This window comes from Zingiber officinale, chromosome 5A (assembly GCF_018446385.1).
Source record: "Zingiber officinale cultivar Zhangliang chromosome 5A, Zo_v1.1, whole genome shotgun sequence".
Lineage (NCBI taxonomy): Eukaryota > Viridiplantae > Streptophyta > Magnoliopsida > Zingiberales > Zingiberaceae > Zingiber > Zingiber officinale.
The window spans coordinates 77,418,505-77,490,593 of NC_055994.1; the positions used below are offsets into that span (position 1 = coordinate 77,418,505).

Here is a 72,089-nt window from a genome sequence, read left to right on the forward strand (position 1 = left end):
TGGACATTCGACATCTTAAACACAAGGAGACTAACACACTCATAATAAGAAGGAGCCCAAAATGTAATTTGGGATTGGTGCGGTAGTTTAATAATAGTTCTTTAGTGGAATGAATTATTATTGATGAAATTAAGTTGTGTGTTCGGGGCGAACACGGGATGCTTAATTTCATCGGGAGACCAAAACCAATTCCTCCTCTCGGTCCCTATCGTAGTCTCTTGTATATAGAGATTTATACCCACCACATACACACCTTCTTACCCATCCAATGGGGCCGGCCAAGCTAGCTTGGAACCCAAGCTAGGGCCAGCCAAGACAAAGTGGATGAGCCAAGTTGGTGGCCGGCCAAAGCTTGGGTATCAAGCTTAGGTGGCCGGCCACTAGAATATTAAAAAGGATTTTTATTAAAATTATTTCTTATGTGGATATCTTGGTTTTAAAAGAGAGTTTAAAAATTAAAAATTTCCTTTTATAGCTTTCTACAAAAGATTAAGAGAAGAGATTAATCTCTTTCCTTATTTGTAGATTAAAAGGATGGTTTTAATTTTTGGTAAAAACTTTCCTTATTTGTAAATCATCTACATGATTAAAAGAGAGTTTAAAATTTGAAATCTTTCCTTATTTGTTGATTAAAGGAGGATTTTAAATTTTAAGAAAACTTTCCTTTTTAAACATGTTCATGATTTAAAAGAGAGTTTAAAAATTAAATATTCTCTTTTATAAGTTTCTACAAAAGATTAAGAAAAGATTTGATATCTTTCCTTATTTGTAGATTGAAAGAGATTTTAATTTTTAGAGATAACTTTCTTTTTATCCACATGTTTAAAAGAAAGATTTTAATTTTCCTTTTTATAAACCAATCATGAAGGGATAAAATTATTGGAGAAATTTTTATAAATTTCCGGAAACAAATTAGGAAGTTTTAATTCTTGTTTAATTAAAACTCTCCTTGATTTGAGGAAATAAGTGGCCGGCCATGTTTTAGTGAGAAGGAAAATTATTTTAATTAAAATAAATTTTTCCTTTTCATGACAAAAGAATTAAGGAAGTTTTTAATTAAATTTCCTTATTTGCCAAGACCAAGGATTATAAAAGAGGGGGTAGAGGAGGTTTCAAGGCTAACGACTCTATTCTATTTTTCTCCCTCTTTTCCTTGGTGGTGTGGCCGGCCCTTCCTTCTTCTCTTCTTCTTCTCTTTGTGGCCGAACCTCTTCATGCTCATGGAGTTTTAATTGGTGGCCGGATCTAGCTTGAGGAAGAAGGAGAGAGCTTATATCCCTAGGAGCTTGGTTGGTGGAAAAGATCTTCATCTTTTGGAAGCTTTGTGCTTGGCCGAAATTTGAAGAAAGGAGAAGGTGCTTTGGTGGTTTCTCATCTCGGAAGATCGTTGCCCACACAACGTCCGAGGTTAGAAGAGGAATACGGTAGAAGATCAAGAGGTCTTTCTAAAAGGTATAACTAGTAATTTTTCTTTCCGCATCATACTAGTTATTTTTGGAAATAATACCAAATACAAGAGGCATGCGATTCTAGTATTTCGAATATGTTTTTCGATGTTGTGTTTTTTTTTTGTTTTGTTTTTTTTTCTCTTGTGATTTGATTGTTCTTTTCGGTTAACCTAAAGTTATTTTAGGAAATTAAATATTAGCTTTCCATAAAAGGTTTTGTCTAGTCGGTGGTGGTTGCTCCCATATCCAAGAAGGTCATGTGCCTCGCCACGTCAGTACTGGGAACCAATTATGGAAATTAATATTTAATGAAATTAATAACTTAAGGTGATTTGGGTCGAACGTGTTAAGTTCCGCAGGAGAACCAAGTCAAAACCTAAAAGAACGAATAGATTAAGTTTTGGATCAAACGTGTTAAGTTCCGCAGGCGATCCAAAATTTAATTTAAAAGAACACATGGTAGCTAGGAAAAGGTTCAGACCTTTGTACAAAATTTTTGTACAGTGGAACCTCTAGGTTTTCCGAGTAGCAACCAACAGGAGGAACTTATTGTTATACTTCGCATCGACGGAGATAACAAGAGTTCAGAGAGAAAGTTGTTCTCTCAGGCTACTATAAAAGCCAATATGGACAAGCACGATCAAAACTCAAAACAGAAGAACCCCAAGACTTCCAAAATGGGACCTAGAGGAGGTATTAAGAAATTCTCTAGGAAGTGCTTCAACAATGGTCGAGTTTGTCACAAATCTATGAAATGCAGAAAGATAAAGAAGAAGCAAGAGGCCAACCTGAATGAGGGACCAGAAATGGACGACCTCTGTGTAGTGGTCTCAGAACTAAACTTGATCGGTTTAAACCCGCGGTAATGGTGGATCGATATTGGAGTCACCAGATATGTCTGCTATAATAAGGAGCTGCTCCACAACTTTGAAAAAGTCAATGGAGATAAGTTGTTCATGGGGAACTCAGCAACCTCGGACATCATGGGCTAAGGAAAAGTGGTTTTGAAGATGACTTCGAGCGAGGACCTTACTCTGAACAATGTGTTGTATGTTCCAGAGATTCAAAAGAATCTAGTGTTTGGATCACTGTTAAGCAAGCATGGTTTTCACATTATTCTTGAGTCAGATAGAGTTGTACTGTCAAAGAATAGAATATTTATAGGAAGGGCTATGTATCTGATAGTTTGTTCAAGCTCAATGTAATGGTCATTAGGCTTAAGATAAATAAAGATGAAAGTTCTTCCACTTATATGCTTGAGTCTTCATGTTTGTGGTATGGTAGACTATGATAGGTTAACTATGGTGTGTTACGTAGATTAATAAACATGCAAAGCATACCTATATTCCACCTTGACCCAAAACACAAGTGTGAGATTTGTGTTGAAGAGAAAATGGCAAGGTTATCCTTTCAACATGTTGAGAGAAGCAACGAACCACTTAGGCTAATTCACACCGACGTGTGTGACCTCAAAGGTGCACCAACATGTGGTGGAAATAAATACTTCATCACTTTTGTACATGATAACATAAAATACTATTATGTGTATCTTCTCAAAAGTAAAGATGAAGTTATAGAGAAATTTTCTCTCTATAAGAATAAGATTGAAAACTAACTTAATAAAAAGATTAAGGTAGTTTGAAGTTACCGAGGTGGTGAATATGTATTATCGTTCGCTAAGTTATGTGTTGAACATGAGATCAGACACAAAACAATAGCTCCTTATACTCCTCAGTAAAATGGAGTTGTTAAGCGAAAGAATCAAACTCTAAAGAAGATGATGAATACTCTTCTATTAAGCTCTAGACTACCAGAGTTTATGTGGAGGAAAGCTATGTTAACAGCTAATTATCTTTTAAATAAGGTGCCTCGGAAGTAAATAGATAAGAGCTCTTATGAGTTGTAGAATGGAAGATAACTATCCTACAAATATTTACGAATGTGGGGGTGTCTTGCCAAAGTTTTGGTGCTTGATCCAAAAAGGATTAAAATAGGACCAAAGATAGTTGATTACATATTTATTGGATATGCATATAATAGCAGTGTGTATTAGTTTTTTGTGTATGAGTCATAAATATCGGATATATACAAGAACTCGATAATAGAATTGAGAAATACCGCATTCTTCGAGCATGTATTTTTGTATAAGTCCCGATAGGAAGCTATCTCCTTAAAATGGACATATGAAACACAAGGTGAAGATGATGATGAGGAACCAGTCGAGGTTGAGCTTAGACCGAGCAAAAGAGCTCAAGTCAAAAAATCCTATAGATCAGATTTTATTACTTTCATGTTGGAAAGTGAACCCCAAAGTTACTCAAAAGTAGTAAGCTCTTATGATGGACCTCACTAGAGAGACGTAATTGTATCTAAGATAGAATCTATCTTACAAAATCACACTTGGGAACTTGTGGATCTTCCTTCAGGAAGTAAACTACTAGGTTGCAAGTGAATCTTCAATAAGAAAATGAACTCGGATGACACAATTGATAAGTATAAGGCTAAATTGGTAATCAAAGAATACTGACAATAAGAAGGCTTTGATTACTTTAATACATATTTTCTGGTGTCGAGAATAACTTCCATTAGAGTGTTGTTGGCTATTGCAGCTCTATGGAATCTCGAAATACATCATATGGATGTAAAGATAGTCTTTCTAAATGAATATTTAGAAGAGGAAATCTGCATGGAGCAACCTGAAGGATTTTCTATACCAGGATAGACAAATAAGGTTTGTAGATTGGTGAAGTCATTATACGGCTTGAAACAAGCACCAAAGCAGTGACATGAGAAATTTGATAATGTCATGAAGGAATGTAGATTCAAGATTAATGAATATGATAAATATGTCTACATAAAAGCCACATAGAATGAATACGTCATCTTGTGCCTATATATAGATGACATGCTTATCATTGGGAGTAATGATAAGATAATCAAATCTACTAAATATATGTGATCCGGCGGTAAGAATGGGGGACCCACTTCCTGAAGGGTCCCAGCCTGAGGACGGATGGAGGGTTGACTAAGCGGGTAAAGGCCGCGTCAAGCAGTTGAGCAGGTCCGAGCGGAGCCAGAGATAACCTAGCTAGGCTTGGGTTTCCGACGCCAAGGCAGGAGGATTGAACGGCCGAGCGGATGTCTGCCCGGCTGGAACCGAGGGGCCGAGCGGGTTGTCCGTTCGGCCAGGATAAGGGCGAGGATACGAAGGTTAGCCGAGCGGCCTATCCGTTCGGCTCGGGATATAGGATGTCAGCAGAGGCATGTCCAATGATTATGCCGTACACAAGATTTCACGATAGAAGATCTTGCCGTCACATCATGGAGAGGTTGATACAGTAGCGGTATGGCCTTATGGATGCCCTTCTGACAGACCCATACCTGGGCATGGTCGAAAGCAGGAGACTGCTTCGATTGGTGCGCCCAGGCTCCTTGGAGAGGTCTATATAAGGTCTCCATTTCTTCACCGGAGGTACACAGGTCTTCTGTTTCTAAGCCACCTCTTCATCTATTTCCTCGCCTGACTTGAGCGTCGGAGGGCCGTCGCCGGGACACCCCTCCCGGCTCGGTTTTGTTGCAGGTTCGCCGGAGCACTTGAGGATCTAGCAGGGAGCGCCACATCCCCAGCGTTCGTTGACCCCTGGTTCGGACAGGATCAATTTGGCGCCGTCTGTGGGAACGCTCCTGCATCCGAACGGGAACGATGGACGAGGTTGGACGACAACACACGGTGGCGCTTTCAACAGAAGAACTCGACGCTCTGGTCGAGATGAGGGCCGCTAAACTTGTGGAGCAAAAACAAAAAACATCAGCCGAGCGGCCGGAGCAACAAGCAACATCTGCGTCGGGTGGCCGAGCGGAAGCACCTCAAGCCACCGTCGCATTCCATCGGGCCTTATTCCGCACCCCTGAAGTCGTGCCAGCTCGAAGAGATAGAGGATCTTCTTCAGACGAGATGCCTAGGCGAGATGACAGAAAGGGGAAAGCTCCCCGAGCGGACTCATCTCCCGAGCAGATCAATCGCCAATTTTCGGAGGCTATTCTACGAGACCCTTTGCCCAAGCACTACGTGCCTCCGACGATCGGCGAGTACAATGGAACAACTGACCCGGATGATCATCTGGGTAAGTTTGATAACACAGCCACGCTCCATCAATACACCGATGGAGTAAAGTGCCGAGTCTTTCTTACTACTCTCTCGGGATCGGCTCAACGTTGGTTTCGGAGGCTGCCGGACGGATCCATCACAAGCTTCAAGGACTTCCGAACGGCCTTCCTCCACCACTTCGCCAGCAATCGGCGTTATCAAAAAACAAGCGTAAGTCTGTTCGCCATCAAGCAAGAGGCCCGGGAATCGCTTCGAGCTTACATCCAGCGATTCAACCAAGTGGCGATGGACATTCCAACGGCCACTTCGGAAACCATGATGAATGCCTTCACACAAGGCCTAGTGGATGGGGATTTCTTCCGATCGCTCATCCGAAAGCCGCCCCGGGATTATGATCACATGCTACATCGGGCCAACGAGTACATAAACATGGAAGAAGCGCAAGCCGCTCGGAAAAAGGAAACTCCAACTGAGCGGGCACCTATTCAGGGCGAACGGAAACAGCACGCCACTCATCAACCGCCGAGGGGACAAAGGGCCAAAGCAATCCGCTCCCCTCGTATGAGGTCCCAAGTACAAGAAGTAGCTGCCGCTCGAAGCAAGCCAAAGAAGAAATGGACTCCTATGTTCTGCTCCTTCCACCGGACGGATACGTACAACACAAGGGATTGTCGAAGTCTTCCCTTCGTGGCTAATCCCGTTCCCAGGAAGGCCGAGCGACGGTCTCCTTCCGTCGACAGGAGGCAAAGGACCCATGAAGCCGACCGGACCCGCACCGAGAGGCGACATCAACAGACGCCCGATCGGCATCGATCTCCAAGGCAGGAGAATCGCCGAGCGTCAAGAGAACGATCCCGGCCGTCCGCTCGGGAAGAGGAAAATAGAAGCAATACTTCCCGAGGCGAGATCAACGTTATTGTTGGTGGGCCGACCGGAGGAGACTCCAACCGAGCCAGAAAGGCGGGCGTCCGACAGCTACAGATCCACGCAGTCGGTTGCAGCCAAGAGCGGGCAAGTGGACCGGAAATCACTTTCGGGCCCGGAGACTTAGAAGGAGTAGAAGTACCCCACGACGACGCTCTGCTCATTAAAGCGGTAATAGCAAATTATACTATTCACCGCATATTTGTTGACACAGGGAGCTCGGTCAACATTATATTCAAGAAAGCATTCGATCAGCTGCAAATTGATCGAGCCGAGCTGCTACCCATGACAACGCCGCTCTACGGGTTCACCGGTAACGAAGTGCAGCCGGTCGGACAGATCCGGTTGGCTACCTCACTGGGAGAAGAGCCACTCAGGAGGACCAGGACAATAAACTTCGTGGTGGTCGACTCTCCTTCATCCTACAATGTCATTTTGGGACGACCGGCGCTCAGCGAATTCCGAGCAGTCGTCTCAACCTTCCATCAGAAGATCAAGTTCCCCGTGGATGGCAAAGTAGGAGAAGTATGTGGAGATCAGCTAGCAGCTCGGCGGTGCTATATAGAGATGATCCGAGCAGAAGCCTGTTCCGCTCGGAAGGCGTCCCGAATCGAAGTACATGCCATAACCGAGAAACCTCTTGCTTTAATTTATGATGAAAAGGAGGAAGTTCAGATCCATCCGACATGATCGGAGGCCACGACTTTTATCGCCTCTGATCTGGAGGAGGAGCAGAAGGAGGAGCTGATCCAATGCCTCCAACGAAATCATGATGTCTTCATCTGGTCGACACATGAGTTGCCCGGAATTTCGCCGAGCGTAGCACAGCATGAGTTGCATGTCCGACCGGACGCTCGGCCAGTGAAGCAGAGAAAAAGAGATTTCAGTGTCGAGCAGAATGCCATCATCCGGGCGGAAGTAGAGAAACTTCTGGAAGCCGGCCACATACGCGAGGTGCAGTTCCCGAGCTGGCTGGCTAACGTAGTATTAGTCTCCAAGCCGGGCGGCAAGTGGAGAGTCTGCATCGACTTTCGGGACTTAAACAAAGCATGCCCCAAAGATTTTTATCCTCTGCCCCGGATAGATCAGCTGGTGGACTCTACGGCCGGCTGCGAGTTAATATGTATGCTCGACGCCTACCAAGGCTATCATCAAGTGCCGCTCGCCCGTGAAGATCAAGAAAAAGTTAGCTTGGCACATATTGCTACAATGTGATGCCGTTCGGATTGAAGAATGCCGGGGCCACCTATCAACGCTTGATGAACAAAGTGTTCAGGGAGCAGATTGGGCGGAATCTGGAAGTCTATGTGGACGATATTCTTATCAAATCAATCCGAGCGGCCGATCTCTTCAAGGACATGGAAGAAACCTTCCGAACGCTACGCAGATATGGAGTCAGGCTAAATCCCCAGAAGTGCCTGTTCGGAGCAAAAGGAGGGCGTTTCTTGGGGTACATAGTGACCGAGCGGGGAATTGAAGCAAATCCCAGCAAAGTGAAAGCTCTACAAGACATGCCGCCTCCAAAAAATACAAGGGAAGTGCAGCGGTTGACCGGTCGGATAACTGCTTTGTCCAGATTCATCTCCAAAACCGCCGACCGGAGCCTACCATTCTTCAAGATCCTGCGCAAGGCTACTAAGTTCCAATGGGATGAAGAATGTGACCGAGCGTTTGGAGAATTGAAAACATATCTCAATTCTCTGCCTGTACTTGCCAAGCCGATCGGGGGTGAGTCACTTTATATTTATCTGCTCAGCACTTGTGAGGGCGAGCGGCGAAGAGCAGCCGGTGTATTTTCTGAGCCACATTTTAAAAGATGCTGAATCTCGTTACCCCGGGCTTGAGAAGTTGGCCTTTGCTTTGGTTCTAGCCGCTCGGCGCCTTTGACCATATTTCTTGGCTCACACCATCATTGTCCGGACGAACAGCCCACTAGGAAGAGTGCTGTTGAATCCAGAAGCGTCCGGACGACTCATCAAATGGACGACAGAACTAAGTGAATTTGACATCCAATACCAGCCCCGTTCGGCGATCAAAGCGCAATCCTTGGCTGATTTTGTGACCGAAGTGCAAAAGCCAGAGCCGGAAGCTCTGTGGAGAATATATGTGGATGGGTCTTCCACTCGGCTCGAAAGTGAGATTGGAATATTGCTGCTCTCGCCCCAAGAAGAAAAGATGCACTTATCCGTCCGGCTGGATTACAAAGCTACCAACAATGAAGCAGAGTATGAGGCCCTCATAGCCGGATTACAGGCAGCACGGCATGTGGGAGCCGGTCGGGTGACACTTTATTCAGATTCACAGTTGGCCACACCTTTGAAATCAACAGCGCTCGGCTTAAACTCTACGCTGAGGCCTTTGAAAAACTCAAAGCTAATTTCCGCGAGGTTCTTGTTCAGAAGATTCCCCGAACGGAGAACCAGACAGCCGATGAGTTGGCCAAACTAGCAAGTTCTATAACGCCGGTCATTATCCCGAAGCCAATTGAACAAGTATCTTTGGTGGCACATGTTGACCGGATGGAAGGCCTCATGTTTCCGGACGACTGGAGGACACCCATCATGGAGTTTTTGTGCTCGAGCACCATTCCTGCCGATCGGGATGAAGCCCAGCTGCTCAGGAGGAGGGCCGGTCGGTTCACACTCATCGGCGATCAGCTCTACAAGAAGGCTTTCTCTCGCCCGCTGTTGAAGTGTGTGAGCTCGGAAGACTCGGCTTACATCCTCCAAGAGGTACATCAAGGATCGTGCGGAGGACATCCGGGCGGACGATCACTAGCCAAGAAGATTTTGCTAGCTGGATACTTTTGGCCGACCTTACAAATGGACGCCGCTCGGACAGTATCTACGTGCCTTTCATGCCAGAAGTATCACAACTTCTCGCACCGACCGGCAGAGGAGATGAAGACATCAGCCGTTTCATGTCCGTTCGATCAATGGGGAATGGATATTGTGGGTCCATTTCCGATGGCGGCAGCAGAAATTTTATTGGTGGCGGTCGATTATTTTGCCAAGTGGGTGGAGGCCGAGCCACTAACTGTGATCACGAGCAATGATGGTCAAAAATTCATCCGCAACACATCATCTCAGAGGTTCTGATCCCTCACGATTGGTTTCCGACAATGGGCGGCAAGGGAAAGTGCTAGAGGATTGGTGCAAAGCTATGGCATCGAGCAACACTTCACGTCCGTGGCTTACCCCAAAGCAACGGTCAGCCGAAGTAGCCAACCGAAATTCTCCGTATTCTGCGCGAGTTGGCCAGATGAAGTGCCGGGCGTTTTATGGGTCATCCGGACGACTCCTAAGGAAGCAACGGGCGTCACACCTTTTCATCCTGGTGTACGGCGGCGAAGCAGTCATTCCGGTTGAAGTCGGCGTCGAGTCCGTCCGGGCCCAATGTTACGATGGAAGCAACGCCGAGCGGAGGAACATGGAGCTGGATTTGGTTGATGAGGAGCAGTCCAAGGCAGCCGTACGGCTGATGGCGTACCGTCAACGGATGAAGCAAAATTACAACCGGCGCGTCATTCCCCGATCCTTCCAGGTTGGCGACCTCATCTGGAAGAAAATCAAACCGGTCGGCGACGTTGGCAAGCTTGAAGCTCCGTGGGCAGGTCCCTTCAAAATCATCGAAAAGCTCCGCTCAGGCGCGTATTATTTGGAGGACGAGGACGGTCGGCAGCTAGATAGGCCGTGGAGCGCAAATCACCTCCAGCCTTACCGGGCGGGATGAAAGGTGTGCCAATGTAAATCATTCTGTATACTTTTTCCGACTGAATGGTTGAAATGCAGAAACAAAAAATCTAGAGAATAAATATAAGGCACCGTCAAGAAAAATCGAAGGCCCCGTACCGTTCGGACGGAGGTAAATTATCCGAGCCAAAATGCTCAATGCTGGAGATCCCGTGTCGTTCGGCCGGGCGTACGGTACCCAAGCATCGACACAAAAACCGAAGACCACGTGCGGGAAGCAAAGTGGTGTAATATGGCGCTAATTCTGTATATTTTAAGCTGCGTCGAACGGAAGCGTTAAAATTAGCCTTAACGGCCGTCTAGCCCAGACGTTAAACCGTAGAGCCGCGCCGACCGGCTATAAATAACCGCGCCGTCGAGCACCGACGTTAAAGATCGAGAGACGAGCCGGCGTCTATAAATGTCCGAGCGGAAGACCGACGAGCCCCGTCGTTAAAAATCGAGAGCCGCGCCGACCGGCTATAAAAAACCGCGCCGTCGAGCACCGACGTTAAAGATCGATAGACGAGCCGGCGTCTATAAATGTCCGAGCGGAAGACCGACGAGCCCCGTCGTTAAAATCGAGCCGCTACCGACCGCTATAAAATCGCCGCCGAGCACCGACGTAAAGATCGATAGACGAGCCGCGCCTATAAATGTCCGAAGGAAGACCGACGAGCCCCGTCGTTAAAATCGAGAGCCGCGCCGATAAATAACCGCGCCGCCGAGCACCGACGTTAAAGATCGATAGACGAGCCGGCGTCTATAAACGTTCGAGCGGAAAATCGACGAGCCCCGTCGTTAAAATCGAGCCGCTACCGACCGCTATAATAACCGCTACGAGCACCGACGTTAAAGATCGATAGACGAACCGGCGTCTATAAATGTCCGAGCGGAAGACCGACGAGCCCCGTCGTTAAAAATCGAGAGCCGCGCCGATCGGCTATAAATAACCGCGCCGTCGAGCACCGTAGATCGATAGACGAACCGGCGTCTATAAACGTTCGAGCGGAAGACCGACGAGCCCCGTCGTTAAAAATCGAGAGCCGCGCCGACCGGCTATAAATAACCGCGCCGTCGAGCACCGACGTTAAAGATCGATAGACGAACCGGCGTCTATAAACGTTCGAGCGGAAGACCGACGAGCCCCGTCGTTAAAAATCGAGAGCCGCGCCGACCGGCTATAAAAAACCGCGCCGTCGAGCACCGACGTTAAAGATCGTGAGACGAGCCGGCGTCTATAAACGTCCGAGCGGAAGACCGACGAGCCCCGTAGTTAAAAATCGAGAACCGCGCCGACCGGCTATAAATAACCGCGCCGTCGAGATCCGACGTTAAAGATCGAGAGTTAAACCCGCGACTGTGAGCTCACTGGACGAAACTAAGGACGCCAAATAATGAGCGTTCGCAAGTACTAAATTGATTAAGTCCGATCGGCCATCAGTTTGCCAATACTTCGCATTCACTGAATGCAAACAGCATAGCCAAGCGCTAAACGATTTCGAGGAAAACAAGTCAACTGATTAACCCGATCGGTCGTCTAGTGTGGAACACGTGGAGCTTAACTGATTCTACGAATAAGCACCAAACAAAAAAAAAACGGCAATGAAGGGCAAGCAAAAATAGAGACAAAAGAAGACAATTACGCCGATCGGCACATGCAAAAAGTGTACATCAGCAGATGAAATACAGAAAGTACTGAAAAGAACTCGCTTCACTCCGGGTCCTCAAAATTAAAAAAGGCGTCCGGGATATCGTCAATCATAGCCGCCAGATCTGAAGAGGGAATGCTCAGGTCAGCAGGAAGGTGCCCCCCCTTCTTCAAATACGCCATGGTGACCTTGACCGCCTCGGCAAAAGTTGAGGAGACGTTGCCACCAAACTTTTCGCCGAACCGCTCCGAGCGGAGGTATTCTTGGCGCGCTGCTGCTAGGCGACTCGGCTCCCCTTCCTTGTACTTTCTGAAAGCCGCTCGGGAGGCAATTAGTGAGTCCTGGAGAACTTTCTGGTCCACCTCCGCTTTAGTGCGTTCGGCGGAGCGCCCATCCCGTTCAGCAGCTAGCTGGGCTTCCAGATTCTTAGATTGCTGATCTAGGGCTCGGACTTCAACTTTCATCTTGTCCAGATCAGCAATCGCCCGCTTCTTCTGGCTGCTGGCGCGCTTCACGTCTGTGTCGCGTTTCTTCACCAGGCCTTCAAGTCGAACCACCTCTGTAGCCAGGTCGGCGGCCTTCTTCTGTTCGGCCTCACGGGCTTGTTTCTCCCGCTCGGCCGATGGAGCCCCCGAGACTTGGAGTTTTTCCATGAGATCCTCCAGCTCGGCCAGTCGATGGCTAGTGGCGATTTGCTCGGCCCAATGCTGTAAGGGAAACAATAAAATCAGAAACCAAACAGTAGCAGGACACAAGAAGAAAAATGAACCTACCTGAGTGGCCTGCTGCATGTGGTTATCACCAAGCTGCTTGGGCCCATGAGGGTCACCCTAATCTGAGCGTCCTCAAAAAGCTTGGCGAGCGGACCCCTCAAGGTTATCTCATGAACGGGGCTTGAAGGCCGATCGGCAGACAATAAATATTCCTCCGATGGGAATCGAAGGGTAGTCTTGACGGTCGGGTGGCCGGCCGGCACTTCCTCAGCCTCAGTCGCCTGGCCCGAGGACTCCCCAATGGTTGAAGTTTCGCCCAACCGTCGTAAGCGACGACGAGTCCGTGGAGGAGAGCCAGAGGGTTGTGCGGTGGGCGAGGCCACTGAGGTCCCGATCTGCGACGGCGTGCGATCTGGCGAAGCGACCTCGATCGGCGCCTGTGGTTCGCCCTCTTGGCTCGGCGGAAAGCTGGGGTCTCTTCGACGTTTCCGCCGAGCTTCCAGTGGTGAATCCCCGGCCTGGGGGACTCCCAGCTCGGCTGGGGCAGAGGAAACAGGATCCGCCTCAACCTCTGTTGAAGCGGATGGAGTAACTTCTGTTTCAGGGGCGGACTGCGTCCCCCCCTCTCCTGTAGCTGCCGGGCGGCTGGGGATTAGACCCCGCTCGGCGAGTTCTTTTTTGGTAGCCTTGGAGCGCCACATGACTTCAGCTGCAGTAGAAAAAATTAAAATCAGTTAGACAAAAAAAGGCGAAGTGAGTAAAGAGTCCTTACTCATGCGGTAGGGAAGATTGGCCCGAACGGGAGATAATCCAAAAATGTACAACACCCCCTTGAGAAGCAACTGGTCGATTTTGTACCGCTGACCGGACAACCAGTTTGCCGCATGAAGGTAGGCTGGATTGCTTCTGAATTTGCCGAGCTCCGGCTGGGTCGGCACAGCGGTCTGGCCACTCGGGAAGTCGTATATAGAAGAAAAACTCCTTCCAGTGCTTGTTGGAGGTCGGCATATTATCAAAAAATTTGAAGCCTATTCTACTTTGGAAAATAAAGGTGCCCAACTCGGATTGTTTGGGGTAGAAGAAGAAGTGGAATATTTTGGGGTCAAGTGGAATACTATGCAGCCTAAAGAGGACGACCACCCCACTCAGCACAAGTTGGCCGAGCGGGATGCGGAAATAATTACAAACTTCCAAAATAAAGGGATGGGTAGGAAATCTAAGGTCGCCCTGGAATTGGTCTAGAAAAAAGCAAATGGTACCGATCGGCGGGTTATGGGGCCGATCGGTCGGGTCGGCTATAACTATTTCATGGTCGTCCGGGATCCCGTACGTCCGAACAAGACGTCGAGCGCCCTCCTCGTCAAATTTACTTTCCATACTCATATACCATGGACCGTGAACATGGGTAGCGGGTTCGGAAGAGCTCGCCATCTCGAAGAGACAAAAGGATAGCAACGAAAGAGAGGTGAAACGATTAGGAAAGACCTGGTAAGTGAGGAAAGAAGGCTCACTAAGAAGGAGATGGGCGGAGAAGATCGCCGCCGAAAAACGGGAACTGGATCGCCGGAGGCCGCAGCAACAGAGGAGGCAGAAGGACAAAGCACGAGCAAAGATGCGGCAGAAGAGGAGAACTAAGGCTTTATACGGCCGAAGTCGATTAGCCTCCATCGTCTGATCCAGGTCACGAGAAACAAGAACGTCATCGGGCCGTCCATTTCAAAGTAATCGCGTCCCATCGTACGGCCCGTCACCGCCACGCGAGAAGAGCCACGTGGCGCTCTGTCACCAGGCGCAATTAATGCGCCCATACCGCGCATGCTTCGACTTAATGGAAAGGATTTGCGCGATTTTCGAGAAGATTTAGACAAACAAACATCCACGCTGAACGCCAAGACCTCCAAAGCGAAGAGCCGAGCGGCTGTATTTGGCCTAAGGGTCGGACAGCTCTAGGTATATCATAAGCGACGGTAAGGCGACGACCGCCCGCTCGGACACCTAGTCCAGTCAGTCGGACTCACTGCCTCCTTCGACTAGACTTGAAGGGGAGGCAAGTGATCCGGCGGTAAGAATGGGGGACCCACTTCCTGAAGGGTCCCAGCCTGAGGACGGATGGAGGGTTGACTAAGCGGGTAAAGGCCGCGTCAAGCAGTTGAGCAGGTCCGAGCGGAGCCAGAGATAACCTAGCCAGGCTTGGGTTTCCGATGCCAAGGCAGGAGGATTGAACGGCCGAGCGGATGTCTGCCCGGCTGGAACCGAGGGGCCGAGCGGGTTGTCCTTTCGGCCAGGATAAGGGCGAGGATATGAAGGTTAGCCGAGCGGCCTATTCATTCGGCTCGGGATATGGGATGTCAGCAGAGGCATGTCCAATGATTATGCCGTACACAAGATTTCACGATAGAAGATCTTGCCGTCACATCATGGAGAGGTTGATACAGTAGCGGTATGGCCTTATGGATGCCCTTCTTACAGACCCATACCTGGGCATGGTCGAAAGCAGGAGACTGCTTTGATTGGTGCGCCCAGGCTCCTTGGAGAGGTCTATATAAGGTCTACATTTCTTCACCGGAGGTACACAGGTCTTCTGTTTCTAAGCCACCTCTTCATCTATTTCCTCGCCTGACTTGAGCGTCGGAGGGCCGTCGCCGGGACACCCCTCCCAGCTCGGTTTTGTTGCAGGTTCGCCGGAGCACTTGAGGATCTAGCAGGGAGCGCCACATCCCCAGCGTTCGTTGACCCCTGGTTCGGACAGGACCAATATGTTTAACTCAAGATTTGACATGAAAGACATGGACCTAACTAATGTGATTCTAAGAATCAAAATTCTTAGAACAATAGGACTTGTTCTTAGTCAGTCCCATTACGTAGACAAGATTCTTAAGAAATTCACCAAGGGTGATACTGCATTAGCAAGAACACCGATAGATATGAGTCAGCATCTATTAAAAAATCGAGGTGAAAGTATCTCTCAGATAGAGTACTCTCAAGTAATTGGAAGTTTGATGTATCTAATAAGTTGTAGACGATCAGACTTAGCCTAAGCAATAAGTAAACTGAGTAGATACATGAGTAATCCCAGTGTTGAGCACTGGAAAGGGATAATAAGAGTACTAAGGTACTTAAGGTATACTCATGAATATGGACTACACTATACGAGATATCCTATTGTGATTGAAGGATACAGTAATACGAGTTAGATATATGACATAAAAGACTCTAAGTCTACGAGTGAATATGTATTCACTCTGGGAGGTGCAGACATTTCTTGAAAATCTTCTAAGCAAACAGTAATAACCAAATCCACGATGGAATCTGAATTTGTAGCTCTTGACAAATGTGATAAAGAGACTGAATGACTATAGCAATTCTCAGAAGATATTCTGAGATGGTCGAAACTGGTGCTGGCAATTTGTATACATTGCGATAGTCTATCAGTAATTGGCAAGGCACAGAGCCATCTGTATAATGGTAAGTCTAGGTATATACATCATAGACATAATATCATTAGACAACTACTCCCAATAAGAGTTATCACTGTTGACCATATGAAGTCAAAGGATTGTTGGGATCGTTCGTACTCGGCTAGAGAGGGGGGTGTGAATAGCCGCCCCAAATTCTCGCGTTCTTCCTACAAAACGTGTTAGCGCAGCGGAAAATACAAAGAAACGACAGAGAAGAAAACCAAACCTTAACACAAGGATGTAACGAGGTTCGGAGATTAGGGCTCCTACTCCTCGGCGTGTCCGTAAGGTGGACGAGTCCAGTCAATCCGTCGGTGGATGAGTCCCCGGAGAATCGGCTAATACAATATACTCCTTGTGGGTGGAGAAACCTCGCCACAAACGTTTGCAACAGCAAACAAAGAGTACAAGAACAGTAAGAAAAGCAATACAATATGAAATACAATAACACTCTACCAATTGCTTGCTTTCTTGTCGACTGGAGGTGAAGCAGCAACTTCACAACCCAAACGCAGCAGCTGGTCGACGAATCACACGAAGCTTCGGAGGCGAGCTCAATCAAAGCTCAGTCGAAGCTGCAGCAGAAGAACAGAAGTTCTAGCAGAAAAGAAAGAGAGAGTTTGCACAGAAGATCCCCTCCTTCTTATACCGCGAAGAAGAAACAATGAAGAAACTTGCGTTAGAACGCGTCCGGATCGATCGGCGGACCGATCCCGGAGCTTACTGATCACGGTACGAGAAGCCTTCGCTTCTGTTCCGTCCCCGATCGGTCCATGGACCGATCAGAACATCCTGATCGGTCTGGCATGATCACACTCTCGATCGGTCCGTAGACCGATCAGCTTCTTCTCGCTAGTTTGCCATCGATCTCCTTCGATCGGTCTCCGCATCGATCGATAACCATCAGCATATCGACGGTCACCGATCGGTCACCGCATCGATCGATGACCCATGTATCATGGATCGATCTGCACCGATCCAAACTTCTCACCCTAAACCTAAGGCTTCCACACCAACATCCGGTCAACCTTGACCTGTTGGTACATCATGCCTAGCATCCGGTCACTCCCTTGACCTGCTAGCACTCCCCGCTAAGTGTCCGGTCAATCCTTTGACCCACTTAGATTTTTCCACACCAGATGTCCGATCATCCCTGATCCATCTGGATTTTCCTCTTCGTGCCAAGTATCCGATCACTCCCTTGACCTACTTGGACTTTCCAACACCAGAAGTCCGATCATCCCTGATCCATCTGGATTTTCCCTTGCCCGGCTTCACTCACCAGGACTTCCACACTGCCTAACATCCCAGTTAGGACTTTCTCACTGCCTGGCTTCACTCACCAGGACTTTCCAACTGCCTAACATCCCAGTTAGGACTTTCCCACTGCCTAGCTTCACTCACCAGGACTTTCCGCGTGCTACTTGGACTTTTCCCCGTGCCAAGTCTCCGTACTTGGACTTTTCCAGTGCCAAGTCTCCATACTTGGACTTTTCGCGAATCAGGTCAACCAGGTCAACCTTGACCTAAGATTGCACCTACAATCTCCCAAATACCTATTCTTGTCAAACATCAAGAATACAACTCTCTTCTCGTCAAACATCGACATGCAACTCAACTAGGTCAACCTTGACCTAAGGTTGCACCGACAATCTTCCAAGTCAAACATCAAAATACAACTCGAGTCAAGTCACCTCGAGTCGGGTCAACCAGGTCAACCTTGACCTAAGGTTGCACCAACAATCTCCCCCTTTTTGATGTTTGACAAAACCCATAATCAAGTTAGGTTAACCCGATAACCTAACTTAGGTTTTCCAACCATCTTCCAATGTCCAATGTTCTTTCCTTGAACATTCTCTGGACATTCTCCCCTTAGGTTAACCCGATAACCTAACTTGGGTTCTCCAATAATTCTCCCCCTTTTTGACACACATCAAAAAGAATTCCAATGTTCTTCCTCGAACATTCCTTGACATTCTTCCCCTGGCTTAGGTTAACCCGATAACCTAACTTGGGTTCTCCAATAATTCTCCAATGAACACTCTTCCCTTTTTGACACACATCAAAAAGAAAAAAAAAAAAAAAAAAGGAGAGTATCAAGGTCAAGAGTTTCTTCCTAATGAAAGTCCCATACCTTTCATTGAAACTCTTAATTTCCCCCTTGACACTAAACTCAACAACCAACTTAGTGATAATCCCATATCACTAATCCTCAAAAGTCTTAAGGAGTAAAAACTCCCCCTAAAAGTCAACTCCCCTTGATAATTAGGTAAAAACTCCCCCTAAAGGTCAACTCCCCCTTAACCATTGCACCAACAATGTCTTGGAGAGTTTCAAACCTTTAGAAACCCGAAACTCAACTCCATAACTGAAATTTCAGACAACAGCTGAAAAAATCAGAAATTCGGCACGCCCTGATCGGTCCCCAGACCGATCAGCCCTTCACCAGATCGCACTCGTGCTACTGGAACTCACTGGATCGGTCTGCAGACCGATCCACAATACTCTGGATCGGTCCGCAGACCGATCAGATCTTCCCTGGATCGGTCCCTGGACCGATCCAGCCACTGAAATCAAAACTTCTGATTTCTCCTTCCGGAAAATCAGAAACTCCTAATAAATTCAAGAAAATTCCAAAAATTAACAAGGGGAGTTGACTGGAGGTGAAGCAGCAACTTCACAACCCAAACGCAGCAGCTGGTCGACGACTGGAAGCTCACGCGAAGCTTCGGAGGCGAGCTCAATCAAAGCTCAGTTGAAGCAGAAGCTTCAGCAGCAGAAGAACAGAAGTTCTAGCAGGAAAAAGAAAGAGAGAGTTTGCACAGAAGATCCCCTCGTCTTCTTATACCTGCGAAGAAGAAACAGCGAAGAAACTAGCCGTTGCGTCACAACGGCTAGAACCCTGATCGGTCTGTGGACCGATCAGGCAACATCCTGATCGGTCTGCAGACCGATCAGGGAAGAAGCCTTCGCTTCTGTTCCGTCCCTGATCGGTCCATGGACCGATCAGGGAACATCCTGATCGGTCTGCAGACCGATCAGGGAACCTTCTGATCGGTCCGTAGACCGATCAGGCTTCTCTTCTCTGCTAGTTTGCCACTGATCTCCTTCTGATCGGTCTCCAGACCGATCAGATAACCATCAGTAGCATACTGATCGGTCACTGATCGGTCACCAGACCGATCAGATGACCCATGTATCATTGGATCGATCTGCAGCCCGATCCAAACTTCTCAGCCCTAAACCTAAGGCTTCCACACCAACATCCGGTCAACCTTGACCTGTTGGTACATCATGCCTAGCATCCGGTCACTCCCTTGACCTGCTAGCACTCCCCGCTAAGTGTCCGGTCAATCCCTTTGACCCACTTAGACTTTTCCACACCAGATGTCCGATCATCCCTGATCCATCTGGATTTTCCTCTTCGTGCCAAGTATCCGATCACTCCCTTGACCTACTTGGACTTTCCAACACCAGAAGTCCGATCATCCCTGATCCATCTGGATTTTCCCTTGCCCGGCTTCACTCACCAGGACTTCCACACTGCCTAACATCCCAGTTAGGACTTTCTCACTGCCTGGCTTCACTCACCAGGACTTTCCAACTGCCTAACATCCCAGTTAGGACTTTCCCACTGCCTGGCTTCACTCACCAGGACTTTCCGCGTGCCAAGCTACCTGCTTGGACTTTTCCCCGTGCCAAGTCTCCGTACTTGGACTTTTCCAGTGCCAAGTCTCCATACTTGGACTTTTCGCGAATCAGGTCAACCAGGTCAATCTTGACCTAAGATTGCACCTACAATCTCCCAAATACCTATTCTTGTCAAACATCAAGAATACAACTCTCTTCTCGTCAAACATCGACATGCAACTCAACTAGGTCAACCTTGACCTAAGGTTGCACCGACAATCTTCCAAGTCAAACATCAAAATACAACTCGAGTCAAGTCACCTCGAGTCGGGTCAACCAGGTCAACCTTGACCTAAGGTTGCACCAACAAGGATAACATAGTGGATCTGCTAACCAAAGGGTTAAATCAAGAGTTAGTTGCAAGCTTATCACGAGGAATGGGTTTGATGTCATTGTCAGCGATCAGTATAGAGGACACCCAACCTATGCTGACTGGAGATCCTAAGAACCAAGTTCAAAGGGACAACCAATTTGCACTAATTAGACACACTATGGAAGATAACCCAATAAAATAGTGATCGAACCAGGGTAAGCCAATTGGCTTTTAATGATCAAGAAAAATATATGACTACTCTCGAGGAATCACCTATATGAGAAAGAAGTGGGGCCACTTCAAAGAGAATTGAATGCACAATTCTTACGGCTTCTCTTAGAACCAGGCATGCATGGCCAAGAACAAACACACTCATGAGAACTGAGTTGTATCAGGGAGAGTCTTGGGTACACAAATGGCAGAATAGTTCATGGACATCATAAGGTTCAAAGGGTAAAACCTACATATCCTATACTTGACTCAACCGCTGGATGTTATCATATATCATGTATTCTATTCATGTGGGCAATTGTTGGAAATATGAATGGAATAAAGAGATAGAGACGAAGAGACTCTATTGTGTATGGGTTGTTAATCCCACATTAGAAGTCTCTTGGCTTTATTGTTGGTTTAAATTATGGCACATGTATTGATGTTGTAAACATATGCATGGGGAGAAACTCTCTCACACATAGGTGTGCACGGGTGGGTGCAAATCTAGGGCCCAATTGTACTGAACCAAGGTTGACTGTGTGAGCATGACCTGCACACGTCAAATGTCGGACCAATCGATGTAAGATTTGCCCAAGTGAATAAACCAACATTTTACCACCGAATCTCTTTTTTCTACCTGCTCAAGAAGGTAACGGAAGCATTAACATGAAATTAATGTCGATTCCGTAACGTTTCGACATTACTAGCAACATTAAACTCATTAATGGTGACTTCGTAACGTCTTGGCATTAATGGCGACATGAAATCTATTAATAATGATTCTATAATGTCTCGACATTAATGAAGACATTCGGAAGAGTAAGAAGCGAATCTCTGTCCACTTGTGTTCTCCCACAAAACTCTCTTAGTCGTGCATCCGTTAAGCTAAACTACTCGTGATAGCACTAAGGTGCATTCTCAGTTCGCCACAAACAATCAGTGTTTGGTTGTATACGTGGTTTTGTCGTTGTATCCTGGGAAATAGACTATCCGAGAGAACCTCGAAGTACAGCCAGAGATGGGATGAATCTGTTTCAAGGAAACTGTGTTAAACGCAAACCTCGGTATCTTAGTCAGCGAGTTCTCTTCCCGATTCGATGATGAACTCCCGATTCTACTACGCACTGCATCAACTTTACAACTCAGACTACCAGAAGCTTGGTAGAACCAGCTCCGCTGACAGCCTGAGAGTATCTGCTCAGGTCATCAATAGATAAATTAAAATTGATTTTATATAATTTCAATTCGATAATTTTTTCTAATATCTCTAGTAATAAATTATCTAACAAATTATTTACCGCTTTATTTGGAAGTGTTGGTCAAATTATAAATGTCTTGTTACATGGATGCGATGAATTTGTATTATTTCCACTAAAAGTGTTTCATTTGATATGTTATATGGAGGGGCCAGTTGGATAAAGGGCGGAGGAAAGCTATTTGAGTGACCGTCAATAAGTGTGAGAGGGTGGAGATAGGCAAACGGCAAAGGATTGATCGATTTTTTAAAAATTCTATTTGAGAATTTAAAAAAGTAGAGTGAAAAATCTTATTTGATAATCTCAAAAAAAAAAAAAGAGTGTTCTATTAGAAAATCTTGAATCCAATAAAAAGGCCAAAGGCTTTATATAATTTTCTCTAACTTGTACGTGGAGTGCCCAAACATCGAATTCATTTTCTCTCTGATCTCAACCCTACACTTACAATCCTTCCCCTACTCTATCTTCTCGTTTCAAAGAAAAAAACGGCCCTTAAGATTTCGTTGAATTGGTCATCATATGATAGAATTATGAAATCAAACAAGGGTCGATTTTAATAAAATCGGGAGAAATACCTTGTCATGTGTACATTTACCTTTCTATATATAATTATAAAACCGTTCATGTTTCGATCTTACTGGCTTTTAAGAGAGTCGAGGCTGCGACAATCTTGATCTCCTCGAATATTAACTCGATTGTCATCGTCCACAAATTTGAAATCCACAACTTTGCATGATGCGACAAATTTTGTCAAGTAACGTCGTGGCCAAGAAACTTAAAAAATTGTTAAGCTATTGAATGTACTACACTTTGTACTAAATACTTTATAGTACAAGTGGAAATGGTAAAAAAATGTGAGGGTGTTTTTTTCCACAAATTGTACAAATAAATCACACTTTTGTAAAAGTAAATTTTATTCAAGTTGTTTAACAGTTGAGACATGTGGTAATAGAAAGGTGATTTATTTCTGAGATATAATGTAAAATTAATAGCAAAATATACTATTTTTTGTAAAAAGCCCTTGTAATTTTATTTCATTTCAACAGTAATAGTTTTATCTATTTTTAAAATCCGAATACACTTTTTTAGTCTTTATTCAGAAACTCTCAAAATCTATCTCACATTAGTGAACAGACTAAGTAACTATTGTTAAAAATATCAGCTGAGGGTAAATTATTAAATTTTAAAAATTTAGGATATTAAAATTAAGGTAACATTCAGAAAATTATGATAAATATAGCAACAAGACATCGTACTTTTGTAAATTTTTAAAAGTTGATGCATCTAATTGTTAAGTTTATGATTTAAAAATATTTAAATTAAAAAATGTATTTATGATACATATATATATATATATATATATGGAGAGAGCTGGAAGTCTCTTCCAGCAGTATCGATTTCTCTGGCTTTGGCTGCTGTCGTTGGGATTTTGGAATCAATTGGTCTAATATTTGGCTTGGGTGTGTTGATGGATTTCATGGGTATAGCTGTTGTATGTCCAATGAAGCAATTGTTCACAATAGTTTCATAGCTGTGTTTAATTAAATTGAATTCTTGATCTTATTTTCAGCTCATGGATAATGCATACTGATTAAGTCAAGTCACTGGACTAAATCATATTCTTTATTGCTAAAAAATGATTTCATATATTTGATGATGTCAGAATGTAGAATTCCCTAAAGGATTCAGCTTATGCAATTTGACATTGATGTTATTATGCTAATCTTATCTCAAGTATGCCGATTTGGAATTTTTCACTCCAGCACTAGTTTTTTGGTTTGTAAAAGCATGGTGGAGATGATAGATATCATATTACAAATTTATATTCTTGCTATATTTTACTGCAACAAAGGCTATCAGTGTTTGAAGCTAATTGTTATAACTTTTCCTAACGATCTAATAAATATTTTTGCATTGTAACACAGGACGACAGTTGGATGCTTTCTTATGCCTCTGGAAATTGACAGTATTTTTTATGATTGTTGCAGGATTCACCTATGCGATTACCTGCAGAGCAATTTCTTACCCTACGAGCATTTGGTGCTCCTGCAATTGTAATAGCACTTGCTGCTCAAGGAACATTTCGTGGCTTTAAGGATACAAAAACACCATTATATGCTGTCTGTAAGTATTGTATCTTCAACATTTGTTTTTATGTAACCTATTCTTGTTTGGATGTTTTTTTTATTGTATATACAAAGATGCATTATTTTGCCTCTATCTCATCTTACACCACTAAACCATATAGACTAACACTGTTTATAACTGTCATTCAATTAAGTCATACCATTCGTCACTATTTTTCCATTCATGTTACCAACTCTTTGCGATCCTTCCCAATCCCTTTTTAAGAATGTGATGGATGCCAAATTGGAGATAGTTGGATAAGTTCAATTGCTCAAAGGTTTTTCATTTCTTCAATTAAATGAAGCTTAGTTCAGATAGAAAATATCTTCTGTGGTTAAGCAAGCTTTAGACAGCTATACAAGATGGATTTTGATGTTGCTAAAAAGATAGAGAGAAATGTGATTGAGTTGTTTTAAATTTGTGGTTCTTGAAAAAAAAAAGAAAAGAAAAGAGGAAGAATTCATGGAACTTTATTTTAGCATTTCTATTATCAAGCTGGCATTTGATATACCAATATAGAGATTTTGTTTCTCTTTCTTCAACAGCATGAATTTGGAGAGAGGCGTTTTGAAATATCACATCGAATTGGGATGGAACTAAGTAGATAGAGAGTTAAGCTGAACCATTCTAGTATAATAAAAAGAACAATACATTTTTCATAAACAGACAAATTAGCTTTCTAGTTTAACTCCGTATCAAATGGTCAAAAGCATTCAGACTTCACTGTTGCCTAAATGATGGATTTTTTTCTTTTTGGCATTCTAGTCTGATTATGATTGCTTTAGTTATAATTCAATGAATGACTATAAAGCATAAACCACATGGAACACAAGATCTGAATACTATACATTTTGTTTTTGAAGGAGAATACTTTTAATGCTATTCTTATGCAGTTGGTTTCTTGGTTGGAAGAACCATTGCGGTGCTCATAACCATGACAATATCAACTTCCATGGCAGCGCGAGAAGGTCCAGTTCCCATGGCCAGTCACCAGATATGCCTGCAAGTTTGGTTGGTCATTTCTTTGCTTAATGATGCTTTGGCACTCACTGGTCAGGTCAGATAACATAATCAACCTGTTCATTCTTCAAAATATACAGATAAGAAAATACAACTCCATTTTCAGCTCGTTTGAAATATTAAGAAAATGTGCAAACCTTTTTCACAGGCTTTACTAGCGAGTGAATATACCAAGAAGAACTATAAACAAGCTCGCATTATAGTGTATAGGGTTTTACAGGTTTGTATGATGCTCTTAGTTCAACACATTCTATATATAATTGCCCATGAATCTATGGTTACTAGTAAAATCCAATGGGAAAAGTTTGTTATCAATCTCTTTGATCGTCCTTTAAATCATCGACAGGTCAGAACAACTGGCATTGCACCGAGTGTTTGTCCATAATGAAGTTGAAATTTTTTGCAGTTTGTGTCTGTATCTCAACCAATCAATGCCATTGCTTTTGTAATTGATGGGCTCTAGCTACTACGGCGTCTCAGACTTTTCGTATGCTGCATATTCAATGGTCTCATCTCTTCTACACTTACAATTCAACAACACTACTTTTTCACTTCTTCATTACCTTAAATATATGTCGTATAGGTGCTTATAGGGTTAATCTCATCCGCGTTCCTTCTTATGGCTGCTCCTGTTTTTGGACTCGCCGGAGTTTCGACTGGCTTGGTTCTCTTTATGAGTCTACAAGCCCTTGCCGGAATTTGGAGGTACACAAACTGACGTAAACTACCTCGACAGCCTTATTTTACGATGCTAGCACTTTATCTTTACGAGATAGGAACCGTAAAAGAGTCGTGAGATTGACTATTGGCGAGTTAGTATAGTACTCTCACATACTATTTCATACTGAATGGAGTGTGAGACCCACCCTGCATCGCTCGATGAGGATGACTGGAAAAGGCTTGAACTTGCAGATGCTCATGAGTTTCAGTGGGCTCAACTACTCTAACTATCATTCACTGAAGTAGACGAATAATCTTCGTAACTTACCGGGGACTTTAACCTTTGTTTACAGCATACAGTTTGAATTCTAGTTTGATCTCATCCTCAATAACCAACCAACAGAGCTTTCTTATCTAGAGTTGTCTGTGAAGGACTAATATCTGGTCCAAGTCATGCTGCTGTATTTGAAGAAATAGAATCCACGACATTCAAGTTAATGATGTCTTAATAATTCATTCAAGAGCGTTTTCAGTAGCATTTTTCTCAATTTTCCTATATTATTTTGGTATGATTTAAACACGAAACACACTATGAAAGGATAATTTCAGAAATAATGATAACTTTGTGTTGAAAATGAGTGAATGGAGAAGAGAGTGAAGAAGAAAGAAGCTCCATTCTGAAGAAGATTTTAGTCCCATATTGGAAGTTTCAAGGCTTGATGGTTGGTTTATATTGTTTCACAAGCATGTGTGTTGTGAACAAATAAATGAGTGGAAGCTTGCTCTTGTGTGTGGATGCATAGGGAGGGTGTAAATCTAGGGCCCGGATTGCACTGAACTAAGTTTGCTTGTGTGCGAGCACGACCTATGCACACCCAAATAAATTAACCGACATTTTGCCACTTGGATTATTCTTTTTTCATTAACGCTTAAATAAGAAACGCATATTAATATAATGCATATGACGTTTCTTTAGCAAATGGAAAAGTAACCTCATGCAAGGCATCCTATAAAAGGCCTTGAGCATGAGAGGAAAAAAAATCAAGGAAAAGAAAGATTAAATAATCTTTCCATCCACCTTCTTTTCCCTCTTCTTCTTCTCTGTCGTTTCTTTCTTCCACTCGACAGAACCCTGGTGATAGCATTCGGGTATTTCTCAGTTCGCCGCAACCACCAGTGCTAGGTGGAGATTGCGACGACCCGAGTAAGCCTCGAAGCACAGCCGGAGGTGGACGAATCTGTTTCAAGGAAACTGCGTCATTCGCAGGCCTCGGTCAGCCTCTTCGCCTGTTCGGCTTGTCTCGCTGTTCGCTCGACCGGCCATTCTGCCTACCCGACCTCGCTGCTCGGTCGGCCCCTTCGTTCGCCCAGTCAGCATCTTCGCTCGCTCGGTCGTCCGCCCTCGGTACACTCGGTTGGTCTCACTACTCGCACGATCAGCCTGTTTTGTTGCTCGCCCGGTCGACCACCTGCTCGGCCCGGTCTACCTTCAGTCCGCGCGGACTTTGCTGCTTTGACACTCTGCTCACTTAACCACTCCGTGGTCAGAAAACCAGCCCCTGCTGGCAGCCTGAGATTATCAGCTCAGGTCATTTTAACAGATAAGTGAATTTAAATTTGATATAAGCTAATACCCCGTAAAATCTCCGGCATTAGATTGTTTGTATCCAACAATCTTGAAACAGACTAGACTCTATTGAGATGGCCACGGAACAAAATGTTGAGGTGCAACAGACTCAACACGTGCAGGCCCCTCTACCCCGATTGGAACTGTGTCAATCAACCACGGAGAAAAGACAGAGAAGTTCAGTGGACTGAACTTCAAGAGGTGGCAGCAGAAGATGCTCTTCTACCTGACCACGCTCAACCTGGCTCGGTTCTTGACCAATGACCCTCCCAAGCGTGCTGAGGATACTGATGCGCAGATCATCGGTACAGTGGAGGCATGGACTCATTCTGAGTTCCGCTACCGAAACTACATTCTCAACTATCTTGCCGACTCGCTGTACGCTGTGTATAACATGAAAAGAACGGCTATGGAGTTGTGGGAGTCCCTAGACAAGAAATACAAGACGAAGGATGAAAGGGCAAAGAAGTTCATCGTGGGTCGATTCCTGGACTACAAGATGGTTGACTCCAAGACGGTGATCAGCCAAGTCCAGGAGCTTCAAGTGATCTTGCACGAGATCCATTCGGAAGGGATGGTTCTGAGTGAAACCTTCCAGGTGGCAGCTATCATTGAGAAGCTGCCTCCCGGCTGGAAGGAATTCAAGAACTACCTGAAGCACAAGCGGAAGGAGATGAATGTGGAGGAACTCATAGTCAGACTTCGCATCGAAGAAGACAACAAGAGTTCAGAGAGGAAGCTGTTCTCTCAGGCTACTGTGAAAGCCAACGTGGTCGAGCACGGTCAAAGCTCGAAACGGAAGAACCCCAAGTCTTTTAAGATGGGACCCAGAGGAGGCATCAGCAAGAAGAAGTTCTCTGGGAAGTGCTTCAACTGTGACAAAGTGGGTCACAAATCTTCGGAGTGCAGAAAGTCGAAGAAGAAGCAAGAGGCCAACCTGAACGAGGGACCTGAAATGGACGACCTCTGCGCTGTGGTCTCCGAGCTAAACTTGATCGGTTCAAACCCGCGGCAATGGTGGATCGATACTGGAGCCACTCGACATGTCTGCTGCAACAAGGAGCTGCTCCACAACTTCGAAGAAGTCACTGGAGACAAACTGTTCATGGGGAACTCAGCAACCTCGGACATCACGGGCCAAGGAAAGGTGGTGCTGAAGATGACCTCGGGCAAGGACCTCACTCTGAACAATGTGCTGTATGTTCCGGAGATTCGTAAGAATCTAGTGTCCGGATCACTTCTGAGCAAGCATGGCTTTCGCATTGTTTTTGAGTCGGACAGAGTTGTATTGTCCAAAAATGGGATGTTTGTAGGAAGAGGCTATGTATCTGATGGGCTGTTTAAGCTCAATGTAATGGCCATTAGGCCCAAGATAAATAAAACTGAAAGCTCTTCCACTTATATGCTTGAGTCTTCGTGTTTGTGGCATGGTAGACTAGGACATGTTAACTACGATGTGTTGCGTAGATTAATAAACATGCAAAGCATACCTTCATTCCACCTTAACCCAAAACACAAGTGTGAGATTTGTGTTGAAGCGAAAATGACAAGGTCATCCTTTCAACATATTGAAAGAAGTAATGAACCACTTGACCTAATCCACACTGATGTGTGCGACCTAAAAGGTACGCCAACACGTGGTGGTAATAAATACTTCATCACTTTTGTAGATGATAACACAAAATACTGTTATGTGTATCTTCTCAAAAGTAAGGATGAAGCTATAGAGAAATTTGCTCTCTATAAGAATGAGGTTGAAAATCAGCTTAATAGAAAGATTAAGGTGGTTCGAAGTGACCGAGGTGGTGAATATGTGTCACCATTCGCTGAGTTGTGTGCTGAACATGGGATCAGACATGAAACAACAGCTCCTTATACTCCTCAACAAAACGGGGTTGCTGAGCGAAAGAATCGAACTCTTAAGGAGATGATGAACGCTCTTCTATTAAGCTCTGGATTGCCAGAGTCCATGTGGGGGGAAGCTGTGTTAACAGCTAATTACCTTTTAAATAAGGTGCCCCGGAAGAAAATAGATAAGAGCCCTTATGAGTTGTGGAATGGAAGACAACCGTCCTACAAATATTTACGAATGTGGGGGTGTCTTGCCAAAGTGTTGGTACCTGATCCGAAAAGGATTAAGATAGGACCAAAGACTGTTGATTGCATATTTATTGGATATGCACATAACAGCAGTGCTTATCGATTTTGTGTGTATGAGTCACACGTACCGGAGATACACAGAAACTCGATAATCGAATCGAGAAATGCCTCTTTCTTCGAGCATGTGTTTCCGTATAAGACCCGTGAGGATGCTAGCTCCTCAAAACGGACGAATGAAACACAAGGCGAAGAAGAAAATGATGACAATGAGGAACCGGTGGAGGTTGAGCCTAGACTGAGCAAAAGAGCTCGGGTAGAAAAATCCTATGGATCGGATTTTATCACTTTCATGTTGGAGAGTGAGCCCCGTAGTTACTCAGAAGCTGTAGGCTCTTCTGATGGACCTCACTGGAAAGAGGCAATTGCATCTGAGATAGAATCTATCTTGCAAAATCACACTTGGGAACTTGTGGATCTTCTTCCGGGAAGTAAACCACTAGGTTGCAAGTGGATTTTCAAGAAGAAAATGAAGTCAGATGGCACGATCGATAAATACAAGGCCAGATTGGTAATCAAAGGATACCGACAATGAGAAGGCCTTGATTACTTCGATACATACTCTCCGGTATCGAGAATAACTTCCATTAGAGTATTGTTGGCTATAGCCGCTCTATGGAATCTCAAAATACATCAAATGGATGTAAAGACAGCTTTTCTAAACGGGGATTTAGAAGAGGAAATCTACATGGACCAACCTGAGGGGTTTTCTGTGCCAGGACAGAAAACAAGGTATGTAGATTGGTGAAGTCATTATATGGCTTGAAACAAGCGCCAAAGCAGTGGCATGAGAAATTCGATAATGCCATGAAGGAATGTGGATTCAAGATCAATGAATGTGATAAATGTGTCTACATGAGAGCCACAGAGAGTGACTATGTCATCTTGTGCCTCTATGTAGATGACATACTTATCATTGGGAGTAATGATAAGATAATCAAATCCACAAAAGTTATGTTGAACTCAAGATTTGACATGAAAGACATGGGCCTAGCTGATGTGATTCTGGGAATCAAAATTCTTAGAACGACAGAAGGACTTGTTCTTAGTCAGTCCCATTACGTGGACAAGATTCTTGAGAAATTTACCAAAGGTGATACTGCGTTGGCACGAACGCCGATAGATACGAGCCAACATCTATCGAAAAATCGAGGTGAAAGTATCTCTCAGCTAGAATACTCTCGAGTGATCGGAAGTCTGATGTACTTAATGAGTTGTACACGACCAGACTTAGCCTACGCAGTAAGCAAACTGAGTAGATACACGAGTAATCCCGGTGTTGAGCACTGGAAAGGGATAACAAGAGTATTGAGGTACTTGAGGTATACTCGTGAATATGGATTGCACTATTCAAGATATCCCGCTGTGATCGAAGGATACAGCGATGCAAGTTGGATATCTGATATAAAAGACTCTAAGTCTACGAGTGGATATATCTTCACTCTAGCAGGTGCAACCATTTCCTGGAAATCTTCTAAGCAAACTGTAATAACCAGATCCACGATGGAATCTGAGTTTGTAGCTCTTGACAAATGTGGTGAAGAGGCTGAATGGCTACGACAATTCTTAGAAGATATTCCGAGATGGTCGAAACCTGTGCCGGCAATTTGTATACATTGCGATAGTCAATCAGCAATTGGTCGGGCACAGAGCCATCTGTACAATGGTAAGTCTAGACATATACGTCGTAGACATAATACCATTAGACAACTACTCTCAACGGGAGTTATCACTATTGACTATGTGAAGTCAAAGGATAACCTAGCAGATCCGCTAACCAAAGGATTAAATCGAGAGTTAGTTGCAAGCTCATCACGAGGAATGGGCTTGATGTCGTTGTCAGCGATCAGTGCAGAGGACACCCAACCTATGCTGATTGGAGATCCCAAGAACTAGGTTCAAAGGGACAACTAATCTGCACTGACTAGACACACTGTGGGGGAGTACCCTAATGAAACAGTGACTAGACCAGGGTAAGCTGATGGGCTTTTAATGATCAAGAAGAGTATATGACAACTCTTGAGGGATCACCTATGTGAGAAAGAAGTGAGGCCGCTTCGAAGAGAATTGGAGGCACAATTCTTAGAGCTTCTCACAGAACCAGGCGTGTTCATGGCCAAGAACGAACACACTCATGAGAACTGAATTATATCAGGGAGAGTCTTGGGTGAGATTTGTCACTGTTTACACAAACGACAGTATAGTTCAAAGACATCGTGTCTACTATCAGCCAGTAAGCAACCAAATCTTCACAAGGGAGGGTTCAAAGGGTAAAACCTACCTATCCTATACTTGACTCAACTGCTGGATGTTATCACTTACTCTATCTCCATTCATGTGGGGGATTGTTGAAAATGAGTGAATGGAGAAGAGAGTGAAGAAGAAAGAAGCTCCATTCTGAAGAAGATTTTAGTCCCATATTGGAAGTTTCAAGGCTTGATGGTTGGTTTATATTGTTTCACAAGCATGTGTGTTGTGAACAAATAAATGAGTGGAAGCTTGCTCTTGTGTGTGGATGCATAGGGAGGGTGCAAATCTAGGGCCCGGATTGCACTGAACCAAGTTTGCTTGTGTGCGAGCACGACCTATGCACACCCAAATAAATTAACCGACATTTTGCCACTTGGATTATTCTTTTTTCATTAACGCTTAAATAAGAAACGCATATTAATATAATGCATATGACGTTTCTTTAGCAAATGGAAAAGTAACCTCATGCAAGGCATCCTATAAAAGGCCTTGAGCATGAGAGGAAAAGAAATAAGGAAAAGAAAGATTAAATAATCTTTCCATCCACCTTCTTTTCCCTCTTCTTCTTCTCTGTCGTTTCTTTCTTCCACTCGACAGAACCCTGGTGATAGCATTCGGGTATTTCTCAGTTCGCCGCAACCACCAGTGCTAGGTGGAGATTGCGGTTTCACCGTTGTATCCTGGGAAACAGACGACCCGAGTAAGCCTCGAAGCACAGCCGGAGGTGGACGAATCTGTTTCAAGGAAACTGCGTCATTCGCAGGCCTCGGTCAGCCTCTTCGCCTGTTCGGCTTGTCTCGCTGTTCGCTCGACCGGCCATTCTGCCTACCCGACCTCGCTGCTCGGTCGGCCCCTTCGTTCGCCCAGTCAGCATCTTCGCTCGCTCGGTCGTCCGCCCTCGGTACACTCGGTTGGTCTCACTACTCGCACGATCAGCCTGTTTTGTTGCTCGCCCGGTCGACCACCTGCTCGGCCCGGTCTACCTTCAGTTCGCGCGGACTTTGCTGCTTTGACACTCTGCTCACTTAACCACTCCGTGGTTAGAAAACCAGCCCCTGCTGGCAGCCTGAGATTATCAGCTCAGGTCATTTTAACAGATAAGTGAATTTAAATTCAGTATATTTAAATTCAGCTAATACCCCGTAAAATCTCCGGCTACAGATTGATTGTCTCCAACACTTTGGTAACTGATGAATCGGAGATAGGAAGTCATCTCCTCTGCTCCTCGGCACGGTCGATATTCTCCTTGCCCGGCTGGCTCTCGTGTACAAAAGCTTAATCTAACGGAGACTTCCTTGTCAAGTTGGTTCTCACCTCAACCTCAGATAATTTTTTTATGGTCGAATTGACATACTTTGTTGCTAGAACCGTCCCTGACTCGATAGTAGAAGCCTAGGGTGACACCTAATCAACGGTCTGATCATGTAAAATATACGACTCAATCATTGTCCCGTCTATCATCTAACTTATAGTCACTTCGTCAATTACCTCCCGACTCACCACTTGTATAAGGGACTATGTGACTTGTGGTCAACGCGTAGATAATGTGGATATTCCCTCCTGTCAAAAGTGAAACGTAAAAGGAGGCTAGCGTAGGCTTAGCCCCCTCCTTATAAGGGTATATTATACCCTAGGTTAGCCCCCTAATAAGGATATAATATCTAAGAGCTATGATATTCTTAAGGAAAAATCTCAAGAAAAACTTTTAAGAATAGACACATAAATAATAGGACCCACCATTTCATTTTTTGTGGATCCCATCATTTATATGTCTATCCTTAAGAGTTTTTCTTAAGATTTTTCCTTAAAAATATCATTTCTCATTATATAATTCAAATATCAAAGCGTAATATAAATTTTCTAACTATCCCAATATACCTCTTCTCTATACATGATATTTCAAATTTAACCCAAATTTTAAAAGACCAAATATTTTCTAATTAGCTAAGATGTTAATTCATACTAGATGAATTTGATAAGAAGTCTTGTAGAGTAAAATATAGTATCAATAAACTTAATTTATTTTTTTTTTTTTTTTGTGTCTTCTATAGTTATTTTCTTTTTATTTTTTTAATTATTTATTTATATTTTGTTGAAATATTATGTGAAAGAGTTGTTATATAATATAATACATTAATTTTATATGATTTTTTTATTTTAGATTTAGCCCCGAAATAAAATCTTAGTTTCATCCTTCCCTCCCGTCGATCATATAATGTTCGCGACGGTAGATGAAGGCATAATTTTCTTCTCGCATATAGAGGCTACTCTTCTCTTGTGTCGTTTGCTCTTCTTCTCGTTCGCGCGCACTCGCGAGCCTCTTTCTCTTTGGTTTAGTGCCGACTTAACCGTTGGAAGGTCACACTGGCCACGTCGTCACATGTTGACACGTGTTGACTAGTAAGACCGTCAAAACGCATCATCTAGGATCCATGACCAAATTTTTTTTATAAATTAATAAAATAGTTTTTATATTTTGAATAAATTATGAGTAGAACGTACTTCTAATTTATTGGTTTTTTTAAAACAAATCAATTTTATGATATAGATAATTATTATTTTAAAAAAAAATCAATTGTATGATATACATAATTATTATTTTTTAAAAAAAATCAATTTTTATGATATAGTTAATTGATAGCGTTTCTTTTAATTTTCTGCTAAAATAAAAATATCTAATTTTCTTCACGGAACCTGCCTTCTTGCTGCTTGCTTTCCTCCCCTTCTCGTTCGTGTGGCCTGCTGCGGTGCTGCCTGCCTGCAGTAGTACGGCGAGATCCGCCCTGAACGCCGCCCAGTACGGCAAGCTTAATTGATTTAGTTCCTCCTCTTTATCTTTCTCTTTCTCTTGGACAAACGCAGAGCTAGCGAATCAACGTCGACGAAGAGGAAATTGCCGGTCGATGGATTTAAAGTTGACTGGTTCAGAAAAAGGCCGTCGCTTGCCCTCCAAGGCTCACTTGCGAGCTCTGTTTGGCCCCTGCAAGAACTGGGTCATGCACCCCATGCACATGGCGCTCATGGCGTGGGCCTTCGTCGTCGCCGCGGGTCTCACCGTCGTCTTGCTCTTCATGTCGGGGGGCATGGACGGCGCCGTGCCGGAGAGGTCGGAGAGGACGCGGTGGACCGAGATCACCAACCAGATTCTCAACGCCCTCTTCACTATCATGTGCATCTACCAGCACCCGAGGCTGTGCCACCACCTGGTACTCCTCTGCCGCTGGCTGCCGGAGGACGCCGCCGAGGTGAGGAAGGTCTACTGCAAGAAGAACGCTAACGCCGGCGCTCGGCGGAGCGACGGGAGGGGTCACATGGCGTTCGTCGTCGTGCTTCTCCACCTCACTTGCTTGTGTCAGTACGGCCAATGCGGGCTCTACTGGGGCTATTCCTCCGACGACCGGCCGACGTGGCTACAGATCGTCTTGATGGCGGTTGGAATCTTGTCGCCGGCGGTGGCCAGCGTCTACGTCGCCTTCGGCCCCCTTGGAAGCAAACTCGATGAGGAATTTGAGATTTCGTCATCGAGGAGACACGAAAGAAAGGAGGACGCGGGCCGGGAGTGGGCTGGCGGCCTCTTCGACTGCGGCGACGACCTTGCCGGCGCCTCGCTATCGCTCTTCTGCACCTGCTGCGTGTTCGGGTGGAACATGGAGCGGCTGGGACTCGGGAACAAGTACGTCCACGCCGCCGTGTTCGTGCTGCTCTGCTTCGCTCCCCTGCTTGTGTTTACTACGACGGCGAGCCGCATCGATGACGGCGTAGTGAAAATCCTGATGGGAGTCGCCGGGGCGCTGCTCTGCTTCTGCGGGTTGCTCTACGGTGGGTTTTGGAGGACGCAAATGAGGCAAAGGTTCGATCTCAAGGGTGATCCTTCGTGCTGCAGGTGTTCGCCGACGGCTGCGGACTACCTGCGTTGGCTGCTTTGCTGGCCGTGCGCGGTGGCGCAGGAGGTGCGGACGGGGAATTTGTACGACGGCGTCGAAGAGAGCAGGGAAAGGGACTTGGAGGAGAGATCGAGGTCGTTGGCGGCGCCGGCGAATGGAGGTGCAGCAGGAAATGGAAGATTCGGAGACGTCACGATCGACAACGACGAGGAGAAAGATGCTTCTAAAGCGCCGCCAGTTCAGCAGTTGATTCAGCAAGAAGGCGATCTAAGAAATTGATTAAAGAGGAATTTCATTTCGTTTAAATAAGATTTGGATATTTTAAATATTCGAATTTGGATCGTGTTCGGATTTACATCCAATTGTGATAAATAAGTGCAATGATATGTTGAAAGAAAAAAATTTAAAGAATAATTTAAGAATAAACACATGATTCATCGAGTTTAAATCCTTTGTCCCCAAATTTCTTTATCCCCATGTCTCTTTACTGATCAGATAGATTAGATTACATCTCAAGGATGTCTTGCATATCACGAGAATACTGTACACATCTTAAGGATGTCATGATGCCTTGAGATGTAATCTGATTCGTTCGATCGACAGGGAATAAGGGGACAGAAAAATTTGGAGACAGAAGATTTGAATCATGATTCACCATTTCACTTTTATCTCATCATTTTATGTGTTTATCTTTAAACTTTTCCTTGAATTTTTTTCGTTGAGATAAATAATTCCTAAGTTTGATTGCCCATAAATGAATTGATTAAGATAAATGTCATTATAGATTAGTAGGTTGTCAACTAGTTTAAATTTACAATCTAATAGTACATAACATTTATATTCCAAAAATAAAAAATAAAAGGAAGAAAATTTATAAAATGGCATTTTTGAAGGGTATAAAAAGAGGTATAAAATTAAGTGGTCGATTTAAAAATTTTACATATTCACAATGTACCATATTCCACGCATAAAATTTGCATTGGGCTCCAAGATCCTCCGATGTAAACATTCAAGGAGCAAATCGCTTTTTGAACAACGCGTGTCTCTTTGACGGGTCCTTTGGTTTCGATTTCGAACCACGTCCTTGTTTGTTCTTCCCAGTGCTGAAAAATCCAATAATGAAGCAAATCATTAGTATGTTAAATAATTCAAATATGAATAAATGTTGCAAAAGGGAAAAGGCATGTGAGGAAGACTTACGTGTATTCCATATAGACCATTCCATTTGCTCCAGAGAAAGCACTCATTGAGCCCGCAGAACGCTTGCGCTTGATAGCTGTTATATCACCTGAATCCTCCAGCAACTGCTCCGGACCCACCATGTCGTCACCAGCATTCAGCACCTGTTTAAAAAGGGAAAGCTCAATACTGAAAACATTCACCCAAATTCCAAAAAGATCAAATAAGTATCAAAAAAAAAACACCTTGTTCAGTAGTTCGGTTTGCTCATCAAGGCTATGATAACTGAGTTCAGCGCCTAAATTAGGAGGCGGCAAGATAGTGATTACCTGTGATAATTTTGCTTCTAATTTATTAGATGTGTACAATAAGAAATAGAATACAAAACTAGTCTAGATGAAAGTTCGAATTTCACTAAAAATATTACAAAGTCTGCAAATAATTAAATAGAATAAAAAAGACCTTGTTTATGGTTATGCATTACTATGTTGTCCTATGGTTTATCTCACCGAAGTAGGAAGAATATTTCATAATTCACTAGCAATCACATAAGCTCTCAAACTGTGTTCCAATTCTAAACTGAATATACAATTGTTCAAATACACATCTTGCCTTCTTAAACTTAATGGAATGAGGTCAACCAGACGTTAGTTATAGTACACATCCCATAAATCTAAAGACACGGAAGATTAGAATATACAATTGTTCAAATACACATCTTGCCTTCTTAAACTTAATGGAATGAAGTCAACCAGACGTTAGTTATAGTACACATCCCATAAATCTAAAGACACGGAAGATTAGAAATGCCCATACCTCTTCATGTCTAGTATATTGCCTAATAAAAATTATCTTCCGTATAGCATATCAAATAAAACACTCTTAGTTGAGGCACTACAGATTCATCATATCCCATATAAAAAGGCATTTATAATTTGACCAATGCTTCTAAATAAAGTTGGAAATAAACCTATAGAAGAAAATGTGTCAATGCATTGAGCTCAGAAATTTCACAGAGATGAAAAGAAAAGAAAAGAAATTTTGTAATTGATGCTGGTCCGCATGTGCCAAATTCATGAGATGACAAGAAACACTTGAAGCATGCCGAACAAAAACTTAGGACAAGTATTTGTTAACCTTTGTAAAACAGGATCAACGAATGTGCTTTACCTTGAAGCTATACCCTTGATCAATTAAGAATTGCTGCCTTTTAGTAGAGTAATACATTTCCTGTATCCAGTAGAGAGGACAATTATTAGACCATATGCTTCACAACTTTGTTCAAGTTGAGCGTTACTAAAACCAATAGATGGAACAATTATTACTACAATCAACAGATGAAATAATTACTACAATTCCACTAGTTGAGCACAATGTTTATTTTTTTCTTTAAAAAGAAAAGAATACTGCACCTGAGTATCCGTGGAAACAAGAGAATAGAAGAAAGCATTGTATACTTCTTTTCCACCTGCCATTCTATCTTGCAGTCGCCCCTGCAATGCAGACCACGCCCAGGAATGACAAAGAAATAAAAAAAAACACAAAAATGAAATACACAAGGTTATTTTATCTAAGTATTAGGAAACAGAAATGTTTCTGCCAAAATAAATCGCACAAACTGATTTTATGTCGAATCCAAAAGTGGCTACAGAAAATCAAGTCAAGCCATAATAGTAGATATATGTAGTACAAACATTAAAGTAAACAATTGTGGCAAAAGGCGAATACGCTCACTCCCAGCGCCCCCGCCAACCCGTCCCAGGGCCAACACGGAGGAGGTAAATCATGGACGGCTACTAGCCTTTGGAATAGTGACTAGCACATAAGGGAGGTATTTACCTCGGCCTTGCCGAGATTCGAACCCCAGACCTCATTGTGGCAACACCTCATGCATTCGCCACTAGTCCCATCCGAGAGGGCAACATTAAAATAAACAAGAGTAGTAAGACAGTGGTTATCAAATTTATTTATTTATACAATTAATTGAAAGATAATTGATAGTAGAAACTTAAGCAGACAATTTTCATTGTTTTCAGATGATAGTGACCTAATGTTGTCGCAATCTATAATAGCACTAGATGTTGGCTTGCAGGACAAAGGGAACTATCCTCTAGGTAGTCAAATCCAAAAAACTTTAGGCTTGCAGGTTTTGTATAGTGGTTACCTGGATTCGAACCAATCAACTATACAAGAAAGTAAACTAATCTATGTTGCAAAAATCAATTAATCTTGTCTTTGTCTTCCTCAAGAACAATCTGCTCTTTACTGCCAATTCTATTGGGACCCTACTGCAGATCCATTGGTCAAGGACTAACCAGATCTTTGGGATTTAAGCTTACTAGCTTGATATGGTTTCTACTTGGCCAACCCAAAAGTAAAGTTCATAATACATGAAGTTAGCTAGCACAATTGAAATTTTAAATAATTATAATACAAGTTTTTGCAAGATAATTTTCTGCCTAAAATCATCAGTTAGAGAGATTCTTCTGTCAGAAACAAATAAGCAGACACAATAAACTTGAATCTTTTAATGCTAACTCAAGGTATCCCATGTATACTAGCCAATTTGAAGGTTCAATATGACGCAATAAAAAAAATAAGTTTATTCAATTTTATGAATCATATCATGTACAAACTAGTCCTCTAGTTTCGTTTCCTACATATATTCCATTATTTAATTACCTTAGCCCTAAGAATACGACCCAAACGTTGAGCTTCCTGACGTCGTGAACCAGCATGGGATGAAATCTGTATTATCACATTGGCTTCTGGAATATCAATTGAGTTGTCACCAACCTGTAAAAAAAAAGTAAAAATATCTTGATTAGTGATCAATGGTACTTGACTTCCAAAAATGACATAAATTTTAAAGAAATAATGAATTGCTCTATTCTTTCACTGCTTTAGGACCAACCTCTTATCCCCTTTTCCAAGATTAACAAAAATATGACTTCAACCTCATAATCTAGTAAACAAATATTTAGAAATTACTAAAATATGTAGTATAAAGATAATACTTCACAAACCTTGGACAAGAAGATTGTATTAACATCACGACTACTCTTGAAAGCTTCAAGAATCCTAGTTCTCTCACTATGGCTGAAAATAATTTAAAAATAATAATAATTAAATCAAAGAACAAGGGCCACTATATGAAAATTTTCATCAAAGCTCCTAGAAAGAACCTGGTTGCACCATAGATCATGGGCTTTTGGAGCTTCATTGCATATGCAGTCAATGCAAACAAATTATCAGCAAAAACTATAACTTTATCTCCACGTTGCTGCTCATGAAAGCGAATAAGAAATTCACAAGCTCTGAACTTATTCGGATTCATCACATATAGTGCCTAGCAAGAGAGAATCTACTTAGTTAGAAAACAAATCAAGAATATGAATCCAAATAAAATTAGAATTGAAACATATAAATAGCACTAAATAAAAGGGAAAAAAACGGATTAAATCTTAAAGTAAATTAGTACGGAATTTGGAGAAAATGGAAGAAGTCTAAATCTTATTTAGGTAAATTGAACTGTCAAGCATGCAATAGAATTACAATATATGACAATTTTATATATGCTAAGAAAGAAAATTATCTAATTCTCCAAGCACTATTAGAGTAGATTACATGTACAGCTTTCTGAGTCATTGGGCTCTATCAAGGGAAAACTTGAATTTATAGATATGAACATGGTAAAGGTATAATTAATTAAATAACTCCAAGATATCCATCTTCACATAAAAAAAAATTGTTCTGTTAGTCTTTAGATTCTTCATGTAAATTAATTCTTGTATTGTGTGACATGGTCATAGTTTCAAACATTTGCTTGAACTAATTAGTGATATCACTTGATTGTATTATGTTGTGGACAAGGTTCAAAATCTCGAGCCAGTTTCAAACTTTGACTGAAACAATACTAATTTTGATATCATATTGGTGTTTCAATGTATAGCACCAGTGGAGAATTGGAAGGGAAAGAAGAAACAAAAAAGTAGAAAAAAAAAAGAACCTAACTATATATATCAAAATTTAACCTTCATATCCCATTTAGAACGATACAATTTAACATTATATTATACTGACACAAGTAAAAATAATAATAAATTGTATTTCAATACATCTTGAAACATTTGTAGCATGTCTAGTAGTGTCGAATGTCGATATGATACGATACTTCAAGTTCCAGAAATTTGTCAGAACTAAACATTCTGACTATACCGCCGACACCGTAGGAAATTTCAAACCATGGTTGTGGGGGAAAAAGATAGTATTTAGATCAACAAATATAGTACCTTCCCAACAACACCTATGTGGTGAGATAGGATGATAGTTGGCTCGTGGATTAAAGTGTCATTCCAATTGGTGGACACAAATGAAACTACCTTTTGGTTCAAAACCAAAATAAGGTAGGCATGAACAATAAGTCAATAACTACCTCAACATGGTGCTATTTGCCATGGGCGCTTTCCATTTATTGCCTAAGATTCATCTTTCATAGATGTCATTGTAGCACCACCTCGTAGCTACTTCAAAACATCAAGGGTGAGCAAAAGCAGGAAGCCTCACTTCATTATCTAAAATGCTAATTAATAACTTGAATCCACTATTTACTAACCTAACTTGTTAACCTTACACTAATTACCATCCTTCCTATCATCACCCTCATGATCTAATGGCAATCGACTCCTAACCTGTTTGACCTCCTTCTCTAGGTAGTAGTGGCCAAATATGAATCTAACTTTATGCAAGCTACATCATGGCAACCAAGATAATCTACTATAAAAACTGTTAACATCTCCAAATAAATGAAATACCTGTTTTTTCTTTGAATTCTCTTTCTTCAAATATTCTGCAAAAAACTCCTTGGTCATAGGACACCAGACTTCAGCACACTGGACATTAGCAATAAATCCTTCTTTTACCAAATCCAACCAGTTTGCCTCATACAGCTTTGGTCCAATAAGAAAATTCAAGTCTGTGATTCGTTCATCTTCTCTCACAAGTGTTGCTGAAGTGACAAGAAAACAATATTCAGTAAAAAGAAACATGAAATATCAGGCAGCTTATGCCGTACAGGTAATCATAAAAGTAATTCAATAGAAGAAAAAATGACCAGTAAGTCCAAGTTTGCAATGAGATTTGGTGATGCTAATTACTTTACGAAACATATGTGCTGGAACAACATGAACCTGTAAGGAGAAAGAGAAGAACAAAAAGTGAATCTGTAATATAAAGAAAACTATGGTGAATTGGCAGGAAAGTTTTTACGTGGACAATGAACTACTAGATATATTATGCCAAGAAAAATTTAATTCTTGGATGTAAAATGGTAGATGCCACTTTCTTTTCACTCTTGATTTTGATGGCAGTGATTTCCTAATACTCCTGAATCATTTTAGATGGTGATTCAATGAATATCAATTGCAGATCCCTGAAGTCATCTCTCTTATATGTTCAGTTTGAAATAGCTTTAGTGGTGCAATCATCATGAAATTATGTTAACTATACTTTTTTTTGGCTTCCCTTTGGCTTTTACTCTAACACCCTCAACTGCAATCCATTAATTATATAATTTATTGGAATGTGCATGCATGAAACTAATTTATCCAAAAAATAGACATGTTATGGATTTAAAAAATAAAGTACCTCATCCATAAGTAGTAGTCCCCATTCTCTATTTCGTATTTCTTCAATGATTTTCTCAGAATCCTTAGATCTCTTCCCACCAAAAGCTATCATGTTGTAGGTGGTCACAACTACACCAGCCGACCCACGAAATTTTTCTTTATTATCAGATGTGAAGCAACTTATGTTCTCATCTTCTATGGTGGACCAGAGCTTAAACTGAAAAGCCCATTGATCCACAGAAACGGCGTTTGTAGCCAAGCAAAGGCAACTCTTTTTTACGCGGCAAGCAGCAGAAACACCCACCAGAGACTTCCCAGCGCCACAAGGTAACACAATGATACCAGACCTAGCTCGTCCTGTTGTACAACAAGAAAGTAAAGCAAAATCACTATTAGTTAACTAATTGTTTAAGAGCATCTAGAATGTGTATTGTAGCACGCCTAATTCGGGTAAGATATATCAGCAACAGCAGCAGCTCTAATCACATATATATGGAAATTCAACTCTATTATTGGACATAGTATGACATTGTTTTCCAACCTAAATGATCATCTACTTTCTCATCTATGATTTCTATTGTAATAGTGTTAGAGAAGAGGCTTTAATTGTTCAATGAAGATGAGCTTAGGCCCATTGAATGTGACAAAAAATGGTAATGAGGATAGAGCAAAACTACATGTCTAAGAAATGCAAAGAAATTATAATTTAGCTGTAACTCTTTTGCTATGAAATATGGGAAAGGAATTAGAAGAAAAGATAATAAGATAGCACAAAGTTTCACTGCACAAAAAATAATATGTATTTGTATAAGTTTCTAGACATACATAGCAGCAAAATGTCCAAAGGCTGAACAATTATGTTAGCACAAGTTCTTTCCTAAATTTTTTTTACCCTGGAGCTTCTTTTATAATAACTCTCTCCAATCAAATTCCACAAGAAATCATGCAAAATAACAACTAATAGCAGCAAGGAAACGAGCATAAAAATCACAAAAAGGTAGATGAAACATAATAGCAAGTATAAAACTTAGGAGGTCACCAATTCCTATGTGTTCATCAGTGTCAGTATCAAGTTGTTGTGGTTAAAATATTGGTGATCAATATTGGTGACCCTAAACCCTCATGCGACCCTCAACATTTTTCATCTGTGCTTCGCATCAATATTGGTCAATACATTTGCGTTGTAGTTAAAATAAACAAATGCAGGTGATAATGTACTTACCATTGCGAAACATCTTACTGAGACTTATTTGTTGATATGGTCTTTGTTGTGCTTGAGGTTTCAATGCTATATTCAAATCAGGGTTCACCTGTGGTTAAATTTCCAAAGAGGAATTACATCCACTATAACTAGAGTGGAGATTCTTGAACTTGAATAAAATGATAGTATAACTTGAAAACTCAATGAATTCCAATAGGCATATTTGAAAAATAAACAAACATGTGACTCACTGTATCATTTCGATAGTCATATTCCTCGAGCATAGGATAGTTTAGAGCATTAGGCAAACATCGTTGCTTCACATTTTCCACCTACAATAAAAATAACACTGTTTTAGACAACTTTCATTAAATGAATTAACTGTAGGAGGTGGAACCATATGGCACCTGAGAAGGGTCTATCTCAAATGAATGAGTTTCCTTCTCTATTGCAGTAGCTAACTCCGCCTGATTCAATAAGTCTTCATGAACACCGTGTGAATCCTAAAACACATTAGATGAGTCAGTAGAAGTAAAGATGGAAACATAATGGCCACTAGATTATAAAAGAATATTAGCATTAAAGGACTGGTTACTTAGGTAGATAGGGAGGAATAGAGGAGGGGAAATGGAAGAAGAAAGAGAAGAAAGAACAGTGAAAATTTTCTTCCCAATTTTTCCCTGACCAAATTCAAGCAAAAGATGAAAGAGGAGATGAAACAAGCTTGCATACTAATTGCCTAGTATTTATGTTTTTGATACCTTGTACCTTCTCTAAGAATTAAAAAACCGTGGAAGATCTACTTTTCATTATCCTTCCATTCCATTTCTCATCCCTTATCTCCTTTATTCCATACCTCATAAAAATTGAGTTAAGAAAGTTAGGATATGCTTTAGTGGCATTTGGCAATGACCAATTGCCCACTTCTTGAATCTATTACGACAAGGCCAAGGATTGACTTTTTTATATAATTATTATTGTCATTAATATTTAATTGTATTTGATTATTTGCAAACAATTGTATTCAAACATCACATATGGATTGATGCAGATATGGTTACCAAAGAATAAAGAATGTCATATGTCAATGTGATTGTTCAAAACTCAAGTATCCAAGTTATGTAAGTACCTCAAATTTAATCTGAGCGCTCGATATAACTTTGTCCTTGCGCAATCTCTTCAATACCTGTATTCATGAATTTGCATGTTGTAGCCAATGATGACAAATAATCCACGTGATGTGAACAAAACAAAGATGAACTAGAACTTCCCCATGGATCGAAGTTACCTCTGGAAATGGTGACTCAACAAAATATCGATTCTTTTTCAACACAAGCTTAACTTTTCCATAATTAGCAGTCGATCCACGGATAAAGTCTATTATCTCAGATGGCAACTTAGATTTCGACAGCTTGTTCATGACACTAATAATGGTCTCAGTCTCCAGACCCACAGAAACCGCAGCATAGAGAGAGTGTGGCGTCAAATTATACTCGTGCATTGATTCCGGTCTGCAAGCAAACATACTCATAGCACGTTCAAAAAAAAACCCTAAATGCAAAAAATGGACCCTAAAACAAATTCTGATACCTGCAGACAGGTTCGGCGATAGCCATGAGGAAATCGTAGGCTTGCTTGTAGAGAGGCGAGAACGTTTCCAGAATGATCCGGCCATCACCGCAGGCCCATAGAGGCCTGTTCACGTGATCAGGCTTCAGCTCCAGTTGGGTGAAATCCCTCTTCTTAATCTCCCTCTCACCTACCAACCACAAAATCCACATTCGTCAAAGCAACAGCATGGGAATAAAAACTCGCCGAAAAAAAAAATAAAAACTCCATCAATTTCTAACTCTTAACACCATCTCGGGTATCATCGTCGAAATGATTCCCATAGTCATCGAAATCCTCTTCTTCCATAATACGAGTTGCCTAAAAATGCGGGCTAGTATTTAGGAACAGAGGAAAAAGAAGAAGAAAAGCTCGGATCAGTACAGTAAAATGATTTGCCTCACCTTAGACGAGGAAGAGATGGTCTTCAGCTTCTTCATCGGGCGACCTCTTTCTCCTAGCAGAAAGGGATTTTGATAAATTAGAGAAACAGTAAAAATAAAAAAAAAACGATGGCAATATTGCTATAAGGTAAACCCTAAACCCTAACAAACTAAAACTGCATGGGGTTTGGATTGGGATAACCACCGTCGCCACCTGCCATTATCTGTGAAGCCTTCTCGCCGAGGTTCGTCGCTGGCGGAGGAAAGCCGGAGAAGAGTCACAGTGAAAACTGAAAAGGAAACAATAAACCGCTCTACCGACGTGCGTATATTTAAAGTTGGGTACTTGGGTGTTCATTTGGTTCCGTTCCTGATTATTTGGATTATTCGGTTGGGTTATTCGAATTTTATAATTTTTTAAATCCAATTAAGAATTAAATCAAATTAACTATAAATTAAATCAAATTATTCGAAATTAATTTGAATTATTCAGTTCGAATACCAATTAACTTAATTTTTTTTTTCATTTCAAATTTTCAATCATCTTCAAATAAATAAACTCACAATAATTTATATTTATAAATAAATAAACTCCAAATTTAATAAAATAGTTTCATTCAATATAAGAAAAAAAACATACACATTCAAATATCATATTAAAAAAATTAAAAAATATATATTAATTCTTTATTCGGGTTTCGGACGAATTACTCGAATCGGGAGTTAAATCCAAAACCAAACCGTTAACCCAATTAATATTTCGGATCAATTCATTCAACCGATCTGAATTTCATTCAACCAAATCAAATAATTCGAATATCATTTTGATCGGATGAATTAATGGATTGACCCGAATAATGAACGCCCCTACTCGTAGTTCCTTACTCGTCAGGCTCGGAACGAACTGGCATTGATCGGCCTGACTCGCGGCCTAATAATCACGTGGGCCGAATCATCGGCCCACCTGCAGAATAAAGACACATCACTTTTATCAATACTAACAAAAAAAGTTTATTGAGATTTAAAAAATAGATAAAGCTAATAGCGATGAAATAAACTTTTTACAAAAATAGTATATTTTGCTCTTAACTTTCGTTGATATCTCAAAAATAAATCACCTTTCTATTGTTAAAAATCTACACTATACAACTTGGATAAAATTTACTTTTACAAAATATGATTTATTCGTACAATTTGTAAAAAAAACACTTTATAAGTATCATGTGATAATTTTAATATTACCAACCAAATTAAGTTAGGTTCTATTATATTTTGATACTCTGTATCTAAGTGTACAGAAACTTACCAGCACAGAAAGTCAAAAGAAAGACGCAGCTAGCAAGAAGGACGACACGAGAGAGAGTCGACTGACTCAGTGTATACAAGGGACGAGATGTTGCGGAAGAGTATGCTAGCGGACAAGAAGGAAATTCATAGTGGTTCCGAGGGAAGAGAAGTCAGAGCGGAAGAATGCTCGAGAAGATCGGAAAATGGGTTCGGGTGAGTCATATTCAGATGGCTGAAATCACACAAGCAAGTGGAACCGGAGCAAGAGCCCGAACCAAAAAGTCAACAGGAAGGTTGACCTGGTCCAGGCATTCGAATCACCTGGGTGCCCCCCGACGTCCCTCGCCCAACGGGGCTGTATCAACACCGTTCGGGCACTCGAAACCCTTTCATGTGCCCAAGAACAAAAAGTTTATCGAAACTCAACGTATCGTGATCCGTTGCGACATGGATAAAATTTTATCTACGTCCAAGCACCTGGAACCCTTCTATGTGTCTTGATCAAGGCTATAAATATAAACCTGATCTTAGAAGCTAAATACAACACTTGAAATCGATTCCACATGAGTTTAGCATTGTAATTGTAAGCTTTGATTGCTGTAAGAGATTACTCTGATCAAAAGAGATTTTTAGTGAGCTTTAATTTCTTTGGATTAGCAATCTATTGATAGCAAATCAAATAACTCTTTCTGTGTCTCTTCCTTTTAATTATATTTTTAATTCTTTTATGTAAGTATTTATTTTAATCAAATTATAAATTTTAAGGAATGTGTTTTATTTGAATTTATTATGCAGATTATTCATCCTTTTTAACCGCCCACAAGAGACCAACACATATTTTTACCATTTCCACTTGTACTATAAAATATCTAGTACCAAAGTGTAGCACAATCAGTAGCTTAACAATTTTTCAAATTTTTTAGCCACCACATTACTTGACAAAATTTGTTGCATTATACAAGATTGTGGATTTCAAATTTGTGGACGATGCCAAACAAATTAATATTTGACGAGATCAAGATTGTCATAGCTTTGACTCTCTCGTAAGATAAACTTCTTGGTTTCAAAAATACGATTTTTCCTTGAAACGAGAAGATAAAATGGAAATGGAGGAAGGTTTGAGAGTTTAGGGTTGAAATTCAAGGGGAAATGAATTGAATTTTAGGATACCCCATGTACAATTCGGAGAAAATTATATAAAGCCTTAATTATCAAATATAATTGAGTTGATATCATGGCTACTTTCATTGTTTATTCAAATGGTTGTCAATCAAATAGAAAGCAAAGGAAGCTCGTTAGAGTTATTGTTGGTAAAAGAAAAAGTAAAAAAAAATACAAATGTGAGTATTCAGTTAACATTCAAACTGAATTAATTGAAAATTAAATAAATTATTTTTTTAATCAATTAAACTGACTAAATTTTTGATAAAATTGTACAAATCAAACTAATAAAATATTAATTAATTTGATTTTCAATTTTTTTATCAATCATGGATTTAATAAACCGAAATTGAATTTATTCCCTTTTTCAATTTTTTCCATTTTTGAATTCGGTTTAATTTAATGAATTCGATTTAATTAAATAAAGAAATTAAAAATTAAAATAGAACCAAATTAAATGAAAAAACTGATATTTTTTTTAAAAAAATAAATTACTAAAATAATAATTTTTAAATTCAATCGATTTAATCAGTTTATTCAATTTAATTAAATTTTTACAACTTTACAAAATATGAATATTGAAAGATATTTTTAAAAAAATTAATATATAATTTACTAATTTGAAAAAAATATGAATCAGTAAATTATCTTTTTACCTTTTGAAAATATTCTTAATTTTTTATTATTTATATTTTCATTAATAAGCATAATTGATGAATTGAAAATAGTACATGATTCTTTTATATTTTTAATGTTAAACAGGCCATAATCCTTAAAATCTATTTAAAAATTTTATTAAAACTATAAAATCCTTTAAAAAATGAGAATTTTGTATATGGTTAAATAAATAATATGATAAAAAGTACCCAAAATTATGGCTTGCGTAAAACATTATTTTTAAAAAAAATGATACAATATTAAAATAGAGAAAAAAAAAATTTAACCATCTAGCAACCAAATTATATCAACCACGCATACCCAACATACCTATATGAAATACCTTTTCTTGTTGGTTTTGCATTATTTTACAAACATACAGATATTTTATATATAAATAGGTATTTTGAAATATAATAAAAAAAGATTTATTTTATTTATAACGTATTATAAGAACGTCAGAATTAGACAGGGTCATCAAAAATATTATCGTTACAGTGTTCTTTTTCATTACATAATGAATTTTCAACTGATAAATCTAAAAAGTACTTCGCACACCTGTGCCATCTAAAATTTCTTTTTGACTTAATTATTTTTTATATTTAATACTATAACTCCATCCCTAAATTTTAAGGATATGTTTAGTTCAAATTATCATGTATAATCTTAGTTATATTATTATCAGATAATTACATAATCAAAATTATGAAGAATAAAATATAATTAAATATTATTTGATTCAATTTAAGTAATACAATAAAAATTTATTTATTTAAAGGTTTTAATAAATAACCTTATTTAATATTTTACTGTATTATCTTCACAAGACAAACCCTATATATATTATTTTTACTTTTTCTTTTTCACATTTTCTTTTTATATTTTTGTTTGTTTTTTCTTTATGTTTTTTCATAGTTTTCTCTTATCGGAGGGTATTTTTGGTAAAAAAAATCGTTAACATCAGAATAAAGAAAAACTTCAATTTTCCAAGGTTTTCTAATTTCAGATTATATACCTCTTTTGCTGATGTGTCAGACATGAACATTACTCGGGAATCATCAATTACCTAAGCCAAATAGGATTTTCGTTGATAACTTTATATGGATAACTAAGGTTATCATGGATAACCCCCAACCAAACGCATCTTAAAGGCAAAATCTGATTGGGATAACCGAGAGCTTAAAAAAAAAAAAAAAAAAAAATCAATTACACTAGATGGGCACAGAGTTAGGCAACATAAGATAGGCAGCAGATATACACACACACACACCGTGGCCGCCTAGCGTGAGTGCCCCTCACGCGAGAGGGCGCAATACCCTACGCACATTTATGTAAACGACTGTGGGTGGTTTGATGCGATCAAAAATTAATTTTTTTTCCTCTCTCATCTATGCAATAACTCTCTTCTCTTTCTTTCGGTGGCAAAAGGTGATTCGCTCGCGCCCAACGCCTCCGCCAATTTGTCCCAGGGCTAACACGGAGAAGGTAAATCACGAGTGGCTACTAGCCTTTAGAATAATGACTAACGCATGAGGGAGGAATTTATCTCGGCTATATCAAGATTCAAACCCCAAATCTCATGGTGGCAGCACCTCATGTACTAGCCACTAGATCGTTCCGAGGGGACCTCTTCTCTCTCTTTTGGTAGTAAAAAGGTGGAATCCGTCACCTCAGTAGCCCCACACGGTCGACCCACGACCATCTGTGAGGAGGTAAATCGGGAAGCTGTAGTTGGCCAATGCAGAGGAGGTTTTTTTTCCTCTTCTCTCTCTTTTGATTGCATGCAAGGTGGTGCTAGCGCCATCAAACCAACATCATCCACCTCAATATTGGTGGTGCTGGCACCACCAAACCAGTACTATCCACCTTGGTGTTGGTTTGTACAGGTATTGATTTGTAGAAACCAATACATTGGTATTAGTTTGTAAAAGCCAGAATCACCTTGGTGCTAGTTTATAAAATCCAGCACCAAGGTGGATGGTGTTAGTTTAGTGATGCCAGCACCACAATTACCACCTTAGTGCTAATTTGTAGCAACTAGCACTACCTTGGTGCTGATTTTTACAAATCAGCACCAAAGTGAATAGTGTTGGATCGTAGAGATGTTTGAGGGGGTGAATAGAGTTCGTCGAAAATCGTGAGTTAACATGAGTTACGCAACGAAATAAAGAAAACAAAGACAATGCTAATAAAGTCAAGTTTTACTTGGTCTATAACGACTCCTACTCCAAGGCCCGTGATCGTCAATCGCTTTCATTAGGAAATCACTATCAATTCGAATAATGAGTTACACAGATTGAGTATAAGAACTAAAATTAATTGTTACCGACAAATAGAAAGGAAATTAAAATCTTTCGTTCTTTGAACTTCGGAGCAGCCTTTCGGTGTCATCTGAGCCTTTTCAGAGCAGCACACAAGAATGAAATTTGTAGCAAATGTTCTTCTGAAGCTGCTGGTCAAAGGTCTTTATATAGGCTCATTCCGAGTGTCTAGACCACTGCTAATATGGCAATCTCTCATCAAAACCTAATCGTCAAGTTTATCCACTTCCGGGCATCCGGACCCCCTCCAGGCGCCTGGACCGTTGACGTGGGTTTGATTAGTCGTCGCACCCCAACTCAACTTCGGGATGAAATTTTCGGTCCGGGTGCCAGGACCAGCCCCAAGCTCCCGGATTGCCTAGGTGTCTGGCAAGCTGCCCGTACGAAACTGGTCTGGGCGCCCGAACCACCCTTTTTCCAATCATCTTTTTTTGCAAAAAAGAGTTAGTCCAAGAAAATAAAAATATATCTATCCTGCAAAACAAAATTAGCACAATAAGATAGTAGTAGTAATTAGATCCCGTCTCCTCGAGACTTGGATCTAGTAAAGATCTCAACTTAAGTTTCCCAAATGGACTTAAGCTAGACCGATGCCTACTATCCCCTCAACCGAGACGCATTCTCACTTAGTCACTCTCCTCTAGTGACTTACCTTCACTTACCTGTCAAACATCTAGTCTTTTAGACCTATTTGGACTTTCTTTGGCCTTATTTAGTATTTGATCAAGGTAATCTACTAAGACTTGCCTGCAACACTAAGTTAGCGCAATCAATATAAAATGATAAAGAAAAATAGTGTTAGCATTATTAATAATTTGTTGATTACCTAAGGTTACCTCCCCTTAGGGTTGTCCAACTTCACTCACTAGGACTTCCATTATCTGACTTCACTCATCAAGACTTCCATCACCTAACTTTACTCACTAGAGTCCATCTTCATTCATCAGGACTTCCACTACCTAGTTTCACTCACTATGACCCAACTTCACTCACCAGGACTTCCACTATCAAACTTCACTCATCAAGACTTCTACTACCTAGCTTCACTCACTAGGGTATGACTTCGCTCACCAGGACTGTTAGGATGTATACTAAAAGCCTAGCTTTTGGTATAAACATTTATCTAGAAGTAAGAATCACATTGGTCAAATGTCTACATTTATGATAAATGTAGTTGTTCAGTTAATTTATATTGTAGATAACATGGTGTGTGGTGTCACACACAGAAGATCATATTATCAGTACCTTATAAATTATAAACAGTAGCTCACGATCAAGATGGAAAGGAACAAATCATTGGAAGATCGTAGTGTAATTAGGTATTAGTTTGTCTTAACTATATAATTACACTAGTACACTTAGAGTGTATTGAGTAGGACCATTAGAGGTCGTTCCTTTTATACTGACTTTATGAAGGAACAAAGATCTCAGCTATTATGAAAGTGTGTGCTCTTAATCCTAATATAATAACAAGCACATATATTTGATATTTATTTCTTTAATTTATCAATGGGTGAAATTTAGTTCGATAAATCAATAAGCCCGATAAGTTGGGAAATGATATCACTTATAGTGTGTGTTGTTGATTATAGAAGGAAGCTGTGTCCTAGTAATCTAGGTTGAGAATGTTCCCAAGAGGAGCTCATAAGGATTGTTATGTTAAAACCTGTAGGTGGACTTAGTCCGACATGACGATAAGGTTGAGTGGTACTACTCTTGGACTAAGATATTAATTAAATGAGTTGTCAGTAACTCACTTAATTAGTGGACATTCGACATCTTAAACACAGGGAGACTAACACACTCATAATAAGCAGGAGCCCAAAAATGTAATTTGGGATTGGTGCGGTAGTTCAATAATAGTTTTCTAGTGGAATGAATTATTATTGATAAAATTAAGTTGTGTGTTCAGGGCAAACACAGGATGCTTAATTTTATCGGGAGACCAAAACTAATTCCTCCTCTCGGTCTCTATCGTAGCCTCTTAATTATAGAGTACTATACCCACCTATACCCACCTTCTTACCCATCCCATAGGGGCCGGCCAAGCTAGCTTGGAGACCAAGCTAGGGCCGACCAAAGTTTGGTTCATGGGTGCTTCAAGGTGGCCGGCCCTATCTTGGGTTCAAGCTTGGTGTGACCAGCCCAAATTAAAATAAAAGGATTTTTATTTTTAAATTTTTTCTTATGTGGATAACATGATTTTAAATAGAGTTTAAAAATTTAAATCTTTCCTTTTATAAGATTCTACAAAAGATTAAGAGAAGAACTAAATCTCTTTCCTTATTTGTAGATTAAAAGGTTGATTTTAATTTTGGTAAAAACTTTCCTTTTAACCATGTTCATGATTTAAAGTTTAAAAAATTAATAATTCTCTTTTATTAGTTTCTATAAAAGATTAAGAAAAGATTTGATATCTTTCCTTATTTGTAGATTGAAAGGAGATTTTAATTTTTAGAGATAACTTTTCGGAAATTATCCACATGTTTAAAGCAAGATTTAATTTATAAAATTTCCTTTTTATTAACCAATCATGAAGGGATAAAATTATTGGAGAAATTTTTATAAAATTTTCGGAAGCAAATAAGGAAGTTTTAATTTGTGTTTAAAATTTTTATTTGCTTAGAGATTTGGTGTGGTCGGCCATTATAATAATGAGAAGAAAAATTATTTTTAATTAAATAAAATTTTCCTTTTCATGGCAAAAGAATTAAGGAAGTTTTTATTAAAATTTCCTTATTTGTCAAGACCAAGAATTATAAAAGAGGAGGTGGAGGAGCCTTCATGAGTGAACAACCTCTATTCTTTTCCTCCCTCTCTTCCTTGGTTTTGGTGGTCGGCCCTATTTCTCTCCTCTCTTCTTTTTGGCCGAAACCTATCTTCTTGGTGGAGCTCTTGTTTGTGGCCGGATCAAGGAAGGAGAAGAAGAAGAGAAAGCAAGCCTCGTCTCTAGCATCCCTTGGAGCATTGGTGGTGGCCGAAATTCTTCATCCTTGAAGAAATTTATTGTGGCCGAAATCTAGAAGAAAGAAGGAAGGTGGAAAGGTGGTTCTCATCTCGGAATATTGTTGTCCACACAACGTCCGAGGTTAGAAGAGGAATACGGTAGAAGATCAAGAGGTCTTTGTCTTCAAAAGAAGGTATAACTAGTAATGTTTTTCCGTATCATGCTAGTTTTATTTCTTTGTAAAAATATCAAATACAAGAGGCATGCGATTCTAGTATTTCGAATTTATTTTCGATGTTGTGTTCTTTTGTTTTTCTTTTTCCTTATGATTTGATTATTCTTTTCGGTTGACCTAAAGTTATTTAAGGAAATTAAATATTAGCTTTCCTTAAAAAGCTTTGTCTAGTCGGTGGTGGTTGCTCCCATATCCAAGAAGGCCATGTGCCTCGCCACGTCAGTACTGGAAGCCAATTTTGAAAATTAATATTTAATAGAATTAATAACCTAGGTGATTTGGATCGAAAGTGTTAAGTTTCGTAGGAGATCTAAGTCTAAACCTAAAAGAATAAATAAATTAAACTTTGGATCAAACGTGTTAAGTTCCGCAGGTGATCCAAGTTTAATTTAAAAGAACACATGGTAGCTAGGAAAAGGTTCATATCTTTGTACAAAATTTTTGTACAGTGGAACCATTAGGCTTTTTGAGTAGCAACCAACAATTGGTATCAGAGCTAGGGTTTTGCCTCTGTGTATTTGGTATTAGTTTAATTATGCACATGTCATACATAATTTAGGCAGGATAATAGTAGGATGTGCTAACTTTGTGGATGCAGGATCTAACTATTATGACCTATAGATATTGTTGTGTGATTGGACCCTTAGATATGTCAAGGGCATTTTATTGTGTGTGCATGATTGTATTATAAAATACAGCAGGAGCTGTATTTAGTTTTATTAGGATTTTATTTTTTGATCTAGTTACATGTACATTCCTTCGAGGAATATAGGATCGAAAAATGTAAAATTCTATTTATTGTTGGTGCAACCTTAGGTCAAGGTTGACCTGGTTGACTTGACTCGAGTTGACCTGACTCGAGTTGTATTTTGATGTTTGACGAGAATAGAAAAGTTCTATTATGATGTTTGACGTGAATAGAAAAGTTCTATTCTGATGTTTGAAGAAAATAGAAAAGTTGTATTCTGATGTTTGACAGAATACAAACTTGGGAGATTGCGGGTGCAAGCTTTGGTCAAGTTTAACCTGGTTGACCCGAGGTGAGTCAACCTGATTTGGGAAAATCCTGGTGAGTGAAGCCAGGTGAAAATCCTAGTGAGTGAAGCTAGGTGAAAGTGGAAGTCCTGGTGAGTGAAGCTAGGAAGTTTGGAAGTCCTGGTGAGTGAAGCCAGGCAAGGGAAATCCAGATGGATCAAGGTTGACCAGACATCTGGTGAAAAGTCCAAGCAAGGAGCTTGGCACGGGAAAAGTCCAAGTATGGAGACTTGGCACTGAAAAGTCCAAGCAGGGAGCTTGGCACGGGAAAAGTCCAAGTATGGAGACTTGGCACGGAGAAGACCAAGTTGGAGACTTGGCACGGGAAGTCGGAGAGAGCTCGGTAGCTCGGTAGCTCGGGAGCTCGGTGCCTCGGTAGCTCGGTAGCTCGGGAGCTCGGTAGCTCGGTAGCTCTGTAGCTCGGGAGCTCGGTAGCTCGGTAGCTCGAGAGCTCGGTAGCTCGATAGCTCGGTCTCCGGACGAAGTCGGAGAGAGCTCGGTAGCTCGGTAGCTCGGTAGCTCGGTAGCTCGGTCTCAGGACCAGGTAGGATTTAGGGCTGGGAGCTCTAAACCTGGATCAGTCTGGAGACCGATCAGGAGAAAATGCCGCAGAAGCAAAAGGGTGGTGGATCGGTCTATGGACCGATCCACATCCAATCTGATCGGTCGCCACGACCGATCAGACCATCCTCAGACCGATCAGGCTGTTGTCTGATCGGTCCAAGGATCTGCGATCGGTCTGCTGACCGATCCACAGTTAAGATCATTGTGCATGCGCTTTCTCTGATATTTTCTGATCCGCACTTCTTTTTGCCCATATCTGTTTAACCTTCTGCTGTGAGTCTTTTGGAGATACAGGTTGCAGGTACCATACCAGTGCTTAGTTTCAAATTAAGTCTCATCAAAGGAATGAGACAAAAGATCTTTCCACTGCTTTCTCTGCGTCAAATACATTTGAAGCAGCAACGGCTACAGGTTGCGATTGACTGTGCTTCTGACAGTGATCAGGCGGCGATTGGCTTAACTCCTGGTGATTGGTTCGAGCTCAGAGGCACCAGTGAAGATCGTGGTTCTATTGGTGTGAGCTCAGAGAATCAGAAGAGGAAGAGAAGCGATTGGCGAAGCCGTAGCTTGCAGCAGGGATTCGGTGCAGATTGGCAGCGATCCGGTGTAGGCTAATCGAATGCAGAGACATAAGAAGCAGTGTATGCTGGAAAGAAAAGATAACAACAAAAGAAAAAAACTAGAAGCAAGGAAAAAAAAAGGGTGTGTGTGTTTTGGTTGAGAGCTTGTTGTGCTCTTGGACTTTGTCTTCATCATCTTCGTGGCTGTGAGCTTACTTCGATTTCCATTGAGCCACTGTGATCTGTAAGTCTTGTGTGCTTCATTTTAAATCTGTTCAAGACTTTGTGGAGAGGTTTCTCCACCGAGAAGGAGAGCTTCATTAGCCGGAGTCATCCGGGGTGTGATCTACCGAAGATCAAGGGCTCGTCCACCTTACGGACACGCCGAGGAGTAGGGGCAAGTTATCCCCGAACCTCGTATATCCGTGTGTTAGTGTGCTTGTTTCCTTCTTGTTTTGGTTTCCTAATTCCGCTGTGCTAACAAGTTTCTTTGTAGAAATTTGTGTTTAAGTTTTTAAGAGGCTATTCACCCCCCCCCCCCCCCTCTAGCCATCTAAGATCCTAACAAGTGGTATCACCCAAATTAATTTTCCAATTTCTCTTGTCATTTTAATGGTCCTTATTGATCATGATGTGGTCAAAATGACTTATTGAGCCAAACACATTCCCAATTCCCTCCTTAAATGACTAAATTCATTTACCGGAAGGGGTTTGGTGAAAATATCGGCTAAGTTTGACTTTGACTCAACATATGTGAGTGCAATGTCTCCCCTAGATACGTGATCTCTAATGAAGTGATGACGCACTTCAATGTGTTTGGTCCTAGAATGATGGACTGGATTTTTCGTTAGGTTTATTGTGCTAATGTTGTCACACAACACTTGCACTCCTTTATATGAAAGTCCATAATCTTCTAGAGTGTGAATCATCCACAACAATTGTGATACACTCTCTCCCATGGCAATGTATTCAGCCTCGGTCGTGGAGAGAGCAACACAATTTTGCTTCCGACTTGACCAACTAATCAACGATGAACCTAAAAATTGGCAACCCCCACTAGTGCTTTTCCAATCCAATTTGCATCCAGCATAATCGGAATCGGTATAGCCTATCAAATCAAAAGACTCCGTACGAGGGTACCACAGTCCTACTTTAATTATGCCCTTGAGATATCTTAGAATTCTCTTAACTGCAGTTAAATGAGATTCCTTGGCACAAACTTGATATCTAGCGCACATGCCCACAGCAAAAAGTATGTCCGGTCGACTAGCTGTGAGATATAGAAGACTACCGATCATGCTTCTATATTGCGTTAGATCAACTGGTTTCCCACTCTCATCATTGTCAAGACGAGTGTTTGTCGCCATTGGAGTGGACACTTCCTTAGAGTCACTCATGTTGAATTTTTTGAGCATCTCTTGAGTGTATTTCGTTTGATGGACATAAATTCCATCTCGAGTTTGCTTGATTTCAACTCCAAGGAAGAAAGTCAATTCTCCTACTAGACTCATCTCAAACTCACTTTCCATGTGAGAAATAAATTCATTCAAATAGCCCTTGTTATTTGAGCCACAAATTATGTCATCGACATACACTTGGGCTACAAAAATGTTTTCACTATCTCTACGCAGAAATAGTGTTGGGTCTATTTGGCCTCTTACAAAACCCTTTTCTAGCAAATATGTTGACAACCTTTCGTACCAAGCTCGTGGTGCTTGTTTAAGCCCATAAAGTGCTTTCTTGAGTTTGTACACGTGGTTTGGAGTTTCGGCATTCACAAACCCCGGTGGTTGTTCAACATAGACTTCTTCTTTAATAAAGCCATTTAAGAAGGCAGATTTAACATCCATTTGATAGAGCTTGAAACCTCTATGTGCAGCAAAAGCTAACATCAAACGAATGGACTCTAATCGGGCTACGGGAGCATAAGTCTCATCATAATCGAGACCTTCGACTTGACTATAGCCCTTGGCTACAAGTCTTGCCTTGTTTCTTACAACTTCTCCCTTTTGATTTAACTTATTTTTGTAGACCCATTTAGTTCCAATAATGGTGGTCTTCTTAGGTCTAGGAACTAAGTCCCACACTTGGCTCCTTTCAAATTGACCTAACTCATCTTGCATAGCTATGATCCAATCAGGATCGCGCAATGCCTCATCAACTAATTTTGGTTCAATCTCTGAAATCAATGCGACTTCATTAGTCTCATTTCTAAAGAATGACCTAGTCCTAACCCCTTGTTGGATGTCTCCCACAATTTGGTCTTGGGGATGACTAGTGGCTATCCTAGATTGTCTTGGTGTTGGTGGTGCCTCATGAATGGTCTCACTAGGCACAAGCAAGGACTCAATATCAGGCAAAGGATCAGATTGAGTTCTTTGTTGCCTTTGCTCATCAACATCAGAGTCAACTTCGACTCTTTCTATGTTTCGATCATTCAAACTTAGCCTTTTAAGTTCAAATTGAATTTCTCCTACATCCCTTGATTGATCATTTAAGTTAGGGATTTCTTCAAAAGCTACATCAGAGGACTCTTCAATCAATTTAGTCCTATTGTTGTAGACTCGATAGGCTTTGCTGGTGAGCGAGTACCCAACCAGTATCCCTTCATCAGCCTTGGCCGAAAATTTTCCAAGATGGTCCTTGGTGTTCAAAATAAACACCTTACAACCAAACACCCTAAGATGTTTGATTGAAGGGGGTTTTCCAAACCAAAGTTCATGGGAAGTCTTTCCTAAAAACCTATGTATCAGGATTCGGTTTTGCACATAGCAAGCTGTATTTACAGCTTCAGCCCATAAGTAACTCGGTAGTGAGTACTCATTGAGCATACTTCGTGCAGCCTCTTGTAAGACTCGGTTCTTTCTCTCCACAACCCCATTTTGCTGTGGGGTCCTTGGAGTAGAGAACTCATGCCTATATCCCTTTTCTTGACAGAATTCTAAAAACCTATGATTTTGAAATTCCCCACCATGATCACTTCTAATGGTTTTAATTGTTGTTGATTTTTCATTTTCAGTTCTTCTACAAAAGGATATAAAAATATCTATGGTTTGATCCTTAGTTTTCAAAAAGAAGGTCCATGTATACCTAGTAAAGTCATCAATAATCACTAAACAATATCTACTTCCATTTAATGAGATAACACTACTGCAATCAAACAAATCCATATGTAATAAGTCTAAGGCAGCAGTTGTACTTACAGCGCTTTTACCTTTATGAGGAGCTTTAGTATGCTTACCCTTCTGACACGCATCACACAATTTGGTCTTTTGGTACTTGATGCTTAGTAAGCCTCGCACTAACCCTTTGTTGACCAGCTTCCGGATATTCTTCATGTTCACATGAGCCAACCTCCTATGCCAAAGCCACAATTCTTCTTCTTTTGACATGAAACACTTAGCAAGAGCATTAGTAGCACTTTTAAAAGAAACTTGATAAATGTTATCTACTCTTGTGCCTACTAGTACCGTGTCAAGTGTGTTAATGTTTTTGACTAGACATTGACTCGAATGAAACTCAATTGTGTAACCCGTATCACACAATTGACTGACACTTAGGAGATTAAAAGTCATCCCCTTGACTAGAAGGACATTCTTGATTTGGAGGCATTCGGATATATGAATGTCTCCAACTCTTATAACCTTAAGACTACCATTGTTACCAAATGATACATTACCTTTATTTTTGTTTTGAATGGTAGAAAATAGTGACTTGTCCCCGGTCATGTGCTTGGAGCATCCACTATCAACAAACCAAGTTGATAGACGCTCCCCCTTTACCAATGCCTACAAGACACGAAAGATAGATGTTTTAGGTACCCAAATCTTGGGACCTAATGCATCTACAATATAAGACCTAGGAACCCATGCCTTGGTTACACCCTTCCTATTCTCATGAACCCTAGAAGCATGTGATCTATGAAATTGGGTTCTAGACACTAGTGAAATGAAACTAGACTCTTTGGGTTGATATCCTAACCCGGCTTTGTTGTAGACCGCCCTTTGGGCATTTAGAATCATGTCTAAGGTCTTAGAGCTAGTTGAGAATTTCTCAAGCATTTTCTTGAGTTTCTCAACTTCACTCTTTAAAGCTTTGTTTTCATCCTCAAGGACCTCTAGATGTAGGTCATCAACCTCATCTTCCCTGAGGGCCCTCAAGTTTTCTACTTCTTCTTTTAATGATTTATTTTCTGTTTTTGATTTTTTAAGCAAGGTAGACAAATGAGTAATAGTTCTATAACACTTTTCTAAATGAGGAGAAGTTACCTCTTCATCATCCGAAGATGATGAAGCCGCAGTTGATGTGTCACTTGTGTCACCATCACTTCCGGAATCCGGTTCCTCCCTTGCCATGAGCGCTAGTTGACGTGTGCTTTTCTCCTTCTTCTCTTCCTCCGATGAGCTTGAGGAGGATTCATCCCAAGTAGCTTTGAGAGCTTTCTTCTTCTTGGCCCTTTCCTCCTTCTTCTTGAGTTTTGGACACTCGATCCGATAGTGTCCTTTATTGCTACACTCATAACAAGTAACGTTAGTCTTATCAATATTTTGATCAAGAGATTTACCTTTCCCTTTGTATCTCCGGCTTCTTCTCATGATCCTCCTTACAAAGTTGGCCATCTCGCTTGATGATGATCCACCTTCATCATCGGACTCGGAGGAGGATGAGGATGTAGGGATCTCTTTCTCCTTCTTCTTTTCTTTCTTTCTTCTTCCATCCTTGCTCTTTTCTCCTGCAACTAAGGCAATACCTTTCTCTTTTTGACCTTTGTTAGCAAGTTCATGAAGTTCCATTTCACAGAAAAACTCATCTAACTTAACAACTGAAAGGTCCTTGGAAACCTTGTAGGCATCTACCATTGATGACCACAAGGCATTCCTTGGAAAAGCTTTGAGTGCATGCCTTACGAGATCGCGATTCTCTACACGTTCATCCACGAATGAAGACCATTGAGGATCTCTTTGAACCTTCCATGTAGTTCACTTACCGTTTCGTTCTCCTTCATGGTGAGGTTTTGTAGTTGGTTTAGGAACAAGTCTCTCTTGGCGATCCGAGAGTCTCGGGTTCCTTCTTGGAGCTCGATGAGCTTGTTCCACAACTCTTTTGCGCTCGTAACTGGACCTACCTTGACGAGTTGATCTTTGGCTAGCCCACATTGTAGGGTTACCACTGCCTTGGCATCGGCTTGTCCTTTGCGGGTTTGCTCGGCGGACCACCTTGACGAGTCTAGTTCCTTACCTTCTTCGTCCTTTAGAGGTGTGAACCCTTCCTTGACGGAGAACCACATGGAGATGTCGGTCTTGAGGTAATACTCCATGCGGCTCTTCCAATATTGGAAATCCGCTCCGTCGAAGTAGGGTGGACGATTGGTGCTAAAGCCTTCCTTCATAGCCATCTTCTTGCTCTTTAGGGTGTTAGTCCGGATGTATCATGCATCCCTTGAATAATTAGGTTGAAGAGACATAAATTGAGTATGGGGAAGGCCATTACATAATTCATGTGTATTTGGCTCCTAGATCTTACTCATATATTCCAACCAAGGAATCTTGGTTGGACCTGTGTCTAGAAATCATCTAACCTTGTTGATGTGTTGATTGATACCCTTGATCGATACCTTTCGTGATTTTGTTTGAAACTAGGATAAGTCATTGAAATTATGATAGAAATTTGGATATATTTTGACAAACTTGAAACTGAATCTTTAGGACTATAGACAATTTAAGACCATAGGACCTCCTCGCTGGGAATTAGTTATGCATATAGACTCTTCAGGGTCTAGTTACTGAACTTGGAAGGTTTACTGGAGAAATTTCTACGAATTATCTACAAATTTCAGTTACTAAATTTCAGTATCAGACACTGATCGGTCTGTCGACCGATCCAGTGAGGTCTGATCGGTCTGGTGACCGATCAGAGCGTGTCAAAATGCTGATTTTCGATTGTGTTGTCTGAAATTTCAGCTGAAAGTTAAAACACAGTTTGTGTTTTGGATTTCTAAAGGTTTGAAACTCTCCAAGACATTGTTGGTGCAATGGTCAAGGGGGAGTTGACTTTTAGGGGGAGTTTTTTACTAGTCATGATTAGTGATATGGGATTATCACTAAGTTGATTGTTGACGTTAGTATCAAGGGGGAGATTAAGGGTTTCAGTGAAAGGTATGGGACTTTCATTAGGAAGAAACTCTTGACCTTGAATAACTCTTTTTGATGTGTGTCAAAAAGGGGGAGAATGGGAGAATGTTGAGAGAATGTTCAAGGAAGAACATTAGAGTTTGGGGAGAATGTTCAAGGAAGAACATTGGAAAACATTGGAAAACCTAAGTTAGGTTAACCTAACTTGATTATGGTTTTTGTCAAACATCAAAAAGGGGGAGATTGTTGGTGCAACCTTAGGTCAAGGTTGACCTGGTTGACTTGACTCGAGTTGACCTGACTCGAGTTGTATTTTGATGTTTGACGAGAATAGAAAAGTTCTATTCTGATGTTTGACGTGAATAGAAAAGTTCTATTCTGATGTTTGAAGAAAATAGAAAAGTTGTATTCTAATGTTTGACAGAATACAAACTTGGGAGATTGCGGGTGCAAGCTTTGGTCAAGTTTGACCTGGTTGACCCGAGGTGAGTCAACCTGATTTGGGAAAATCCTGGTGAGTGAAGCCAGGTGAAAATCCTAGTGAGTGAAGCTAGGTGAAAGTGGAAGTCCTGGTGAGTGAAGCTAGGCAGTTTGGAAGTCCTGGTGAGTGAAGCCAGGCAAGGGAAATCCAGATGGGTCAAGGTTGACCAGACATCTGGTGAAAAGTCCAAGCAGGGAGCTTGGCACGGGAAAAGTCCAAGTATGGAGACTTGGCACTGAAAAGTCCAAGCAGGGAGCTTGACACGGGAAAAGTTCAAGTATGGAGACTTGGCACGGAGAAGACCAAGTTGGAGACTTGGCACGGGAAGTCGGAGAGAGCTCGGTAGCTTAGGAGCTCGGTAGCTCGGGAGCTCGGTAGCTCGGTAGCTCGGTAGCTCGGTAGCTCGGTAGCTCGGGAGCTCGGTAGCTCGGTAGCTCGGTAGCTCGGTAGCTCAGTCTCCGGACGAAGTCGGAGAGAGCTCGGTAGCTCGGTAGCTCGGTAGCTCGGGAGCTCGGTAGCTCGGTAGCTCGGTCTCAGGACTAGGTAGGATTTAGGGCTGGGAGCTCTAAACCTGGATCAGTCTGGAGACCGATAAGGAGAAAATGCCGTAGAAGCAAAAGGGTGGTGGATCGGTCTATGGACCGATCCACATCCAATCTGATCGGTCTCCACGACCGATCAGACCATCCTCAGACCGATCAGGCTGTTGTCTGATCGGTCCAAGGATCTGCGATTGGTCTGCTGACCGATCCATAGTTAAGATCATTGTGCATGCGCTTTCTCTGATATTTTCTGATCCGCACTTCTTTTTGCCCATATCTGTTTAACCTTCTGCTGTGAGTCTTTTGGAGATACAGGTTGCAGGTACCATACCAGTGCTTAGTTTCAAATTAAGTCTCATCAAAGGAATGAGACAAAAGATCTTTCCACTGCTTTCTCTGCGTCAAATACATTTGAAGCAGCAACGGCTACAGGTTGCGATTGACTGTGCTTCTGACAGTGATCAGGCGGCGATTGGCTTAACTCCTGGTGATTGGTTCGAGCTCAGAGGCACCAGTGAAGATCGTGGTTCTATTGGTGTGAGCTCAGAGAATCAGAAGAGGAAGAGAAGCGATTGGCGAAGCCGTAGCTTGCAGCAGGGATTCGGTGCAGATTGGCAGCGATCCGGTGCAGGCTGATCGAATGCAAAGACATAAGAAGCAGTGTATGCTGGAAAGAAAAGATAACAACAAAATAAAAAAACTAGAAGCAAGGAAAAAAAAAGGTGTGTGTGTTTTGGTTGAGAGCTTGCTGTGCTCTTGGACTCTGTCTTCATCATCTTCGTGGCTGTGAGCTTACTTCGATTTCCATTGAGCCACTGTGATCTGTAAGTCTTGTGTGCTTCATTTTAAATCTGTTCAAGACTTTATGGAGAGGTTTCTCCACCGAGAAGGAGAGCTTTATTAGCCGGAGTCATCCGGGGTGTGATCTACCGAAGATCAAGGGCTTGTCCACCTTACGGACACGCCGAGGAGTAGGGGCAAGTTATCCCCGAACCTCGTATATCCGTGTGTTAGTGTGCTTGTTTCCTTCTTGTTTTGGTTTCCTAATTCCGCTGTGCTAACAAGTTTCTTTGTAGAAATTTGTGTTTAAGTTTTTAAGAGGCTATTCACCCCCCCTCTAGCCATCTAAGATCCTAACATTTATGTCGCGGATCGAATCTTGAAAAGCGTGGAACCTTTTGAGGATCAGAAGCGCAGCGGAACAAGGAGCAAGATAGATGCGACAACTAGACCCGGTGGCGGTGGCCAAAGATGGCAGCAGCTAGGGTTGGCAACACACGGAGGACAACAATAGATAAAAGCCATAATAGTTGAAAATTAGTTTTTCTATTTATTGCATTTTATGTTGTGCTGTGTGTGGTTGTTAGTATGCATGTTAAGTAGGCTAGCATAGTCAAAATTCCTCACTTTAAATAACTAAGTGGGAGAGAGATTTATTTTTAAATAAATTCCACGGTCTCCATTACTGGTTTATAAGTGATGCAACAAGCTTGCGCGTTGGCTCTGAGTGCCTTCCTCCATATCGGATGAGCTTATTTGCGGATCACTAGATTAAACTTCCATTTTGGATGACTATAGGAAGTTAATTAAGAGTGTGTGATCTTCCCCATCGGAAGGGGCACAATCTTATTAATGGACTTAGTGTCAAGTAATGGTATACACTTATGCACGTCTAATAGTATCCTCCCTATCGGAGTCACTGCTATTATTTGTGCGACTGAAGAAAACCAACTATTAATTTGTCAAATAAATAAGTTGACAAGATAATAAAATTAAAAACCCCTCTTATAAATGTTTGATTTTGTATACGTCCACACTATCGTGACATACAAAATTCACGGTGTTTGAGGTAATTTTATTTGTCATAAAGATTTATTGACAAGATAATTAATGGGTAAACCCCTCCTCTTACAAATGTTTAATTTTGTATACGTCCACACTATCGTGGCATGCAAAATTTACGGTATTTGAGGTGTTGGTGAATTTAAATAATATTGTTTGAGGAATCAATGTTATTTTAAATTCAAAAGTTTTGACCAAATATTTGATCAAAGAAAGATCAACTATTAATTTTATTCGTCATAAAGTAAAGTTGACGAGATAATAAAATTAATGGATAAAATCTCTTCTTTGATTTTGTATATGTCCACACTATCGTGGCATACAAAATTCATGGGGATTTTAAGGAATTGATCTTGACCAAATATTTTTATGATTCTTAGGATTTAAAATGTTTGTCAATCCCCTAGTTGTTATACTATAGAAAAGACTTAGTAAGTCCCGATTGTAATGATTGGAAATAGGACTTGGACATTAAGGTAGTCTGTCTTTTTAGAACTAAAGAACAATATAGGTGTATTTAATTCATTAGTTGAAACATGTTTAGTGGTGTTATCTACCAGAACCTGGAGTGTAGATACAGATGCCATTAATCATGTCCGCAATTCATTGCAGGGTTCCAGGAAACCCGACAACTAAATGAAAATAAAAACACCGTCCACATGGGAACTGCTATAAAAATGGCAGCTGTTGCAGTGGGAGATGTTTATCCTTTGATAAAATATGGATTTTAAGTAATTGTCTTTACATACCAAGTTTAGAAAGAACTAGTTTTCAGTTTCTAAACTATTCAAAGAACTTGATATTCTGTCTCTTTTAATAACAAAGTTGTTATTAAGAAAAAGAGGGAAGTTATCTGTTCTGGTACGTTGGTTGGCAATTTATAAATCTAATAACTCACACGATGCAACAAATGGAAATTAGTAACACATCTTCTAACCTTAAGAGAAAGCAACCTTCGGAAATGAACCAATTATATCTTTGGCATCTAGGGCTAGGTTATATTGAGTAGGATTCATTGGTAGCTGATGAACTTTTGGGTTCATTGGTAGTGAAAATCTTTCCAACCTGCGAGTCTTACTTGGAAGGAAAAATAACCAAGAAACTTTTAAGTATAAGGGGTATGGAGCCAAAGATACATTGGAATAGGTTCATTCTAATTTGTGTGATCCTATGACAAGAGTTAGTATCGAATATTTCGTCTATTTTATAGACAACTATTCAAGATACGGATACATTTACTTGATGTGTCGCAAGTCTAAGTGCTTTGATTAGTTCAAAGAGTACGAGGCTGATGTGGAGAAACGTCAAAGTAAAAGTATCAAGACACTACGGTGAGATCGTAGTAGCAAGTACCTCTTGGGAGAATTTAGGAGTCACTTATCAGAAGTAGGGATTCAATCCCAACTAACTGCACCTGGTACACCCCTACAGAATGGTGTAGAAAAAGGAAGGTATAAAACTCTTATGGAAATAAGTAGATTGATGATGAGTTATTTGGAAAATTACCAAATTCATTTTAAGGATATACTCTGAAAATGGAAGTGAACATAGTACTTTCCAAAGTCTGAACTCTCTACTCATATAGAATTGCTAAATAGGCATAAGCCTATTTTGAAGTATATTCGGATTCAGGTAGTGCAACACATGTGCTAAAGAGAGACAATGATAAGTTGGATAGGAATTCACTTGTTTGTGGGTTATCCTAGAGAAACGAAAGTAGGTTTATAGTCTTAAAAATCAAAAGGTCATTGTTAGCATCAATGACTGATTTTTAGAGGACTATATAATGAACCACAAGCCCATAAGTAAATTTGTTCTTAATAAAGGACACGTCTAATCTAGTACCAACTGTACAAGATGAAATATCACAAGAAACTGCAACACGTATCATAAATGATACACAATTACAGACAGTGCCTTATCATAGTGGGAGGGTTGTCAAGCAACCTAAGAGATTCATATTTTGGGAGAGTCTTTGGACTTGATCCCAAATGAACATAAGCCTGATCCCGGTCATATGAAGAAGCACTCCAAGATAAAGATGCAGCATCTTGGCAAAGAGTAATGAATAACAGAATTAGAATATATGTATTCTAATAAAATCTGGAAGCTTGTAGAACTACCAGATGGTGTAAAAGCCATTGGGTGTTAAATAGGTCTACAATAGAAAAGGAAGGACAGACGGGAAAGTGTGTACTTTCAAAGCAAGACTTGTTGAAAAAAAGGGAAACCTTTTATCGGTAGTCATGCTAAAGTCTATCCAGTTTCTTTTTGGCAAGTGGATGTCAAGACAACTTTTCTTAATGGAAGTCTTGAAGAAAATATCCATATAAAGCAACCAGAAGGGTTCATTACAAAGGGCAAAGAGCATCTTGTGTACAAGCTCAATCAGTCTATGGACTGAGGCAAAGTTTCAAGGTCTTGGAACATCCAGTTTATCAAAGTAATCCAGACCTATGGATTTATTTAGTAACCGGATAAGTCTTGTGTATACAAAAGGTGTGATGGAAATGTGGTGATATTTCTTGTACTATACGTAGATAACATTTTTGGTAGTTGGAAACAATATCAAAATGTTATCAGAAGTAAGGGTATGGTTGTCCAAACAATTCGATATGAAGTACTTGGGAGAATGAATATATTCTTGGGATCAAAGTAATAAGGGATCGCAAGAAAATAATATTTTAATTATCCCAAGCTTCATATATCGAAAAAAAATCCTTGCTCGTTTTAAGCATGCATAACTCCAAGAAAGGTTTCTTACCTTTTTAGCATGGAGTAACTTTATCTAAAGAAATGTCTCCGTAGACATCAAAGGAGATAAAGGACATGAAGGCAGTTCCTTATGCTTCGGCTGTGGGAAGCCTAATGTATGCAATGCTGTGTACGAGACTGGATATCTATTTTGTCGTGGGCATAGTTAGTAGATATCAAAGCAACTCTGGACAAGGACATTGATCTGCGGTAAAGCATATATTGAAGTACCTTAGAGGCACTAGAGATTATATGCTAGCTTATAAGGCAGATAATTTGTTCCCTGTGGGTTGCATGGATTTTAACATCCAATCGGAAAGGGACAATAGTAAGTCAACCTCGGGGTTTTGTGTTTACTTTAGGAGGTAAAGTCATAACTATGGAAGAGTGATAAGCATAGGTGTTTTTCTAGACTCCACCATAGAAGCTTAGTATATGGCAAGCCTCTGAGGTAGCCATAAAAGCTGAATGACTTAATAACCTCAAGATAGACTTAGATATAATTTCTGGTTTGTCCAAAGATTATTACAATTTATTGTAATAATATTGGTGCAGTAGCAAACTCGAAGAAATCATAAGTCTATAAGGCAAGTAAACACAATAGAGCGCAAGTACCACCCAATACGAGAAATCATATAAACGAGGAGAATTTGTTGCCGCCTAGATTGCATCAGGTGATGACCTATAGATCCTTTCACTAAGGTCCTTAAGGCAAGAACTTTTGATGGGCATGTTGAAGGGTTGGGAATCAGATGTATGGTAGCAAATATGGCAGCTTAGTCTTTTAGTATAAGTGGGAGATTGTTAGGATGTATACTAAAAGCCTAGCTTTTGGTATAAACATTTATTTAGAAGTAAGAATCACATTGGTCAAATGTCTACATTTATGATAAATGTAGTTGTTCAGTTAATTTATATTGTAGATAACATAATGTGTGGTGTCACACACAGAAGATCATGTTATCAGTACCTTATAAATTATAAACAGTAGCTCACGATCAAGATGGAAAGGAACAAATCATTGGAAGATCGTAGTGTAATTAGGTATTAGTTTGTCTTAACTATATAATTACACTAGTACACTTAGAGTGTATTGAGTAGGACCATTAGAGGTCGTTTCTTTTATACTGACTTTATGAAGGAACAAAGATCTCAGTTATTATGGAAGTGTGTGCTCTTAATCCTAATATAATAACAAGCACATATATTTGATATTTATTTCTTTAATTTATCAATGGGTGAGATTTAGTTCGATAAATCAATAAGTCGTTAAGTTGGAAAATGATATCACTTATAGTGTGTGTTGTTGATTATAGAAGGAAACTGTGTCCTAGTAATCTAGGTTGAGAATGTTCCCAAGAGGAGCTCATAAGGATTGTCATGTTAAACCCTGCAGGTGGACTTAGTCCGACATGACGATAAGGTTGAGTGGTACTACTCTTGGACTAAGATATTAATTAAATGAGTTGTTAGTAACTCACTTAATTAGTGGACATTCGACATCTTAAACACAGAGAGACTAACACACTTATAATAAGCAGGAGCCCAAAAATGTAATTTGGGATTGGTGCGGTAGTTCAATAATAGTTCTCTAGTGGAATGAATTATTATTGATAAAATTAAGTTGTGTGTTCGGGACGAACATGGGATGCTTAATTTTATCGGGAGACCAAAACCAATTCCTCCTCTCGGTCCCTATCGTAGTCTCTTAATTATAGAGTACTATACCCACCTATACCCACCTTCTTACCCATCCCATAGGGGCCGGCCAAGCTAGCTTGGAGACCAAGCTAGGGCCGACCAAAGTTTTGTTCATGGGTGCTTCAAGGTGGCCGACCCTAGCTTGGGTTCAAGCTTGGTGTGGCCGGCCCAAATTAAAATAAAAGGATTTTTATTTTTAAAATTTTTCTTATGTGAAGAACATGATTTTAAAGAGAGTTTAAAAATTTAAATCTTTCCTTTTATAAGATTCTACAAAAGATTAAGAGAAGAACTAAATCTCTTTCCTTATTTGTATATTAAAAGGTTGATTTTAATTTTGGTAAAAACTTTCCTTTTAATCATGTTCATGATTTAAAGTTTAAAAAATTAATAATTCTCTTTTATTAGTTTCTATAAAAGATTAAGAAAAGATTTGATATCTTTCCTTATTTGTAGATTGAAAGAAGATTTTAATTTTTAGAGATAACTTTCCGAAAATTATCGACATTTTTAAAGAAAGATTTAATTTATAAATTTTTCTTTTTATTAATCAATCATGAAGGGATAAAATTATTGGAAAATTTTTTTTTATAAAATTTCCGGAAGCAAATAAGGAAGTTTTAATTTGTGTTTAAAATTTTTATTTTCTTGGAGATTTGGTGTGGTCGGCCATTATAATAATGAGAAGAAAAATTATTTTTAATTAAATAAATTTTTCCTTTTCATGGCAAAAGAATTAAGGAAGTTTTTATTAAAATTTCCTTATTTGCCAAGACCAAGGATTATAAAAGGGGAGGTGGAGGAGCCTTCATGAGTGAACAACCTCTATTCTTTTCCTCCCTCTCTTCCTTGGTTTTGGTAGCCGGCCCTATTTCTCTCCTCTCCTCTTGTTGGCCGAAACATATCTTCTTGGTGGAGCTCTTGTTTGTGGCCGGATCAAGGAAGGAGAAGAAGAAGAGAAAGCAAGCCTCGTCTCTAGCATCCCTTGGAGCATTGGTGGTGGCCGAAATTCTTCATCCTTGAAGAAATTTATTGTGGCCGAAATCTAGAAGAAAGAAGGAAGGTGGAAAGGTGGTTCTCATCTCAGAAGATCGTTGCCCACACAACGTCCGAGGTTAGAAGAGGAATACGGTAGAACATCAAGAGGTCTTTGTCTTCAAAAGAAAGGTATAACTAGTAATGTTTTTCCGCATCATGCTAGTTTTATTTCTTTGTAAAAATACCAAATACAAGAGGCATGTGATTCTAGTATTTCGAATTTATTTTCGATGTTGTGTTCTTTTATTTTTCTTTTTCCTTGTGATTTGATTGTTCTTTTCGGTTGACCTAAAGTTATTTAAGGAAATTAAATATTAGCTTTCCTTAAAAGGCTTTGTCAAGTCGGTGGTGGTTGCTCCCATATCCAAGAAGGCCATATGCATCGCCACGTCAGTACTGGAAGCCAATTTTGGAAATTAATATTTAATAGAATTAATAACCTAGGTGATTTGGATCGAAAGTGTTAAGTTTCGCAGGAGATCCAAGTCTAAACCTAAAAGAACAAATAAATTAAACTTTGGATCAAACGTGTTAAGTTCCGCAGGTGATCCAAGTTTAATTTAAAAGAACACATGGTAGCTAGGAAAAAGTTCAGATCTTTGTACAAAATTTTTGTACAGTGGAACCATTAGGCTTTTCGAGTAGCAACCAACAAGGACTTCCATTTCCTAGATTCACTCACTAGGGTCTGGTTTCACTCACCAGGACTCCCCTCGCCTAACCTCTAATCAGGACTAGTCACTCAGTAGACTTCTCTGTTGGTGCAACCTTAGGTCAAGGTTGACTGGGTGACCCTACTCGAGTTGACCTGACTCGAGGTATATTTTGATGTTTGACAAGAATGGAGAAGTTATATTTTGATGTTTGACAAGAATAGGAACTTGGGGGATTGTGGGTGCAACCTTTGGTCAAGGTTGACCTGGTTGACCCGACTTGAGTTGACCTGATTCGGGAAAAGTCCAAGTATGGAGACTTGGCACGGAAAGGTCCAAGCAGGGAGCTTGGCACAGGAAAAGTCCAAGTATGGAGACTTGGCACGGAAAGGTCCAAGCAGGGAGCTTGGCACGGGAAAAGTCCAAGTATGGAGACTTGGCACGGAAAAGTCCAAGCAGGGAGCTTGGCACGGGAAAAGTCCAAGCAGGGAGCTGGACACGGGGAAAAGTCTAAGTATGGAAGCTTGGCATGGGAGGTCGGAGAGGGCTCGGTAGCTCGTTCTCTGGACTGGATGGAGTCGGAGAGGGCTCGGTAGCTCGTTCTCCGGACTAGGTCAGAGAGGGCTCGGTAGCTCATTCTCCGGACTAGGTCAGAGAGGGCTCGGTAGCTCGTTCTCTGGACTGGATGGAGTCGGAGAGGGCTCGGTAGCTAGTTCTCCGGACTAGGTCAGAGAGGGCTCGGTAGCTCGTTCTCTGGACCGGACGAAGTTGGAGAGGGCTCGGTAGCTCGTTCTCTGGACTAGGTCAGAGAGGGCTCGGTAGCTCATTCTCTGGACCGGACGTGGAAGTCGGAGAGGGCTCGGTAGCTCGTTCTCCGGACTAGGTCAGAGAGAGCTCGGTAGCTCGTTCTCTGGACCGGACGTGGAAGTCGGAGAGGGTTCAGTAGCTCGT

General features: G+C 41.0%; 2 protein-coding genes and 1 pseudogene across 4 annotated transcripts; 2 read left to right on the plus strand and 1 right to left on the minus strand.

Moving 5' to 3' along the window:
• The first annotated feature begins 21,347 nt into the window (after positions 1 to 21,347).
• On the plus strand, positions 21,348 to 25,371 carry LOC121979671 (annotated as a pseudogene).
• Positions 25,372 to 34,250: 8,879 nt separating this feature from the next.
• On the plus strand, positions 34,251 to 35,510 carry LOC121979672. The gene has a single exon (XM_042531662.1). It carries the CDS (start codon positions 34,251 to 34,253, stop codon positions 35,508 to 35,510), a length of 1,260 nt encoding a protein of 419 aa, XP_042387596.1.
• Positions 35,511 to 36,115: 605 nt separating this feature from the next.
• Positions 36,116 to 45,499, minus strand: LOC121980648 (general transcription and DNA repair factor IIH helicase subunit XPB1-like). 3 transcript variants are annotated; one of them, XM_042532775.1, is made up of 20 exons: positions 45,435 to 45,499; positions 45,251 to 45,303; positions 45,098 to 45,167; positions 44,829 to 44,997; positions 44,527 to 44,749; positions 44,368 to 44,424; positions 43,646 to 43,741; positions 43,490 to 43,570; positions 43,260 to 43,347; positions 42,057 to 42,394; positions 41,524 to 41,599; positions 41,225 to 41,418; positions 39,596 to 39,759; positions 39,437 to 39,509; positions 39,093 to 39,206; positions 37,823 to 37,903; positions 37,581 to 37,640; positions 36,656 to 36,739; positions 36,432 to 36,574; positions 36,116 to 36,334 (listed from the first exon to the last, which is right to left on the minus strand). In XM_042532775.1, the coding sequence occupies exons 1-20, from the start codon at positions 45,448 to 45,450 to the stop codon at positions 36,241 to 36,243; spliced, it is 2,274 nt and encodes a 757-aa protein (XP_042388709.1). In that variant the 5' UTR covers positions 45,451 to 45,499; the 3' UTR covers positions 36,116 to 36,240. The 3 variants fall into 3 exon arrangements, with proteins under 3 accessions (XP_042388709.1, XP_042388706.1, XP_042388710.1); XM_042532772.1 differs by having other exon boundaries at positions 45,089 to 45,167; XM_042532776.1 differs by having other exon boundaries at positions 45,089 to 45,167; positions 45,444 to 45,465.
• Between the last annotated feature and the right edge of the window lie 26,590 nt (positions 45,500 to 72,089).

Excerpts from the sequence above, each read along its gene's own strand:
- LOC121980648 (XM_042532772.1), bottom strand. Across the intron at positions 44,750-44,828 it reads ATCGCCGAACCTGTCTGCAG|ACCGGAATCAATGCACGAGT; the intron begins GTATCAGAATTT and ends GTTTGCTTGCAG. Across the intron at positions 44,425-44,526 it reads TTGAGTCACCATTTCCAGAG|GTATTGAAGAGATTGCGCAA; the intron begins GTAACTTCGATC and ends TCATGAATACAG.
- LOC121979672 (XM_042531662.1), top strand. The coding sequence starts at position 34,251 with ATGGATTTAAAGTTGACTGGTTCAGAAAAAGGCCGTCGCTTGCCCTCC.